Raw genomic sequence first — 62,621 nt, forward strand, 5'->3', positions numbered from 1 at the left:
GATTCACTTCATCTCACTGTGCCTCAGTTTCCATTTTCATTGACAAACATGACAGTGTTCAACTGACTCTAAAATTCTATGGTTTTTCCAAATTATATAATGACCTAAAAATGTCTGCTAAGAAGGTAGTTCTTTATACTCAAGATCCCTGCAAAGAACTTTCTTTATTGACTCTACTTAGTACATCATAAGAATAAACAATATGAAATATATAATATTAATAAATAATATATAAGCTGTAGTATTTAGAAATTTACACATGGTTTTAGAAAGCAAAGAGAGAAAAAATAATAATAAAAAACTAAAAAGAAAGTAAAGTTTCCTTGTCTATTGCTGACAACAAAAGTCAACAGGAAACACTTCAGTATAAAATCTCCCTAAAGCATGGAATGTCCCTGATTAACAACAAATGAGTTATCTTTCATTCTCATATTTTACTCCCAACACACCAGCTTCCAAATACATCTCTGGAAAAAATGAACTGAAGCAGGGGAGGAGAGCAAAGGAAAAATACTGTATCATAACTGGTTTCCTCCCTTCAAAATTCCAGAAGATGAGAAGGGGGGAAGGAAGTGGAAACCAGCCATAACCCAGCATGAAATTGTCTATTTACAGCTTAATACACTACATCTCCTACTTACAGCTTAATAATTATTGTGGTCTTTTAATTTTTCGCTCTTTTTAAAGTAATAAAAAATTTTTCTCTGCCTACTAGTAATTTCTTTATATTAAGAAAAGCTATTTGCACTTTTTTTGAGTGAATTCACACTAACTTAAATTGAGCATAATACTGGTTGAGGCATCAGTGAGAAAGACTACTATTTGTGGGGAGGAAGGGGATGGGACTCTCAAATAAAGAAAAGCAAAGGCACCTGGCTGGTTCAGTCCGTAGAGCACGCAACTCTTGATTTCCAGGTTTTGATTCAAGTACCACACTGCGGGTATAAAGTACTTTAAAAAAAGGTGGGGGGGGTGGGGACAACAAGCAAGATCTTTTACAAGATAATACATATAAAAACTTCAAGTTCAGAAATTGCTAATGAATTTTTTTTAAGATTTTATTTATTTATTTGATAGATAGGGATCACATGTAGGCACAGAGGCGGGCAGATAGAGAGAGAAGAAGAAGCAGGCTCCCACTGAGCAGAGAGCCCGATATGGGGTTCAATCCCAGGACCCTGGGATCATGACCTGAGCTGAAGGCAGAGCCTTCAACGCACTGAGCCACCCAGGAGGCCCTTGCTAATGAATTTTTAAATGTCATTCTACTTGCTAGGACAGACCAGAAAAGCCAAACTACCCCCTTTCTCAAGCAACTAAAGTTATTATGAATAACAAGTGTATGCAATTTTCAACTTCCAATTCAATATTATCATTGAAAAAAAAAATCAGAAACATAAATTCACCTATTAGGAGGTAATACGGTATTCTGATCACAACTATATAGGAGTGAAGGAATTCACTGAAATAACTTAATATAGGGGCGCCTGAATGGGTCAATGGGTTACAGCCTCTGCCTTCCACCCTGGTCATGGTCCTGGTGTCCTGGGATCAAGCCCCACATCGGGCTCTCTGCTCGGCCAGGAACCTGCTTCCTCCTCTCTCTCTCTGCCTGCCTCTCTGCCTACTTGTGATCTCTGTCTGTCAAAGAAATAAATAAAATCTTAAAAAAAAAAAAAAAAGAATTTAATATAAAAGAAGAACGTATATCATTTGAATAAAGAATCTACTAATTCTTGGAACACCAACAATCTATGTATTTATATATTATATGTAAATATATATACTCAACATCAAATAGTACAGTATGTTTTCAAGTGCCCACATGAATCAAAGTATAACACAAGCCCAAAAGACAATACGCTAGCACAAACAGAACAATAAAACACTTCACCTAAAAACAAGTAAGGAACACTTAAATATAACCAGTTACATTCACTAAACAATTTTGCCAGCCTAAACAAAGGGTACAGACACAAAACTGAATTAAGACTTACCCCCTGACTTCAAGGAATTCACCTGAGGGGCGAAGCCAAAAGCGTGTGCAAAATCAAAATCCTCTGAGATCACAGAGATCAACAAACTTGCAAACTTAGTGGCAACCAGAATTTGCCAAGTGAAAAAGTGGGAGGAAGGGTATTAACGGGCAAAGAGAATGGTGTATTTAAAGGAATGAATGTACAGAGCACAATTAGATAACCAGAAGTCCTGAGTGGCCAAGGCAAGGCGAATAAGAAGGAAGGATGAATGAGCATGAAATGGCAGTTATTACAACAGGAAAGGAAGCTTGTGGCTAGGTTACAGAGCGTTATATATACTACAACAAGGTGTGTAGTCTTTATCTAGGAGGACACAGAGAACACAGGACATAATAAACAATGTTTTTAGAAAGCTAACTGGTGGGGCGCCTGGGTGGCTCCATCGGTTAAGCGTCTGCCTTCAGCTCAGGTAATGATCTCAGGGTCCTGAGATTGAGACCATGTCAGACTCCCTGCTAAGCAGGTAGTCTGCTTATCCCTCTCCCTCTGCTACTTCCCCCTGCTCCTGCATGTGCACACTCTCTCAAATAAATAAAATCTTAAAAAAAGAAAATGAAAGGAAAGAAAGCTAACTGGTGACAATGTGGAAGACAGACTTTAAAAAAGAGATTGAGGGGTAGAAGATATGAGAACACTACTGCAATAGTTGGGATATTCTTGCAATAAGGCAAGTGAAATGTGATGGGATCAGCAATACTACAAACAAATAAATAACAGGAGCAGAACAACCTATATCAATTTAGCAGTGATCATGTGTCCCCATACCTGACCATAAGCTCTGGTACTAAGGTATAGGCATAGGCAGTAAGGGAAAAAAAGAAAAGAATGTAAACAATAAGTCTTTAGAAGATATAATCACAGGGTTTAATGACCACTGACCTTCCATACCCAGAGAAGCCTAACTTACTAATTTGGCCTTACAAAACTGCTTCCAAAAATTTATTACTTTCTTCATCTAGAGAGTGCTACTACAGTACAGTATTTCACTTAATAGATGTTTAAAACTTAATTTTTTTTTTTTAAGATTTTATTTATTTATCTGACAGGGGTCACAAGTAGGCAGAGAGGCAGGCAGACGTGGCGGGGGTGTGGGGAGAAGCAGGCTCCCCCCTGAGCAGAGAGCTAGATGTGGGGCTTGATCCCAGAACCCTGAGGTCATGACCTGAGCCAAAGGGAGAGGCTTAACCCACTGAGCCACCCAGGCGCCCCTAAAACTTATTTTTTTTTTAAGATTTTATTTTTATTTATTTAACAGAGATCACAAGCAGACAGAGAGGCAGGCAGAGAGAGAGAGAAGGGGAAGCACACTCCCTGCTGAGCAGAGACCCCAATGCGGGGCTCGATCTCGGGACCCTGGGATCATGACCAAAGCTGAAGGCAGAGGCTTAACCCACTGAGCCACCCAGGTGCCCCTAAAACTTAATTTTTAACCTTACAAAGAGCTTCAGGTATTTTGCACAAGAATTATTTAAGTCTAAAAATTCCCCTGTGGCCACATGAAAAAAAGGAAACTAATGCAGAATTAAAATAGAATACTTCCCAGTGAGAAAACAATGATCTTAGTATATTCAAGTTTGGATAAGCCTACATTTATATGCCCTAGTTAGAAACCCTGAACAGACAGGAGAAATAGTTATAAGTAGTACCTAAATTAAATATGGGGCAGGAAAAATGGAGCTCTTTAAACTAAAATGTTTGGGCTCCAAACAATTCAACTATCCAAACACAAAATTTTATTATAACAACACACAGATCATATTATTCATGAAGTCAACATGAGGTCATGCACCACAGGAGAAATAGGCAACAGATAAAGCTTATAGACCCAATGCCAATTTGATAAATGTGTTACTAAAGGGAAATAAGAATTGTAGCCACTCTGTTTCAACATGCAACTTATCTTCTATCCTTTATAAAAATATATTTGTTGAGCTGTCAATTTGTATTACAGGATTGTTAAAACAGTGGTGTTTCTTTCAGTAAAATGAGTCATGCTTCCCTCTATAAAGATACTGATTTTCACAATGCTGGCAAGATGGCTTATTTATTTAGAATTGTCTTAATTACGAATACAGGTAACTTTAATGACAAAATATGATAAACATATTTCCCACTAAATTTAATGTTCAAAGACAGAATTGTATTTGTCATGTTCTGACAAATAGTGTCAGCATACAATAGTCTGAGGTTGACAGGCTCACCCCCAGATATTAACTATTAACCAGAGGTGTCAGTTTAAAAATCTCTGTGAAATCATTAAGGTCAGTAAATGTTACAATTCAGTGGAAAGATTATTTAAATAAGAATTTTTACTTTAATAATTATAATTTAATAATTTTTAAGAGCCTTGTTTTTTCATGATAAAATGTGTAGATTATAGGTTCCACCACTAAAGGAAAAAAAAAAGTTTGTATTGCATTAGTTCCAGTTATAATTCCTAGCTGAGTCAAAGCTCTAACAGCATTAAAGCAGGAAATCCAAAAGGAAATTCCATCATCAGTTCCTGGGGCTTGGTAACTCAATGGTTCTTTGAAACAAAGATATAAAAGTTCTTATACTATTTATTATAACCTTACCTCATATCTTCAAGTAAATCACATTCTGCTTGATGTTTGGCTTGAAGTTTTGTCATCTGCTCAACTTGAGTGTTTTTCAGTTCTTGTGTAACTTTCACCTAAAATATACCATATATTATGAAGGCCTTAACTGCAATTTTAAAAACAAAGTCATTACTTAAGCAAAATACTTAATTGTTGTCAGAATATATACCTCTTGCTCATTTCTCCCCTACAGAATATATACCTCTTGCTCGTTTCTACCGTAAAGGCCATAAATCCATTACTAGTTACCTAATTTTGTTTCCTGAGGACACAATGAGAAATCTAGCCAAATATCCTGAAAGAGGGTAAATGAAAGTAAAAGAGTATAAAAATTACAGATTAAAGAAATGCAAAATAAACACCAGTCATTCCTTTTCATGCACAAGCTTAATACATATGTAGTAGTCTTCTTAGAGGTTTTTTTTTTTAATTTCTTCCAAAAAAGATTCAAAGATCTCAACCACCAGGAGAGGTGAGCTGAGTATAGATGGCAGACGTGAGTATAGGAATGTCTAATATATAATGGCCAAAATTTACACAATCATGAAATTATATGCATAAATTGACTACATAAATCATCCCATAATGGCTGCAAGAAAGCACAGTCTCAGGATGCCAGCTCGCTGACAGCGCATCAAATCACAATCTCTTTCTCACAAAGGAGAAAGCAAAAGTGACCTTCCAGCATATGCAGTGCTTTTAAGCCACCCCAGCAAGCCGGTCCCCGTGGCGGCTCCACTTCAAACAGAACAGCAAATGCAAGCTGTCCAGTGCCTCGCCAGCCAGGCCCGGACCCCAGGGTTCCAGGTTTCAGTGGGCCTGGAATCCCTGCCGCCGCCGCGGAGAGGGGCTAAGCGGGAGGGGTGGAGGTACATGTGTGAAAGAAAAAAGAGTCACTTAACTGGAGAAACACGGATTAAGAAAGAGAAAAAGAAGAAGCAGACGCGAGCGAGTTAGGCATTCAGCAAATGTTTGCCCACGAGGGGAGGACAGAACAGCATTCTCCACCCAATGCCCAGGGTAGACACTCAGTAACCATCTGCAGAATTAAAAAGACAAGGACACAGCCTCAGCCCTTGAGAACGCTGGGGAAGAGGGCAGCGAAACAGTTCTCGAAGGGCGCAGCGGGGGGAGCCGCTGACACGCCGAGAGCACCCGTCACTCCCACCCCAAGCCCAGATCGCGGTGCACACGCCACGCACCGCCCGGCTCTCGCTCTCCGGGGACAGCACCAGCCTCCTGGCCCCCTAGCTGGAGGGGCGGGGCAGGACTAGGGGTGTGCGGGGAAGGCTTAATTTCTTGTTTTCCCCTGGGGTGGGGGGCGGTGACTAGTCTAACTTCTTTTCGGCCGCCCCGTGGGAAAGGCAGGCCGAACCTTACCGCTAGGCTGGAAACAAATTCCCTGAAAATGATCAAATGGGCAAGGGTGGCGACAAGCAGCCGGAGGGCTCAAACCTGGCGCAGACTAAACAATCACACAAGCACAGGCTCAGAAGCTGCAGGGGCTCCCCGCCTCCCCTCGGTGCAGCCCCGAGAATGCACTTTGCAGCGAGCAGCACTGCCATGCGCGCGCACACATACAAATGCACACCCGAAACTCCTGTGAAATGTATGGGGGTCTCCCGTGCGATGGAAGGAACGAGCCCCGGCAGCCCCTTCGTCGGAAAGACACCTCATCCGCGTGGCCCCCGACTGAAGCCAGCGGCAACTCGGTGACAAGCCCGAGACGACGGCGGTCACGGCCCCTTGCGGAAAGGGGGAGGGGGCGCCCCAGCAGCGTCCCTTGTACACATCCCTCCCAAACCGCAAAAGCCCCCCAACTGCACCCTCACCTTCCTCGGCGGCGGCTGCATGATGCTTAAGGGACATCAATCCTCCCCCCGACGGCGGCGTCAGCTCGGACGAGGAGATGGGGGGCCGTGAGGAGGGGAGGCCCGGCAAGCGTGTGTATGTGTGTGTGCGTGTGCAAGGAGAGCCTGAGAACGAGGACTCGCCCGGCAGGGAGCAAGGCAAGGCCGGCAGGCGGCTGGAGGACTCAGGTCGGACCGCGAGTGTGAAGAGAAGGAGGAGGAGCGCCGGGAAGGCCTGGGGCTCCGGCGGCCCGGGGGGTGTGTGAGGGAAGGAGGCGGAGACCGCGAGGGGGCGGGGGCCCAGGAGCTGGGGCGCAGGGTCTCCGAGCTCGCCGAAAGGCTTTTGAGCAGCAGCGTTGTCCCGTTCCCCGCCCGCCCGCGCCGCAGCTCCTCGCAGACGCGGCCTCCCGCCCCCACTCAAGCAGCCCAGCCCTCGCTGGGCCCAACGCCCCCGCCCGGCCCGGGAAGGTGGAAGGCGGTGCCGCGCTCTCGGCTTCGGCTCCTCCACTCTGGCCGCGGGAATTTCCGGCCCCACCGTGTGGCGCAGCGCCCCGCTCCGGCAGCAGAGGGGACAACACAGTCCAAAGCGGGGTTCCAGGGGCTGGGCCACGCTGGAGGGAGGGAGCGTGGCCGCGGCGCGGGGCTTCGGATCTCGGCGTGGGGGAACTAACGGATCGATCGGCGAATAGGAGGGGTAGAAACGCTAGAGGAGCGCGAAAATCCCCCCGTTGTCTCCGAGAGTGGCACGTTCCAAACGCCTCCAGTCTTCCCTCCCCCACACCCAGAGCCAGACGGGGGCTTCACGCGCGCCTTCCCGCCAGGCGACCGGGCGCGCGCCTCCGATCGGGGCCGCGCACGTGGGCGGTAGAGGGCTCTGCGCCGACGCACGCGCACAAGCCGCCCCCGCCTCCTGCCGGCTTTTGGGCTGCAGTGCTTTTGTGTGTGTCTGTGTGTTGGGGTGAGGGGACGACATTCAGAGTGAAGTTTTTACTGTACGCGAAGGGTAGCATGCCTGTGACAGCAGGAGAGTTCCACTTCTTTCCGGTCTTCCAATACCTTCTCTGGCGAGCGAATGCGCTGGCCAGATAGCCAAGCGTGAGGGGGCGAGCATCGACAAGTTCTTCCTCAGCGGGCCACAGGTGCCCACTGCTGCGGTGCCGGGCAGGGGGAATATCTCGTGGCCTCGCAGAGAAGAAAACGGCTCTCTGCTACAGGGCATTCTCGTCAAAGAGCTCGGATTCTGTGCTGGAGGGGAACCGTGAGGTCCTTAAGATCAGAATCCCCAATTCACAGATGGAGAGGCTAGTGCCCATAGGAGATATTTTTCACACAGCAAGACTAGACTCTGCGTCACGAAGGGTTCTGTGGGTCATAAAACAAAACAAAACAAAACAAAAAACGTGCAGATGATAACCATGAAGAAAAGTAGAGGAGGCAGCAAGGGCAACAGAGGAAGCTCTTGTCTGGGAGTCAGGACTTCTGGGTGTCAGTCCACTCTGTGCCTCTGACTGAGATCTGCCTTCCTCTGTCACTGGGGCTGTTCATCCGGGCAGCCCCCTCCACCTACGTTCCCGCCCTGTTCAGACAGGGGTTTCAGCCTCCCTTGGGGGTCCTTAGAAAAACGAAAATACCTCTTCCAGAGCTACGTGGATGTGCGGAGGGTGAGCTAGATCGCCTCACGGTTTTATCAGAAGCTGGGGTCCCAGACAACTGTTCTCAGAAGCGTAGTCAGGCCAAAGAAGAAAGTCACTGAGGTCTGGAGAGATCCAAGTATACTGGCTGAGGCCACAAGTGGCCAGAAATTGGGAAGATGGGACTCGAATCCAGGTTGTTCACCTCAGATTACTTAGATTCTTGTACAGGAAGGTGATAGAATCAGAGTTATGCATGAGTCAGGTTGTAGGAACTAGGAGATCAGGCTTTTTTTTTTTTTTTTTTTTTTTTTTTTCTAGTTTCCTTCAGGCTATTCAAAAGTCAGCCCTTCACCAGAGCCCACAGTCACTATCAGGGAAGGCCTGGGGCAATGGAGCCAGGTGGGCAGAGGCATAGCTCCCTGACAGCTGTGGGACCCCAGACCTGAAGCCCAAGGTAGCCAGACTGGGCTCCAGTCTCACTTTCAGCACCAGTCCATGGTGAGGCCTTGAGCTGATCAGTTTGACGCTTCCAGTGTTTATTTTCTAACTTGTAAATTGGGGACATAATACCAGCCCTGCAGGCTTGTTGTATTAAATGGAATTTCTTCTAACACAAGGCCTGGTACATAGTCGGTGCTCAATGAATGTGTATAGATTCATCATTCATATAAAATTAAAAAAAAAAAAAAAAAAAAAAAGATTCATCATTCATTCAAAAAATATTTGCTAAGATCCTGCTTTGTGCCAAGCCTTGTGGCAGACACTGGGGATACAAAAGTTAGCAAGACAATCCGCCTCAGCCTTCAGCAAGGCTGAGTTCCAGACCAGCCATTCTGTGAGTGACACTGGGTTCGTCGGGGAGGGGTAACAGTGCTTGTCCAGATGCAGTGTTATGCCACAGAAGGTGCTCAACAAAGATTTGCTGGATCTTAGTCCTGGTGCAACTAGTCTGGCTCAGAGATTAGCTTCCCATCACTTCTCTTTTCCTAGAGGGGAGGATTAGGTATAAAATTGCTAGATGTGGGGAGATTTGGGATCCAGCCTCTCTATTGATAAGCTGGGACTTCTCTGGGTCTTAGTCCCCAACTATGGAATAAAGTAAGTGAATGAGCCTGGAACTTAGTAGGCTCTTCAATGATGAAGTACAACCCTGGGTCTCGATTTTGTGGGTTTAGGAGGGCATCTTCCACCTGATTTGCCCTTATTCTAAAAGCAGGAATGGCATAAACTTTATGGGATGACTTCCTTTGGGGATAGGATTAAAAAGCTAAGGGGCAACATAAAATGACCTGCTAACTGCTTTTTCAGAAATATGTTTGTTGGTTTGTTGTAAATGTGTTTAACATTGACTAAGTGCCTTTCCCAAACTCCAAACTTCCATATTACTTCTCTGAGCTAATCTTCACTATAATCCTGAGAAACCGTTATTTTATTCATTTTACATATGAGGAACTGGAGGCTCAGTGAAAGATAAGTAACTTGCCCTGAAGTGATGGATTTGGGACCAGAATCCAGTTCTCCTATTTGCCTCTTGCTCAAAGGAATTGAGAGAGTTCACCCAGAAAAAAAGCAGACTCAAGGGGTGCCTGGGTGGCTCAGTGGGTTAAACCTCTGCCTTCCGCTCAGGTCATGATCTCAGGGTCCTGGGATCGAGTCCCGAGTTGGGTTTTCTGCTCATCAGGGAGCCTGCTTCTCTCTCTCTCTCTCTCTCTCTCTCTCTGCCTGCTGCTCTGCCTACTTGTGATCTCTTTCTCTGTCAAATAAATAAATAAAATCTTTTTTAAAAGGTAGGAACACCTGGGTGGCTCAGTGGGTTAAAGCCTCTGCCTTCGGCTCAGGTCATGATCTCAGGATCCTGGGATCGAGCCCCGCATCAGGCTCTCTGCTCGGCGGTGAGCCTGCTTCCTCCTCTCTCCCTCTCTGCCTGCCTCTCTGCCTACTTGTGATCTCTGTCTGTCTGGCTCTGTCAAATAAATAAATAAAATCTTAAAAAAAAAAAAAAAAAGCAGACTCAGGAGGATACAATCCCTATATTCCAAACTCTATAGGAAGGGGGAAAGGGATTTCTATGATTTATGTAAGCCTGCCTTAAAACATACTCCTTTGAACCAGGCTGGGAACTTCCAGAGCCTTGCTCCTGTAGTGCAGATAAGCACTGTGTTACCAGACATAAAATCTCTTGAAATTCTTTGTGGTAATGCCCAGAGCTGTCCTTTGGCCACATAGCAGCATGCATTATGGCCCCAGAGACAGACTGGGGATAGGTCTCAGTTGCATCAAAGGAAGAAGGTTTTCCAGGCAGATCTGCCCCTAGAGGAGGTGAGCTCCCCGATCCCTGGGGCAGTGCAAGTAGCTGTTGGCTCCTTTCCACCAAGGAGGCCACAGATGCGATTCTTACCCCTGGAAGGAATATAACAGCTATCATTTATTTTGCCTCTTCTATGTGTCAGGTATTGAAGCAGGCATGTTATTTACATTATTTCTAAGCTTTACAACTTCGCATGATACATAACACCCCATTTCATGGATTTCACAGACTGAGGATCAGAAGCTAAATGACCAGCCCAAGGTCATACAGCTAGGACAGGAGAGCCAGGCCTGGCCCCTGGCCCCTGGTTCCTCCTGGTCTGAAGCTATGCTCTTTCCTCCAGGGTGCATTCTGCTATACAATCTTCCAGAAGGAAAGTGATTGTAAATTTAAGTGATTAAAAGCTGGCCTAGAACAGGCATATGAGTAGGCATTGGAAGATGAACTATTCCAGTATTCCACAGGGCTCCCAGGAGAAACTCTGGGGATTTGAAGTGTACAGCAGCCCTTGAGCATGACTAGAATGTGAACAGCATCCCACCACTGTTCAGAGTGGCCACCTGGAACAGACTGGCACTCCATCCAAGAGAAGGTGGCCACCATCCCATATGCCCATACTGTACCAGGTCGCCTCTCACCATCGCTGTTGCTAGGGTTCACAGCCCTCTCTAATCTCTAATTCCCTTTCCTGCTCTGTCATTATCCCCCACTCACATTGGCTCAGACTGCTCAGGAATACCTGTTAGCTCACCCAGAGGCTAGCTATTCCCTGTTGGAGCCCCAGTGAGACTACCAGGCTGTACTGCTGCCAATAATGCAGTCTGTGGACCTCACTCCCATTCACCTCCCTACTACCCTAGTCACCTTTCTCCCTGTACTTCCACTCACCACCCCCCTCCTCAGACACAGAATAGCTTTTGCTCCTTGGGGAGCTAATCTCCTCAACACAGTCCTCTAAGAAACCTGGTATGGGAGCAGCTCTCAAGACAGAGCATCACAGGGATGCCTGGGTGGCTCAGTTGGTTAAGCAGCTGCCTTTGGCTCAGGTCATGATCCCAGCGTCCTGGGATCGAGTCCCACATTGGGCTCCTTGCTCAGTGGGGAGCCTGCTTCTCCCTCTGACTCTGCCTTCCACTGTGTCTGCCTGTGCTCGCTCTCGCTCGCTCTCTCTCTGACAAATAAATAAAATCTAAAAAAAAAAAAAAAAAAAAAAAAAAAGACAGAGCATCACAGCCCACTCAAATGAAGCTTCAAGGTTAGTGACCAGCAGAAGAGCGCAGCAGCTCTCTCTAGAACACGAAGTGAGTTTGTGGCAGAACTAGACCTTGGATTCTATCAACAAGTCCCCCTTTCTGGGCTCAGTCGTGGGCAGGTTTCTGGGATAAGACCCAGGCCCTGCACTCCAGGAACTCCCAATCTCAACACATGGACTAAAGGTAGTAGCCGTGAGTCCCAAACATGCAGGGTCAGGAGAGTCATAGGGACCCAGATTCCACCAGGTGGTAGCAGGGGCGTAAGGCCAGAGGTAGGTTCCTAAGAGGCAGGCACTCGGACAGGGAATTATCTGGGCTGCTGGTGCCAGGGAGTGTTAGAGCTTGGGTGGGGGTGAGGGACAGCCAGTCCCAGGGCTATAGTAGGAGCTGACCGTCACATGGGTTTGATATCACGAAGGAGGAAACCAAGGTCTTTGCCAGGCACTTGCTGAATGTGACCTTTTTGGCACAGCTACGTAATCTATAAAGAACTGAGGAGCTACGTAAGCTAGTGACTGCCCATCCTGGGACAGACACATCAGGGAAGGTTGAATGACTGTCTATGTGGGACACCAACAAGGGCCTTCCCATTGCGAGCTGCATGGTGATCACAACTCTGGGAAACTTGGACTGATAGGTAAAATAGTCAGGTTTGGGAGGAGGAGGATTGACATCACAGGGACTTCGGGTCAGGTAAACCTGGGTTAGGTGTTTGGTTCCTCTTCCGCCTGGCTTTGGGTTCCTGACCAAGTTCTGAAATCTCTTTTCAGCTGAGTTCCCTTGTCCTTAAAAGGCAAATGATGACTTTTTGCAGGGTTGTGGTGGGAATTAAATGGGAATGTTTGGGTAAAATGCCTGCAACCGTGCTGGCCCACCAATGTGAGCTTCCTTTGTATATGCATGTGTTTTCCTTCAGTTTCCCTTCATTTTGTTTTCATTTTATTTGTAAATGTAAAAAACAAAACACAAAAAGAGGAATTCCCATGGGAGGGTGTTGAGCTCAACTCTAGTCCCAGTTTTACCCCTGACTCATTGCAAAGACCCGGGAAGTCCCAGACCTCCTTCCACCTTCGTTTCCTCATCTGGAACACAGGGACTTCCACCAGGGAGTTTCTTCAGGGCCCAACCTGAAGGCTTGAGATGCTACCCCTTTGAGAGTCCCTTCTGTGTTGAGGACCCCCCCAGGCTGAGCGTAGGAAAGGAGTGGAGATGGGGGTCAGGCAGTGACCAGGGGAAGGAGATGGGAGTTGTAGGGGAGGGACAGCAGCACGAGGAGGCAATAGCTCTTCAACCCCATTGCCCTGGCCAATGAAACGGGCAGGCCCCACTCAGCTTGGGAAGCCTGCCACCTATTTTCCCACAGCCTGCCCAGTTAATGCCAAAACAAAACACACTTGTGTGCTCCCTGCTGGAGGGCAGTGAGCCAAAATGAGTGTCCTGGAGGCCTGGCAGATGCCCTGGCATCCTGCCTCTCCTCCCTGGGCACCCACCCTTCCCCTGTCTGCAACATATCCACACACCCGTGGCCTGTGGCCTGTGGCCTGTGGCCTGTGGGAACTGAGCTCCGCCCTCAGCCAAAACTGGCCCAGGCTGCAGAGAGGAGCTTCCCCAGGACCTGTCCTCCCTCGTCTCATTTTCAGGGCTCCTAAGTGGACATGCCAACACCTAAACCTGCCTGTCTTTCCAGTCCAGCTTTGGCCCTGAGATGTGATCTAATTCTAACCATGCTGCTGTGGGCAGAGGACGTGGCATCAGAAGCTGGGAGCTGCTGTCAGTCGCTACGGGAGGGAATTCCCTGGCTCAGGAAAGCTCTTCCAGAGGAAGGGAGCAGGTGGTGCGTCTCCCCGAAGAGACAGACACCGCCAACGCTATAGGCAGTGCCAGTCCTGGGGTAAGAATCATCACATCCACCACCCCCGCCTTCTCTCTGATGCTTGTCTACACTGGGTACAGTAATAATAATAGCTTATACTTTATAATAGCTACTATGTATCAGCATTCACATAAATTATTTAACTCTCACAACAACTTTGAAGTAGGTACTATTATTAGCCCCATTTTACCCTAAGGTCATATAGCTAATAAGTGGCAACCTGAGATTTCTACCCAGTTAATCATGTCCATGGTCTCCGCTGTTAACTGCTATGCCAATCAGTCATCAGAAGGTGGTAGCCCTCCTAAAACCCAAGTCCAAACTCAGAATGGGGCAAAATGTTTGCGCTAGTATCCTACAATCCTAACATTTACCCAGACTCACCTGAAGCTGGGGAATCACCTAGGGCTGCTTGTTTAAAACACAGGGCCTCCTCTGAGGATTCAGTAGGTTTGACATGGGAAGAGAAGCAGTGCCTGACATGTGAAAATTGCCCCCCCAAAAGAGGGAGGTGTTATTAGATGAATGAATGCTCTGCCTTCTCTGAGTCTCCGTTCATCTTTAAAATGGGGTTTCAGTTCCCCACCCTGGCCCGTGTCTAAACGCTGCTGAGTGTTGAGCCTGTGTATCTGTACCAGCTTTGCTTGGGTCTGAGGAGTTGTTTACAAGCACACCCACTAGCTCCTAATAATAGCTGTAATAACAATAGCTAACATTTCTCACATGCTTATGAGGTACCAGGCACAGCTCTGATGGCTTTGACTGTATTAACCCATTGATTCTCACAATACCCCACTATCTTGACTTTAAGGATGGATAAACTGAGGCTCAGAGAGGATGAATAACTTGCCCATCATCACACAATTAGTAAGAAGCAGGTCTTGAACCCAGGTGTCCCTACTCCAGTGTCCAGAGGCTAACTATTCTATCATAGTTTCTGGACTCCCCCAGCCCGCACAGTAGAGCAAATAGTTACTGCACCTGTCATGTTCAGGAAGGGAGGAATGGAAAATTCAACTAACAGAGACAAGATTTAGAATCCCCTCACTATTGTTTGAGTCTGAATAAGAAATTCCAAAGCGTGGAATCAAGGTTTTATAGTCATTCCACATGGGTAAGGCTGGCTCTGTCTGAACCAGGGGACCCCAGGAGGCTGCTCTGGAAGTGGGCCTTGAGGCATGGGAGGTAGATATTCCCAGGAGAGCAAACATCACAGGCTGAATGGACTGAGCCATGCCTGGGGACAGTCTGAGTATCCCAAAAAATGAGCCTACAAAGGTGGACTGCAGTCTTTGGTGTCCTGCTTGGGTATTTGCTCTAAATTTTGAAAAGATGTCTTCCTTTATGATGTTTATCACGTTCTGTAATAGGCATGTGTATTGCTCATCTCATCTATCCTATCAATGCTTCTTCCATCCCCACAGATCTCTGGAGGAGATCTTCTTTGTCACTGAATCCCCAGCACCTAGGACAAGGCACACTGGATGGCTGGATTTGAAAGCCTGAAGTCCCAAAAGTTTACAGCCATGGAACATTAAGTGTGGGCAGCCAGGTCAGTAGAAGCCTCAGGACAGCCACCTAAGGAAGGGTGTGCCTGAGGACCACATGGGCCTGTCTTCTGTTCATATTCAGCCCTCTGACCTCACACACTGCACTGGGCCTGTGACCTTGCTGCTACTCCTCCCAGGTGGAGGTTTGTGAGTGTGTTGACCATGAACGACAGGATGGGCAGGTCTGAAAGACAAATAAGGGTCTTGGACTGGGTCACACTAACTCCATTGCCTTTCTTCCCTGCTTGTTGGGCACTCAGCTTGGGGGCATGGTTAAGAGCTCGGTCAAGTTTTAAGTCAGACTGACCCCTTTGAATCTTGGCTCTGCTACTTTCTAGCTATGTGGCCTTAACAGCACCATCTGGTGACTGCACACACCTCCCCAACATCATCTCACATAGGTCCTGTGGCCCTGGGCCCTGCTCTCAACCTCTTTGGGCCTCAGTCACTATGGAAGTTGGAATGGTTACCCTTGAGATCCCCATGGCTCTATCATTCTCCAGTTCTGTAAAAATCAAGACCAAATGGTGCTTTCTAAATGGTAACAAAATGAACGTAAAGGTGAAGCTTGCGGCAGCCAGAGAAACCTTCTCCAGCCCAACAATAATCGCAAAGAAATGACTGGATCAAGACCACAGTCATCATCCAGATATTGCATCTGGGCGACAATTTTTCAAGCATATCTAGAGATAGTTAATCTCTATTTTCACTAACCTCCCCTCACCCAGACCCTTGGCCCTACACTGTACCCTAGCAGGCTGGGAAGGTTGGGCCACATCACCAGGCCCTCTTGCCATCCGGCTTCCACTTGGGTTTGGACAATGAGAAGCAACAGGACACCTGAGGATGAGAGAAGAGGGAGATTGAGGGATTTCTCCCTCTGCTCCTGCCCTGCTTTGGTGCCTTCCCTACTCCCTCCTTGATCCCATTCCTGCCAGGCAGCCCTACTTCTCACTGGGCTCCAGTGACATGATTCCTGTCCCACTTTAAGTCCTGGTCCCTGGGTGGGTGCTCTGCCATCCTCCTGTTTGTTCCCTTCTCCTGCCCATGTTTCAGTATAGCCGATCCTTCAGTAACCTCCTCTTTGTTCCCTTCTCCTGCCCATGTCTCAGTATAGCCGATCCTTCAGTAAGTCTCTTCACTTGAAGCTGAGGGGTGAAATGCTTCCCTCAGGCCTGCTGATTAATATAAGGACCCTCCAGCTGAATCTGCCCATTTGGTTCAATTAGTTCAGCACATTTCCCAGAACAAAGAACAACCATCCTAGCCCATAAACAGCCCTCCCATGTACCTGCTCTAGGGAAGACAGAGCAACCTGGCTTCTTTGGGGGCCCCAGAGTCTGATTCTGACTTCCTGTCACTCCTAAAGAACACTTGTGGGCAGAGTCTGATGAGACAAAGGCACCTGCATCAAGGTAGCATTGACTGGCACGGAGAACCAAGATCACTGAATTAAACACGTCTCAAGACAGAGCATGGTTGCACCCCAGCTTCGGCAAGGTGGGTGTTGGGGCTGTGGGAAGCCAGGAACCTGCAGGCTTCCTAGAAGGCTGGGCAGGGCCTAGTCGGGAACTACAGGGTGCCAGAAAGGCAAGGAAAAGAGGGAGGAAAAGTTTAGCTAGGGAGGCAGTCGAACAAAGACTTGGCAGGAGGAAGTGGGCTTCCTGAGGGCAGGAGTGAGGGGCAGGGACTTGGTGGGGTACACAGTGGTCTGTGGCAGACTGTCCCTTGGCTTCCCTCAGAACATAGCCTCTCACCCTACCCTAGCCAGGATCAGGGCTCCTACTTTACCTCACAAGGAATCCCACCTTCCCCCAGGTTGGGCTGCCTGTCTGCCCAGCAGTTTCACTTCCCTTGTTAACGGCACCTGCCCAGACCACAGCCATAATAGAGCCCAGGTTTCAGTTCTCATTTCCTCCATACCTCTGCAGGCTCCTAAAAAGTTTCAATTTCTCAACAGGGGTTGGGCCTGACACTGACATAGTTACCGTCAGTGTTTTGTCATCGTCTCTCCCCCAACCCAGCTTCTCTGCCCTCCTAGCAACAAGAGCATGGCCTCTGATACGCTGTTTGACCGTGCACGCCTCTGCTCCAGACCCTTCTATAACTCCCCCTGTCCTACAAATTAAGCCCCATAATCTTAACATGACATTCCAGCCCCTCACCACAGGATTCCTGCCAGCCTACCTGACCTCCTTAACTTCACCATTTTAGACATGCTTTGTTCCCAACACAACATATATATACACATTTTTCCAGAACTCATCAAATTCTTTTAGCAACTTCATATTTCTGAATATGCTGTTCCCTCTGCTTTCAACCTTTCTGCCTTTTCTCTGCCTGATAAACTCAAATTTACTCTCCAAGCTGCTGCCACCCTCCCTAACCCTCCCCCAACCCCGCTCAAAAACTCTGCTTCCTCCTGCCATCAGATCAAAATTAATGCTCCTGTTCTGGACAGCCTTGTTCAGATCTTGATGACAACGTTAAGCTCCGACTGACTAGACTTCTATTTAGTCATGTTTTTTTCTGAACTCCCCTTCCTTTCAAGTCTGGCTCAGCTGGACTGCTTTTTTGCTATGGGACCTTGTGCAAGTCACTTAACCTTCTCTAGAGTTCTCCCAAGCCCCCAGGCTGGGTTAGGTGCTCTCTGTTGAGAGTTTTTCAGTATCCGTATGTATGTTGATAATCATGATTCTGTAACTATCCCCCACCAGACTGAGTCCCTTGCTGAAAAGGTAACAGGCCAGATTTCCTTCCAGCCAAATTGTCTCTTTATTCCTAATGCCCACCATCCCAGAAATACTTAGGGCACAGGCAAATTTAATCTCAAATCCATGTTTGCCACTAGGGAAACTGAACCCAAAGAGGCACAGAGATTTGCAAGGACGTGAACCAGCTTCAGGGCTTTTTCCTCTGCCCTCCCCCAAGTCCCTTGGCCAGCCTACTCTCCAGGGACCTCCCCTGGCCTGTGGCAAAACTCTGGACCAGAGAACGGGCTTGCAGGAGGCCTCACCTGTTGCTGTCCCATGGGCTTTCAAGGGAGAAGCTGCCAGATGCTCAGTTTTACTTCCCTCCTGGCTGCAGAGCATTGAGAGCAACTGTCAGACCTCAGACACTTCCGCTGTACCACAGCCAGGCTTCCTTTTCACCCCTTCTGTAGGCAGCAAGCACACCAAGGCCACTGCCTCCATGCCAATTCCTGGGGAGTTCTGTTTCTCCTTAGGGCACACAGACAGCTTTGTGGCGGACTTCCCCTAATGACAGTCTCTACCCTTGGGAGTTTGTGGCAGAAAAGCCTCATTCCCCCAAACTCCAAAAGACTGGAGCCAGGACCTTAATGAAACCTCCTATGACCTGCATAGTTAGGGAGCAAAAGGCCTCACATGAGGAAACTTCTGCAGAATCATAAACTCTCAGAACCCTTGATAGAAGCTGTTTGTTTATACAGATAGGGAGACTGAGGCCCCAAAAGGGATTTTCCCAGAGCAGAAAGCTAATGATCTAAATGCCAGGAGCATCTATTTGACCCTGAGCTAAATGATCCCCATCTGTGTTGCTCTTAAGTGCTTTGGCCGGTGTAACATTGCTTTGTTTTTCTCTCTCCCTTCTACTGGCCCTTCAGGTGCTTCTCTCCCAGTGCCTGCCTGTAATGGCAGCTTCTCACCCCTCAACAAGGCCGCCATTAATTAACCATTAAATTGCTTACAACAAGATCATCAAAGGCGTAACTCTAATGTGTAAAATATGAGTAGATGGGCTCAGACCAAGTGCCTGAGAAACATCTCTGGGAGACCCAGGGGTCTTTTATACTTAAAGTCTGGTTTCTGTGGCCTTTCCTCAACAGAGAGAGAAGCCCAGGGACAAAGACGGGGCTTGGGAATATATTTTCACTGCTCTTTATCAGTCCTTCTCCCTAGCTCACACTTAATCCCATGTGCTTGGAGGGTGCTTTCAGAAGGAGGACAATAGCTTGTCCCTCTGCTTCTCTCATTTTGGTAACTTATATCATCCCGAAGCCTAGGAGGGGCACAAACGATCAGGCAGTTCAACCTGAAGTCCAACTCAAAAATCATTTCTCCAGCTATTTTTCTTTCTCCATGATCTTTACTGGGCTCCAGGGTTTGCTATATAAGGATCCAACAGGGTCTCATCTTGAGGGAACTCACCACCGGAGGCTGGAGACAGACACGTAAAGAGTAGGTCATGTGCCCAGGAGAGACAGTGACCAAGTTTCTCCAGGAAGGAGAAGCTTTCCTAGGATCTTGAAGGATGAACTCACCAGAGAAGGAAGGGAAGGGCTCCAAGGAGCTCTCTCTGTTCCTACCACCAGAGCCTGCCACTGAGCAGACCCCTCCTAGATCAGACTCCCTGGTTTCTGCACAACCTTTTGCCTTTTCCCCTTATTTACTCACTTTGTTGCTGAACCAACTTATCCTGCACTTCATCTGTGAAGATGCTCTGCTGGGCCCTGGTACTCCTGTCCTCAAGGAGCCTCCAGCAGAGAGAGACAATGACCACACAGTGTAGACAGGTGGTGTTGGGGTGAGGACAGAACTGGAGAGCTAGCAAAGTCACCCGAGCTATTCTGGGAGGTCAGGGAAGACTTTCTGTGGAAAGAGATTTATGACCCGAAATCTGAGTTAGGGAATCTCCTTTGACCCTCCTGACCTTTCTCTAAGGTAGGTCTTATTTTCTCCAGTGTAAAAGGTGATAAAAACGAGGCCCTGAAAATGTCAATGTCTCACCCAAGACCACATGGTTAGTAGGTGGCAGGGGAGGGGGAGTTGTGGGGTATGTTCACCCCTGGACACCTGGCAGCAGAGTCAGAGGGTGGCTCTGCTGGAAAGGCTGGGCCTAGGAGAATAGGACTAGGGGAGGGACATTCAGAGACATGGAGGGAGGAGCAGAAGCTGAAAGCCCGGAGCTGGGTGGAAGAAGCAGGACATGCCATCTTCCCCACACACAGTGGAGCAGGGGAGAGGATAGGAATTCCCAACAGGCCATCAGGTCATGGCTTCAGAACAGCAGAACTGGCTCAGTCCTTGGACCTGATCTCATTTGGCCACCATGAAACTGAGGACCAACCAAGGCAATTGATGAGGACACACGGTATCACAGTGGCTGGCCCTGGAGAACCCCAACTCTGTCCCTCGGCCCAAGTCTCCATGCATGGCCCTGGCTGCATCATTAATCCAATCTACATCGATTTATGTATGCTCTGGATTAGACACTCTTATAGAGACCATAGAGATGACAGGCTCCTCCCCACCACTGCTGTCGGGGGCCTGCAGGAGTTTAACTGGAGTGGGGAAGTCAGCTGCGGTTTACAGACTGCAGGCAGCATATGAGAAGAGGGCTGACAGCAGGCATAAAGAGAGTGCTGGGGAGTGAGGTGGAGAGGACATTCGTGTCCTAGTGTCCCAGGAAAGTCCTTGGACCTCAGTTCTCCCGTCTGTTCCAAGAAGAGACTGCCGTCAACAGTGCCTGAGATCTCTCCATTCAGGCAGTCAGGCCTCTCCCGGTGCCTGCCTTGCAGGGGCTGGGAGGTAGACTGGGTGGTGGGAGCAGAGGAAGTGGCTTGAGCTGCTTGACCCATTACCAGCAGAGAAATCACAGACTCAGCTCTCAGACATCTGGGAGGTGTTGGGCAGCCAGAGTATTTTTAGAAGGCCAGAGGCAGACATGCCCGGAATCCTGGCCGTTGCTGAGCCAAAGAAGCTGGGAGGCCAGTAGAGGGTGAACCAAGAAAGGTGGCCTCTGTGCTGGTTCTTACTTCATCAAGGTCCACTGGCCTTCCTTGTCCCTGGAGGCCAGTGCTCAGGCCTACTGTTCAAGCTCTGGTGTCCCTGACTTGTCATTGATCACTGATCTACTTCCTGATGGGCAGTCAGGTGCAGGACAGTTACAGAGCCTCAGGGGAAGGATGTCTGTCTGTGTCATTAAGTCTACTTCAATTCCTTCAGCTAGTCCTTTGAGTGCTGTCTCTGGTCCAGGTGAGCTGCTGGGCCCAAAGCATATGGAAAGAAAACAAGCAACCTGGAAGCTCTGTGCCCAGATTCCTTGGCGGGGCGGGGGTGGGGGAGAACAGGGCGCAGATAGTAATAACAGCATGAGATCACTTTGGCAGAGGGGGACACATGGGCCTGGGGGAGCTTGGAGGAGGCCTGTGGGTCTCCCAGGGCTGCCATAGGGACCAGATGATTATCTATGGACAAAAATGTAACCTGCAAGCTAGGGGGCAAGCTCTGGGTTGTAACTAAAGGATGATTATCAGTCTTTTCTAGAGCCATACATTTCCTCTTGCATTATTTCTGGAAAATGATGTCTCAGAATTAGAGTAAGTAGTAGATGCTCTTTTCAGCTCTGGACCCATCAACTCCCAGAAAATCTGTCCTGTTTACAGGGGCAGCTCTAACAGATGGATGCTCCTGCCCCCTCTCCCCTATCCCATCCCCATCAGTCCCTCATGGCAAGTCCACTCCATTGTATTATAGATGAAGATCCAAGGCCCAGAAAGGGGCATGTCCAAATCAGGATCCCTCAGGAAGGCCTTAGGAAGGACTCTGACCTCTGTCTGGAACCTGCAGATTTCCACATGGTCAAAACCACGGGAAAGACACTCCCAAGCCCTGTCACAGGGCCAAGGGCCAAGGTGTGGGGTGACAGAGGACAAGAGTCCAGCCCCACAGTGTGCCCCGTCACAGTGTGCCCCTCCACGACTTAGACCTAGCCTGTTCCCACCCCCTCTGTAAGACCATCTGTCCTTCCAGCCCAGCAGTTCCTTAAACCAGGCTCCTCAGTTTCTTGAGGGTTTCCAGCCTTAGTCGCGAGTGGCTACAAATATTCCACCTAAACTTTTAAATGCAGTGCCCTCACTTTCATGATAATCTAAACAAATTAATATGGGAATATTCTAGCTTAGTGGCAATGCAGAGCATCTAATAAAAGAAGCAGCTGTAAGTGTCACGGCTGGTGTCTGGCTTTTCGCATTTAATTTCAGTGCAGTGTGTCAAGCTAACCTATCAAGTTGGAGACTCCCTACTCTACAAAAATGCTTTTTTTTTTTTTAAAGATTTTATTTATTTATCCACAAGAGACAGAGAGAGAGAGGGGGCAGAACTGGATCCCAGGACCCTGGGATCATGACCTGAGCCAAAGGCAGACACTTAACTCACTGAGAACACCCAGGCGCCCCTAAAGTACTTATTTCTTTCCTGCAAGATCCTGGACAGAGAAAGAACGCTCCCAGTTAGGGTCAGAAGTCCTGGGTTCTAATTTTGTCTCTTTATCCAGCTCACCAAACAGCCTTGGAAACTCCTTACCTGGGTCAAGGTGTGGGTCTAGGTTTCTTCACTTGTAAAATGGTTAATTGGGTTAGATGATCTATGTGACCTCATCTGGCTCTCCAGAGACAAGATTCCAAATTGTGATGAGCTGCCTTCTTATCTCCACCCGTCCCCCAGCCCGTACTCCCCACCCAACCACATACCATACCCTGCCCAGTGCAGCCCTGGGCTGCTAGGAAGAGACACAGGCCCAGAAGTGGAGCCTCCAGGAAGGCAGGTTATCAGGCAAAAATAAAGGATGCCACCCAAGGGGGTTTGGAGGTCATTAGGAAGAAGACTACCAGGCCAAAGAGAGCTCTGAAAACCAGTCATACTGTCAGCTAAGACACAACCTAAAAGCCTGGAGGCTCCTCCCAGAGTGGTGGGATCCACATCCTCAGCTCCTACAAGGTCATGGAGCATAGCCCTCACTAGGGTGGGGTTCTCCTTGAGGCTTCCCAACAGGCCATATTCCATCCTACCCCACCCATCCCTCCATTGAGGGACCTGAGCCACCCTCTGGTCTACCCACACCCCCTTAACTGGCTCACCCTGGGGCCTCAAGACACAGGGGCCCCCAGGCAATGCTGGACTTACTTTCTCTGACCGGACCACCTTTCTCTATCTCCTACCCCTTGGACCTGCCCAAGTCCCATAGATTGCCTAGATTTCAAATTAGGAGTCCGCTCTGTCAGGAAGCCCTCCCAGACCCTCACCCCAGGCAGGGTCAGGCTCTTCATTCCTCACCTCATGCTCTGTATTAACCTCTGTCCCTGTTGCTGATCCACTGTAAATATTTTCTGTCCATCTTTCCTTCCAGACTCTCTTCTTCCTGTACTAATTCAGACATCATGGAGATGACATTCTCTTATAGCTAAGAGCTTTTTCATTGAACAGAACTTTTTCGGAAATCAGCTCTAATACTGGGCTCTGCTCCGTGAAGAGCTGTGTTACAGGTTAACTCTGGCCCTCAGGCCTTTTTCATCAGATTAGTTCTGGTATAAACTTGCTGTTTGCCCCCCCCCCCCCAGGGCTGGGAGTGGGGATCTATTAAATCTCTCTGCCTTGCTGGGGAAAGGCCTGAAGCTCTGTCCCTTGGCAAGAAAATTTTAGGCCTCTTAGAACAGCTGAAGTAGGAGGATGTGAATGTAGGCTCCCTGACCTGGATCCCAGGTAGGCATGCCCTCTAAACCAGTGTTGACCAGAGACTTGGCAGGCTCTTGAAATTTGAGGACTAGGTAAATGAATCGGGCACCCTGCAGTCCTGAGCCATGGATTTATTTTGTCTTGTCACTGTTTACCTGAGGGGTGTCCTGGGGACACAAGCTAAAGAAGTGGGTGGAGCACTGTCAGATGGGAGGGTAGGGGAGGCCACGGGAGGAAATACAGGTAGGGAAATGCTTTGGGGTAGGTGGACCATCTCCACCAGACATGGGTGGGAGTGGCTGTCTCTTCACCTAGCCGTGGGACCATCCTAGCCTTCAGTAGCTTGATCCCCATCCAGGTCCGGCTGAAGAGGCTTTAGAGCCCAGAGGTCATAAGTCGTTATTTCCCAGAGTAATGGGAAGCACTTCCAATCCCAAGGTGGTCTGTTCTCAGCACCCCAGCCCAAGGGAAAGAGCACTGAGCAGTGATTCAGTAAAGTGTATGAATTTGGGCAGATCCTGCCTCCTCAGTGAGCTTCAGTTTTCACATCTATACAATAAAAAATGGACTCTGTAACCCCTAGAAGCCCTCCAGTTAAGATAGTATATAGGCAGGATGAAGCGGAAGGAATTGTCCCTTTGTGCAGGGTGCTAGCTTGGTGCTCCCACATGCCTCATCCCATCTCATCTCCTAGCCACAGAGTAAGGAAAGAGTAACTGCGCCCAAGTACAGCTAATGGAACCGAGGGCACAGGCTGCTCTGACTCCTTCCAAAAATCACACCTTTGGGCAAGGAGGACCTTTGAATTGAAGTGAGGCTACCAAATTTTTGCTCTAGGCAAAAAAGAGTAGCTTGGATATGGTTTGTTTTTGGTAAAATACAGAACAAAAATGTACCACTTTAACCATTGTCAGGTGTACAGTTTGGTGGCATTAAGTACATTCGTGATGTTGTACAACAATCAAAACTATGTATTTCCAGAAATTTTCCATTATCCCAAATGGAAACTCAGTACCCAACAAACTAACAATAACTCCCCATTCTCCCTCCCCTCCCAGTCCCTGGTACCTTGTTATTCTACTTTCTGTCTCCATGAATTTGCCTATTCTTGTACTTCATGTGAGTGGAATCATCCTATATTTGCCCCTTTTTATCTGGTTTATTTCACTTAGCATAATGTCATCAAGGTTCATCCATGTTGTAGCAAGTGTCAGAAGTTCATTCCTTTTTAAGGCTGAATAGTATTCCACTGTATGGCTAGATCACAATTTGTTTATCCATTCATCTGTCGATAGACACTTGAGTTGTTTCCATCTTTTGGCTTTTATGAATATTGCTTCTATGAACATGGGTGCACAAATATCTGTTTGAGGGGTGCCTGGGTAGCTGTTGGTTGAGTGTCCCTTCAGCTCAAATCATGATCCCAGGGTCCTGGAATTGAGTCCCATGTGGGACTCCCTGCTCAATGGGGAGCCTGCTTCTCCCTCTCTTCCCCTTTTGTGCTCTCTCTTGCTATCTCTGTCTCTCTCTCTCTCTCTCTCAAATAAATAAGTAAAATCTTAAAAAAAAAAAAAACAAGTAAGAGTCTCCGCTTTCAATACTTTTGGGTATGTACCTAGAAATTAAAATTGCTGGCCCTTATGATAATTCTATGTTTAACTCTTTGAGAAGAGTTAAAACCACCAAACTGTTTTTCACAGTGGCTGTACCACTCCTGCCAGCAATGCTTGAGGGCTCCAGCTCCTCCCGGGGAGGCAGGCTAGAGATACTTGTTATTTTCCTTTTTATTATTTTATTATTTTATAGAATAATAGCCCCCCTGATGAATCTGGTGGTATCTCACTATGGTTGGCCTGGATTTTTTTTTTTTTTTTAACAATTTTAACTTGTAGAGCCCTTTTGTCCAAGGAGAAGTTACCCAACACCACGTGAGGTCTGGTAGAGGAGCTGGCGGTAGTTAACTGGCAGCAAAAGGGGCTGGTGAGACCTGTGTGTGTGAAGGGTGCTCATGGGTGAGCATGAGTTTTTTCTTTTTTCTCAGTCCTTCCTTTCCTGCCCTGCCCCACCCAAAAGTCCTTAAGGTCTTTATGAGGAACCTGGGGGCACAGTAAAATGTCCCTGACTCATAGTTATTGAGGTCACTTCCCTCCTGGGGTGCTAACTGGAGAGGGCCAAGTGTAACAGGGGCAGGAAGTGTCTCCTTTTTTGTCCTTGGGCCAGGACTTTGCCAAGGAGCTGTTCTGGCCGTCACTTGAGGTGATCAGATGAGCCCCTGGCAGAACAAGACAGGACCCTGTGTGGTCTGACAAAGACTGCCTCTCCCAAGATCCAACGGGGACACAGAGCCCGGGGGGAAAGGAGCTTCCAGGGTACAGATGGAAGCAGGCCCAGCCTCTGCCCTTGAGAGGTTCAAAGTTGGCCAATTCTCTCCACAGATAAGCACCCCCAAGAAGCGTCATTGGTCAGTGAGAAAGAATGGTTGGGTCCCCAAGGGGAACTCCGTGGTGTGGGAAAGAAGTCTCGTACTGGTAACGAGACTCAACTTTGCTGGGGAAGACCTAGAAGCCCCTTTGAACTTTCCCCGTCCCCCCCCCCCCCCCCCCCCCCCCCGGGGAAAATTGCCTGAGCTCAGGAATGTGAATGAGAGCTGGGGCTTTGGAGCCCTGCGTTCATGGCTGCTTGGGCTGCGAGCATTGAGGTGGAGCAAGGCTGGTGCTTAGCAGGAACCTGGGTTGAACTGAGCTAGCGCGGAGGGTTTTGAGCAGTCCTATGAAGCAGGACCAAAGGCCTCCAGAGGGGCTGATCGCACTTCCTCTTGATAAGATCTTGAGAGAACTCAAGTAACTAATGGGGGAAAAAATGTGAGCATAATTTGTGCCCTAAGCTGGGGGAGTAACCAGACCAGTCACATGTAGTTCTCAAATTCTTGGCTTCACCAGCTCCCAAAAGTGGGGTCGGGTGAGGGGCACGAGAAAAGTATATTATCCCTTTATGAACTCAGCTCAAGACAACCCTGGGAAACAGGAGGGAAAGTCTCTGAGCCTCCTTCTGTACTTTGGTTCCCGGCAAGTCTTTCTCGGTTGCCCTCCAAGAGTTCCCTGGCTGTTCCCCATACTCATCCTTCCACCAGGTCCTCTGCCTAGGTCTGTATCCCAGCATAGTACTCAAGTGCTCAGATTAGTACCGTTCACACCCTCTATCAAAATGTACCCATCCTGTGTCCCAATCCCTCTGAATCTGACAGGGACACTGAACTCAGCTGACAGACAAAATCGACCTGAGAAGCTGATGGTGATAGCAATTGGTTAGTCCACCCCACAGAACTTCCTATACAGCCCTTTCCTGATTCCAGTCTCATTTTACACCAGGGATCATACTCCAAAACACAGCAATCTGAATAATGGATTGCTTCCAGGTGAGGGGCCAAACAGGCCAAGCCCCAGGTGTGACCTTCAGTTGCCCTTCTCTGGCCAACATGCTAAATTCATACCTCCCATGAGTCCTGAAGCAGGTTATGCCAGTCACCGTGGGCATGTGCCTGGCGATCAAATTTGCCTAAGATGAAATCCTGATTATGAAAAGGGCTCTTTGGCCTTCAATATTTTCCACCCTAAGCATACAAATGGAAACATTTCTTCTTGACTTCACTTAGAAGGAAAAGAAAGACAAGCAGGATAAAGTGCAAGATAAGAGAATAGAGTAGGAATCAAGGAACTGAATCCCACCAGCCATCAAACCTTCATTCAACCAGCCTGCTCAGCCACACTTTCTATTTGCTAATTCATTTCAACCAACAAATCTTCATTCAGCTAATCAAAGAATGAACAAGTCTTCACGCAAGCATATATCTTTTATTTATTGGAGTAGTCAATTTCATTCACTCATTCATTCATTCAATCATTCAATCACTTTCTTTAACAAATCAACCATCATCCAACCAAAAAAGTAGTAAGTAGTCATTCGGTCTTCATTTACTCAACTGTGTATTCCAAATATCAAAACTCAGGACTGAAAGAAACCTCAAAGTCCACCCAGTTCAGCCAATTCAATCTTGTAGGAATCCTTTCCATTGCAATCTTGCCAGGTACCCACCCAGGCTCTATTGAATACCTCTAGTAACAGAACGCTCACTATCTTCAAAGGCTGCCTGTCTCGAGCTCCCTTGTAATATTTATATCTGTTTCTGTGCTGCTTTTCAAGCCACCCAGAACAACTCAGCTCCTGTCACTGCTAGGACAGTGCATCAGCAGGTACAGATGAAGATTATGGCCTCTGGGTTCCCTCCTTCCCTCCTTCCCTCACCTGACCCTTGTGGGAACTGTTCCTTCTTTGTTACAGTCTGTCTCTCTCTTGGGGTCAGATGGGGCTCACTTAGTCCAGGGCTCTCTCCTGGTTTGAGGGCTGAAATTGGAGGTCACATTCCAGGTATGATGTGACAAGCTCTGAGGTAAGGGGACAATCACCTCCGGTTCTGAACAGACTAAGTCCCAGAGTCTTTCTTTCTTTCTTTCTTTTTTTTTTTTTTTTTTTTTGAGATTTTATTTATTTAATTGACAGAGAGAGAGACAGCGAGAGAGGGAACACAGCAGGGGGAGTGGGAGAGGGAGAAACAGGCCTCACGCAGAGCTGAGCTTGATCCCAGGACCCTGAGATCACAACACCCCACCCCCCAACCAAACATACAGATGCTTAAGGACTGAGACACTGAGGCATCACCCCCTCACCGCCCGCCGTAGTGTTTCTCATGCCTGCTATTTTGCTGAAAGGGTCTCACCTCACCACCTCCACTATAGCTGAGAACCCCAAATAGTGGCAACAGCGATTCTGTGGGCCAGCCAGTCCTCCTCTGACATCTGCAGAGAGAGCTAAACCATGGGAAGCAGGAGATGAGGCAGAAAGAAAGAAAGAAGGAGGTAGGTAGATTCTGAAGGACATAGGTAGATTTTTTTTTTTAAGATTTTATTTATTCATTTGACAGACAGAGATCACAAGTAGGCAGAGAGGCAGGCCGAGAGAAAGGAAGGAAAGCAGGCTCCCCGCTGAGCAGAGAGCCCTATACGAGGCTCGATCCCAGGACCCTGAGATTACGACCTGAGCTGAAGGCAAAGGCTTTAACCCACTGAGCCACCCAGGCACCCTGGTAGGTAGATTCTTGAGTCAGTACAGGTTGCAAGAAAGCAGAGACTGAAGGAAGGAAATATCCACCACACAAGTTAGTTTCTGGGAGCAAGCGGCAGAAACAAACTGACCAAATTCAGCAGAAAAATAATTTCTTACAAGGGACTGTGGGTAACTTGCAGAAGCTGGTTTCCAGCTATAGGGTGATTTAGTGGTGAGGTATATATTTGATTCTAAAGAATTACAGCATACGGCAGGAAAAGATGTATTTGTTTCAGAAAACTTAAAACTTGGGGTGCCTGCGTGGCTCAGAATATGCTTCCCTATTGGAAAGAGCTTACTTTCCCATACTTGGGGTGCCTGCGTGGCTCAGTGGGTTAAAGCCTCTGCCTTCGGCTCAGGTCATGATTCCAGGGTCCTGGGATCGAGCCCCACATTGAGCCCCACATCGCATTGTGCTCTCTGCTCAGCAGGAAACCTGCTTCCTCTTCTCTCTCTCCCTGCCTACTCTCTCTCTCTCTCTCTGTCAAATAAATAAAATCTTAAAAAAAAAAAAAAAAGAAAGGAAGAAAAAAGTTAAAACTTCCCTTCCTCTGAACCTTCCAAGAAGATACATCCAGGCAGCTGGAGGGTTCTTGGTTTGCTGAGAACACGTTCTTATTCGGAATGATGCTGTTTTTTCCTATACAAGATGACAGCCTCACACTGTGTGTAAGGAAGAGAAGCCCAAAGCTAACTGCGCCACAGAGAAGGAGAGGGGGGTAGGAGAGGTGGGTATAGAGGAGAACCTGGAGAAGAGAGAGGCCTGGGGTCACTTGAAGGGACCAAGAACTGCTGGGGACTATTTGAGCAAAACCCGACTCTGTCTCTAGATCAAAATCTTTACTACAATGTCCATTTCTCACTAAAGCCTGTGGTGAAGTTTGACTCTGGGGTAATTCAGTGCTGAGGCTTGCTCCTTGGGAAAGGGTGTGAGTGGAGGTCGTGGGCAATCACACCTGCACTGCATTTTGAGACCCTGCCCAGGGTTTTTGATGGTAAATTCAATTCTCAGCTGAATTTGGGTTTCAACTTTTACCCTAAATAAAGAGCCAGACATATTCCATTGTATCTAGAGTTAACAATACTGTATTATGCCCTTTAATTTTTGGAAGAAGTTAAAGCTCCAGTTAAATGTTCTTGCCTCTATAGAAAATAGAAAGCCAAACATGCCCCCCCCCATCACTGCCCAAGTGCCAGTGTAGGCTAATCCAGCCAAGGCAGAAATGGTCTTGGAATATTATCTCAACACCAGAGGGTATCTGTGGTTGTAAAGTCAGCATTCTGGCATGAGCAAGAATGGATTTTTCAAAAAGTATATTAATCAGGATCCTTTGTTTGTAAATCATGGAAATTCATCTCTAATGTGTTAAGCAAGTCAAACAAACAAAACCCAAAAAACATAAAAGGGAGGGTGGAATTATTGGCTCACTAGAATGTGAAATCCAAGAATAGGGCTGACTTCAGGAATAGCTAGATCTAGGCACAAAAGTCAAGTCATCAGAAATTTGTCTCCATCTCGCTACTTTGCCTTTCTCTGTGTTGGCTTCTTTCTCAGAATATGCTCCCCATCTAGTGGAAAGATGACCCCCAAAAGCTCCATCCTGACATCTTCAGCCCTATTGGAAAGAGCTTCTTTCCCATTCGTTCTGAGGAAATGACTCTCAAGGGAGACTGATTGGATTACTTCCCAGGCCCTGGAGTTGGGAGGGTAGGGTCAGCCACACAGGAACTCTTGGAGCTGAGAGTGCAGGCAGGAAAGTCTCCCAAAGGAAATGAAGGTGCTGATAGCAGAAATAGAAATGGCAAAACAGCCATCAGTGAAAAACTGAGATATACACCCTATGAAGTGAGCTCAGGAGACTGATGTTAGAAGCAAAAAACAAACAAAAAAAAAACAACAACACTAAACTTCCTTGTATGACCCCCAGCTGGAAATTGATGTTTAATCCAGCCATGAAGGACGCGTGATTTATTAGGAAACTTCAGTGTCTCCAGGAAGGGGCGAGGTGGACTGGGGCAGATACCCTTGGCTGATTCAGGCCCTCACTCCCTCCCCTTTTAGCCTTCGCTTCAGAGACAGGATTTCCTGGAGCTGGAGCTGCTGCTGTGGACCTGGCTCTCAGACAAGCAGAAACCTCTGGTCAAGGACACATGCTACCAGAAAGAGAGATGTTTGCAGACAGTGCCGCCCTGGGGACAAGAGAGGAGGATATTGGCTGTGGGCAGAGCTGCCCTCTGAAATGGTACAGGGTGGTGGTGGGGGACAGAGAGAGAAGTGGCAAAAATTAAGAGGCTTTAAGATCTGGCAGTAGAAATCAAATTCCAAGCCACAAATCAACGCCTCCATTTCTAGGCAGGAATGATCAATGCCACTTACTGGGATCTACAGTGAAAGGGGGAAGGTGCCAGGATTCATATAGTTTAGAGACAGCAAGAAAGAGACGGGTGCTCCCCATGTGTGTTAAGACTGATGAGACCCGTGTTATGAGCCATGGGACAAGAGGGGACAAGATGTGCTTGACAGGGGCACCGGGGTGGCTCAGTGGGTTAAAGCCTCTGCCTTCGGCTCTGGTCATGATCCCAAGGTCCTAGGATCGAGCCCCACATCGGGCTGTCTGCTCAGCAGGGAGCCTGCTTCCTTCTCTCTCTCACTGCCTGCCTCTCAGCCTACTTGTGATCTCTATCTGTCAAATAAATAAATAAAATCTTGAAAAAAAAAAAAAAAAAGATGTGCTTGACAGCAGCTCAGAGAATGTGGCCCTGCCAGGACAGCTGCAAGCTTTCCTTATAGGAAAAGTAGAATTCCCTGGATTTCCTAGGCAGAATAGCTTTTATTCTCTACCTCTCTCTACCTGCTCTCTGGCCGTGGAAGCTGACCTGTGTAGACTTAGTCAACAGGAGTCCTGTACTTCTGGCTTCAGGTTGGGTTTGGCCAGCAGAGAGTCCCAGCTGGAGACACAAAGTTGGAAGCAGAGGTCAAGGTATTTCTTCCCTTGGCTCCCTTCTTATGGCAGAGACTTGGGCTGGCTCTGCTCTCAACTAAAGGTCACTGCTCTTCTTAAGGAGGCCTACTCCATAGGACTCTCATTCTACCTTCTTGTCACTGCTCCCCTCCTCCCCTTGGTCATTCAGGCCTAGAGGGGATGACAGTTTTACATTCTTGCACTTGAGGCTCCCATGCACTTTGTAAATAGTCCCTATATAAAGAAAACCTCCTTCCATTTTCAGTCGAGTGGGCCATCTGTTTGTTGTCAGGACCTGAATGATACTGTCCCTGAAATTCTCCCTTTTAACAAAGCAGGAGGAGGAAGAGGGGGTCAGTGAAGGGACAGTCCTCAGAGAACAAGAAAGCAGCAGAGTTTTGGCCGAGGAGCCCCTGGGGAGGCAGAAAGGAGGTAGATACGCTCAGCCTCCTGCTTCTGAACGCAGGCAGAAGTCCTGGGCATCCCCCCCCTCTCCCCCCCCCCCCCCCCGCCGCCAGCTAGGGAGAGGGGGATGGGCAGTTGTTGGCACTGAACAGGTCCCTGTAGCCTCTGGTCACACTGAAAGGCAGACTAAGGAATTCCAAGGACTCCTACGAGTTTCAAACACTCGCCATGACCAAGAAGGCCAAGGTGCCTCCGAGGGAGCTCACTAAATGCATCGTTTTTCCCCTTTCCAAGAGATGAGGCACTGGGAGCTGGGGTAAGCAGGGGACTTCCTTGTGCTGTGGCTAGGCTAAAGGAGAGTTGAAGGGGTGGGCATGGGGCTTGTCTCTGAGGGCAGAGGAAGTGAGAGAGAGAGAGGATCCAGGCTGAAAATTCCACCAACTCTCCAGGCCCCTTTTGATGCTACTGCTTCCACATTTCAGCCAAGAGTGGCTCCAAATCTCCCTTGTTTCTCTTCCCCATCAAAGCTCAGTATGTGTGTGCAGGAGGCCTGGGGGAGGGAGAGAGGCTCCCTTGAAGAGACCGGGGGCGGGGGGGGGGGGGGGTTTCCGGCATGAGAGGAGAGGAACTTCTGCCCCTGGACGCTCACTGAGCTAGAACCCCACAGGCTCATCCTGGGACTACTGCTGGAATAAACTATGGTGAGAAAGCAGGGACAACCTGGGCCATGCTCCCCTGAGAGTGGGGGCCTTTGTGAACATAGACAGTGAACCAGAGTGTTCTGAAGATTGAAGGTTCATCAGAGGGCCTATGTGAGCAAGCTTGTCAGGTCCAGGATGTGGTGGGCCTGGGAGGAAAAAATAGGTCTACCCTGCCCAGTTCCTCATAGTCCCTGTGGCTCCATAAGACAGAGCACAAGAGTTAGAGGAGGGTCAGGAACCAGGGAGCTAGATAGCAGCCACTGGGCCAAGCAATGGGGCCCTGACTTGAAGGAGGAGCTAGGGACAGACAGTCAATAAAGAAGACAGGTCACCCTGATCAGCAGAACTCCTTGGCAATGAGGGGGCCATAGAGCTGAACAGCACTGAAGAAACTACGCATATCTCTTCTGGGGAGACCACTACATCATAGAAGCCACCAAGGGCAGAAATTCCCAGAATAAGCTCAGGAAACCCTTTTCACTGCGGGGCAAAGTTAGGGTGACAGGAGTCTCAAGAAGCTTCCTCCCCACCCTTAGGAGTGGTCCATCCCCTCACCAAACCTCCACAGTCACAATTCAGATCTGGGTGGGATAGGATAGATAGCAGATTAAAGTTTTATTTTTTTATTTTTAAAGATTTTATTTATTTATTTGACAGAGAGAAATCACAAGTAGATGGAGAGGCAGGCAGAGAGAGAGGGAAGCAGGCTCCCTGCTGAGCAGAGAGCCAGATGAGGGACTCTATCCCAGGACCCTGAGCTGAAGGCAGAGGCTTAAACCCACTGAGCTACCCAGGCGCCCAACAGATTAAAGTTTTAAATTGGGCTGGTCTGAGTTTTAATACCCAAATGAGACCAGAAAGTTGTAAAAATTCTACCTTTGTTATTAAAAAAAGAGTCATGGGAGTGACTAGGTTTGCTTCACATGTCTGTCCTAACAGATTAAAATTCCTCCATGACCGGTTGCCATCACAACATGGCCACTGGCCATTGCACCGACCTGAGCCAAAGAGATGGCCTGTGAACCGGAATGCCTGCAAAAGGCCTGAGATTCATCCCGACCAGGCCATCCTGGGTGACGAGGCCACTCCTGAACCAATCACTGTGGCCGAGAGACTGCGTTTGCTGATTATAGTCAAGCTTAGATCATCTTTGCACCCCGGGAGCTGGCTTCCCTGGAACCTCAGCGTTCCCCAAGAGGATGTGGGTGTTACAGGGAAGAGGGAAGGGAGGATGAATTTGGGGAAGTGTTGCATTACAGATTTTCCCCATTCACTCCTCCGAGAGCCTTGAGTTTCTGCCCTAGGAAGGGTGTGGAAATAAAACTTAAAATTCCAGGTGTTTTATAATTCCCAGAATAAGAGCCGGTGGCACGCTTGAAGACAATGCCAACAGGTACACGGGAGGGGCAGAGCAGAATTCAATACCCCTGCAGGAAGAAAAAGGGGGCGCGAGCAGGCATGCAGGGAGTCCAGGCACCTGCCTGCCCAGTGGACACCACGAGGGAGGGGGAACAGGACCCGGCTGTTGCAGGGAGAAAAGTCATGTCCGAGGGGGAATTTTCTGAAGTCAGACTGTGAAAGAGAAAGTGAAAGAAGCCACAAAAAGAGCCCCCTCCTTTATTGCCTGAAGGAAACCAGTTAAAAAGTCGATTTTCCTGTTATGGATCAGAGTGGGGAGACAAGATGACCAAATGCAATGTGGTACCCTGGATGGGATTCTGGAACAAAAGAGGACATTACTGGAAAAACTGGGAAAATCCAGTGAAAGTCTGCAGTGTAGTTAACAGTAACTACCAATGTCAGTTTCTGAGTTGGGGTAAAGGTACCATAGAAAGGTAAGATATGAACAAGGGGGAAGCGGGGGGAAGAGGGGGGAAATGGACCCCTCTGCACTATCTCTGTGCATTTTCTATAAATATAAAATGACTCCTGGGGCACCTGGGTGGCTCAGTCATTAAGTGTCTGCCTTTGGCTCAGATCATGATCTCAGGGTCCTGGGATCGAGCCTCACATTGGGCTCCCTGCTCAGCAGGAAAGTCTGCTTCTCCCTCTCCCACTCCCCTTGCTTGTAGTCCCTCTCTTGCTGTCCCTCTCTGTCAAATAAATAAATAAAATCTTCAAAAAATAAAAAAAGACTCCAAAATAAAATTTATTTTTATATAAAAATTATTTTTTAATAAAGTCAGTTTCTCATGCTATAGATTCACTTTTATTATGTGGTAAAAGCCCCACATTGGGGATTTTACATACAAATGAACACACGTCTGTCTTTAGGTCATCAAGGCATCCCCGGTACAGCTGTGGAAAGAGCCAAAGACCAGCCATACCCCTCTAAGATCCCGTGAACTGGCCTCATGTGGAGGAGGTGGAGCCCGTGAGGCACTCAGCACGGCCGAGCCCGTAACTAGTGCCCAGGGGAGGTAAGTAGTCTTAGCCCTTCCCATACCTGGATAAGTTGGAATGTGCCTGCCTTCTCCTCGTGACCTCCCACGGCCCCCGTCTTAGAGGTGGGGTGAGTTGTTCAGCCGCTTAATCGAGTCTTTCCATGGGGCTGAGAACCCCAGCCCTGAGTTCTTTGTATCTTTGGTCCGAGCAGGCTATACCTCACCTCCTGCCACGTGTCTGGACAGCCTGAGATGACTCTGTGCTGGACTCTGACCCGATTAATGTTATTGAATCCTTACATCGGTCTGGGAGGATAGGGATCACTGTCCCCATTTTACAGAGGGGGAAACTGAGGCTTGGAGAGGCTGCTGTCTGCTCTCAGAACAGACTCCTGAGACAGATAAGACAAACAGGGCCAATAACTCTGGGTAAGCAGAAAAAAAATGGGGGGGGGTGTTGCTGGAGAACTTGGAGAGGAAGCTCACTTTTGCTTCCCTTAGTCAGAGGACTTTCAAGCCAGGAAGGTTTTCAGGGAGAAGAGGATGAAGAGAGCATCCAAGAGGTAGAAACAGTGAGAGGCTGGGCACTGAGATGGGATCCTCTGAAGTCTAGCAGTTCTCAGGCAGTCTTTCTGCCTGGGCTAAAGCCCAGGATCCAAGCAGACAGTGGGTTGGGACCATAAGCAGAGGGATTGGTGGGACACCAATGTCCATTGGTGGGACATGTAAAAACATCCCTGTCTCTGGGCTGGATCCTGCCTGAGGCTAACATTCACATTCCCTCATCTGTAGCTAAGGACCTCTTTGTTTCTGTTGGAAGGAGATCTCTGCTAGGGCATTTATGGGTCACTGCTGGGAGGACCCAAAATAGGGCATAGATGGGAGAAACAATTTAGTATCTATTTTGTGCAAAGCCCTAAAATGGGGATCAAAGGGACTCAGTCGCCTTGTCCTAGGAACACTTTGAGGATCAAAGGGACTCAGTCGCCTTGTCCTAGGAACACTTGGGCTGGGGAGCATACTGACTGCCACAAACAGGTGATGAGCTAGTCCATGAGAAACAGGGCCCAGGACTGTGGGTGCTCAGAGAAAGCGCCCAGCTTCTGGGGGTGGAGGTTCTCCCTGGCCAGACTGGGCCAACCTGGTAGCTGGGTAACCAACAGAATCAGCAGTCCTAGTAGGAAGGAGAACCCCCCTCTGCCTCTCCAGGAGGAGAATCAGATCCAGGAAGAAGTGGGGCCCCTCCGGAGGCCCAGCAGGGTAAACCAGGCCTCCCCATGTGAACAATCACCTTCCCACAGCGGGGTGGGATCTGGGCATGGCCCCATGAACAGGGTCTGTTGAACAGGGGCTTGGCTTCCAGAAGGTGTGATGGCGTCTCACTGTTCTACATGACCTCTATAGCTCATACAGTAGGTGTGATGCTCTGAACTTACCATTTGCTAGCTGTCTGGCACCAGACCAACCCAGAGACCTATTCTCCCCTCTCCTACTAAGGTACATGGGGCCAGGACCTCTCTCAAGTGCTCTGGCCACTTCTCCGAGGGTGTGCACAGTGCTGAAGTCCCCTGGGCCTAGAACCCAACTCAAAACTTGCATTTTGCTGCAGAGCCTCTGAGAAAGGGTTGCATCTATGATGGTGAGAATACAGGCAGTGTGCTCTCACCATCACAGATGCAACCCCGATCCAACTCATAAGTGTTGTCCATTACTTGGGGATCTTTCTCCATGCCAACATTCTTTCTACTGTTGCTAGATGAGTAGGAAGGAGCCAAGACGATTCCCTCTTGGAGGAAACTCCATGATTTCAGGGAAAAAGAACCTAGAGAGACCGGAAGTGTATGGGACGCTGAGCACGAAAAAGGGAACAGCAGCAGGGGTCTCCTTTGCTCTTGGGGTCTTAGATGAGATGTGGAAAGAAAGATCATGAGGCTGGACATAGGTGGATCCTGCCACAAACAACATGGACCTGAGATGATTGCTATAGGTGGGGAGACAGAGGGGGCCCTCATGGACAGGGGGCCTGCATGGGCCTATCTCTGACTCTGTCAGGATCTCAGGATCACAGGATCCTGGATCATCAGAGACGAAGGAGCTACAGAGCCCCTTTCATCCGATCCATGACATTGAAGGGAAGACCAAAGTCCAGAGGGAAAGATGGCATGGCTTAGATCATCTAGTGTGTCAAAGTGAGGTCCAGCCTCAAACCAGGGTCCTGCCTCCCAGATCAGAGCATCTCCTTTCCCTGCTCAAGCAAGTCCAACCCAGCAGGCAATGTTCTCTCTGGGACTGGGGAAAGGGCCTCTGGGGAGACTGGTGTCTCCATCTTATTTCTCAGATAATGAAGTGTCAGAGATGGGCAGGGACTTGCCTGAGGTCAGGCAGCCAGAGAGCAGCAAAACCTGAGTCTCCTTAGACTCAGGTGTCCTGACCCCCAGCCCAAGGCTTCTCATTGCGCAGTGTCTCCCAAGGAGAGGAGAAAGGAGCTCACATTCACTGAACATGTGTTATGTATCAGGTCCCTCACACATATTCTTTCCAATCCCTGAAACCTGGGAGACAGATATTTGTCCATGTTTAACAAATCAGAGAGCAGGGGTTCAGAAAGGTGAAGCAACTTGCCCAAAGCCACACAGCTGGTGGTTGGCCCCACAGAACTGAAGCCTAAGTCTACTACTTCAAAGCCCGTGCTCTCATTCGTAATCAGGTTAAGTTGGGTTTGGGACTCAGGGCTGACAATGCAAGGAAGTGGTTGGGGAAGCCGGGGCAAACTCCAGGCACTGCCCAGGCTCCCAGGCTGCCGGGTTGTACCAGTGATAAAGATCAACAGAAATGACCTTGGGACAGCAGGATCTTGCCTCCCGCTGACAGGTTTTTTTTTTTTTTTAAGGGTGTATCGATCCACACCCTGCAACAAAACCACACAAAACAAACAGCTGATGGCATAGTTTCTGGTGTTACTAAGATACTCATTACCACGTGGCTTAGGGCCAGGACACCTCTGACTTCAGAAGCTTGGACTTCTAGAAGCTCTAACATGGAAGGGCCTCCCAAGCTGTCAATCTACCCCAAGTAGGGGTAGACTTCCCAACTAGGCCCATCCAACCCTGTTCCAACCTCACTGACTATCTCTAGAAGCTGCCCATTTTGCCTTTCTCACTCTGAGCTGAGACCTGCATTCTGGGACATCCCCATAGTCTCCTCTGGGGACCCAGAGTTAGCTGTTCTATGGCCCTGAGTGACCCTATTAAGCTAGGAGGACAGTGACTCCATATTCCCTGCTTTGGGTCTGAAACTACCTGGCCAGGGGCATCAGGGCTGAAGTCATTCCTGAGAAATGGGCACAAACCTAAAGAGAAGAGCTGATTATTTTCCTCCCACTTTTTAGGCTTTACACCTCTGCTGATACAGCCAGACATTAAACCCACCTTTGTGGTGATCATATCCCACTGTGTTCTTATCATCTCAGATCCCAAGCCTTTTAAAATTGGTCCAAGAATAGGATCTTGCATTTCCTTTCTAATCTCCATCTTGTAAATATTAGCAATTCATAGTGATATGGTGCTTTACAGTTTCCATAAAGTCCCCTTGGGGGCGTCATCCCCTTCCATGCTTCAGACAGTTAACTGGACCCCAGAAAGATGACTGATGTGAAGTGTCCCTTGGGGAGGCTGGTCCCAGCAGGAGTTCCAGCAACAGCTGCTGGGATGACTGTGAGCATTAAGTGGTCAGGATCCCGTGCTCTGAGGAGCCCAGAGCAGGGAAAACCATATGCAGCTGTAAGGATATCCAAAAAGGCTTTCTTGAGGGATGGCTCAGAGGCAGCCCAGAGCCTGGGGCAGGGCTCCAGGAACAAGTGTGATCGGAAGACTGCAGGATGAGGAGAGAATGAGGAGACCTCCTGGTTTGGGTGAAGTCCTTCCCAAGGCAGAGGATGGGCCAGATGTTCTGGAAAGTTCCCAGCCAGTGTTTAGGTTCCCTCAAATAAGTTATACCAATCTTCCTTCCTTCTCATTGGCTGAGGAGCAAACAAAAGCTCAGCCAGAACTAGAGCTAAGGTGTCCTAGATGGCTCCCTAGCCAGGGATCTTCATCAACCCTGAACCAGGCCGGCCCAACAGTCAGTCCGGCACTCCCTTAGTTGGCTTGAGGAGGAGAAAATTTTCCCCTGCCCTCTTGGGTGCCCGACTTGTTGGGAAGACAGGCTTTTGCATTTTGAGTGAGGTCATTTAGGCAAACGGGTTCCAGGAAGGCTGATGGTGGAAATTGGGCACGGGTGACAAGCCTGTAGACATCACTCTGGAGGTGGACCAACATCCCAACTCATGCTCCTGTTTCTGGGCCTAGGAGGGGTTGTTTGGGAGCTGGGTCTGACTGGATCAGAGAGGACCCACCCCAGTCCAGGGGCCAGGCCTATGGGTGGGTCCTAGCTAAACTTGCTCACAAGGGTCCATTGTGGTTGCATGGGCAGGCCCTGGGCTCCGCCAGCTCTTCTGGCTCTCAGAAAATGCTTCCCGTCTGGCAGCTCTTGGAGCGGTCTGTCCTTGGCCAAGGCACCAGCCCCACACCCGGCCTCTCTAACCCGGTGGGGATCCTGGACTCTTGCAGCTTCAGAGCTCTGGGGTCCAGCCCCCACTTCACAGCCAGAGTCCCTGAGGCTCAGGGTAGTGGGCACAGGTCAGAGCAGCACACGAGGACCAGAATCAGGATCAGAACCTAGCCCTCTGGGGTACCTGCCTGGCTCAGTTGGAAAAGCATGTAAATCTTGACCTCAGAGTCATGAGTTCAAGTTCTACATGGGGTGTAGAGATTACTTAAAAAAAAAAAAAAAAAGGAACCAGCACTCTGGCCATTTTTTCAGTTCTTGCTACCCACAAGATGCAGTAGCATTTGGACTCAGAGAAGGGAAGGGGCTGTCCCGTCATACAGCCAACTGTGGCAGAGTCTGGGTGAAATGACTGGTTCCTAGGTGGCTGCTGGGCCACCCAAGACCGCTGGGGAGATCTGGTACTTCTTGGTCTGCTGTGTGGCCTTGAGAGGTTGGCTGTTCCTCTGTGTCTGGAGGTTAGGGGGATTTCAACTGGCAATCTAGCCCTGACGTCCTGGGTTTTCAAATCAGGTATGGATGCACGGGGATGAGATGAGGAAAAGAAGCTCTGGAATTTGGGGGTTTGCTCTGGGGGGGACTGAGGGCCCCCAGCCCTTGCCTGGGCTAACAGCGCCACCTGGAGCCTAATCGGTCGGGGGCGTCCCACTGAGGCTGGCAGGCTGAGCCTTCCTTCAGTGAAGGCCCTCGGTGCCGCCCAGTGGTAGGTGCTGGGATAAAGAAGGGACTCGGGTCCCTGATGCAATGGCAATAGCCCAAGGTGACCGCTTGGCATGAAGTGACAGCAGACAGTCCAGGATGAGGAGGGTCTCTGAGCACCACAGGGCTGTGGAGGAGAGGAATTACCATCATGGCGATTCTCACTGACTATCCTCTGGGCCAGTCCTGGGCCAGACCCTGGGGACCCTCAAGAAGTTGACTGTGGTCTAATGGAGATGGAGGGAAGTAGAGGTGGGAGCCCAGGGCCAGACACATGGAGCTGGGTCTTGGAGAATAGTAGTAATTTACCTTCTGTACTGAGGGCATTGCAGGCTCAGGGAAGAGCCTAGGGCCAAGGCAAGGAGAGAGTTCATGTGTGTAAGCTTGAGGGCAACAGCTGAGAAGAGAGGAAGTGCCAGAATATGAGGTCAGAAAGGTCACAGCCCTGGGTACCTGTGGCCAACACAGCTTCCTCACAATTCCCCCCGCCCACCTCCTGCTTTGATCCCCAATGCTGGCGGGAATAGAGCCCCTGCCTCAGAGTCTAACCCCATCTCCTCTAAGTCAAACTACCCAGCTGAGATCCTGATTTCCGGCATTCCCGTCCTCCCCAAGCCAGGAGCTGGGTCAGACTGTCCATAGGCTGTCCACAGGCTGACACCATCCTGTGATCCCTCTGGCCTCCAGGGAACCCAGGCATAGCTCTTGGACCAAGGGAAGATTCTCCAAATAGTTACTGAACTCTGGTCTCAAGTTCAAGTTCCTCAACCTGGGCACAATAACAGTGCCTACCCCATGGAGATGTGGTGAGGATTAAAGGAGAAAATGTGCATAAAGCCACATTACTAACATGGGTTGATGCCGGCTAAGGAGGCTTCTTCCCACTTCCCCTCCCTCTGGGCACATCCCTTCCAGAAGGGAGAGCTCTGGGATCCAGATCATTCCCCCGACTCCCCGCCACCACTACCCTCCCCAAGGCCTCAGGTCTTCTACTTTCCTGAGTCCAGAGAGGCTCTACTGTGCACTGCACAGGGAGATTTGTTTATTGTGTTTTTCTACATTTTTTTTAAAGAAAATGTAGACTACAAAGGAAAAAAGAAATGTATAAACAAACATCCATATGCTCCTCTGGATTCAATAATTAATGATTTGCCTTATTCACCTTATCGCTTTCTCTCTTTTATAAAAAATATTTTATTTATTTATTTGACAGAGAGAGAGAGATCACAAGTAGGCAGAGAGGCAGGCAGAGAGTTGGGGGCGGGGAGCAGGCTCTCCGCTGAGCAGAGAGCCCGATATGGGGCTCAATCCCAAGACCCTGGGAGGAAGGCAGAGGCTTAACCCACTGAGCCACCCAGACGCCCCAGGATTTCTCTTTTTTAAAAAACCTGATCCGGGGCACCTGGGTGGCACAGTCAGTTAAGCATCCAGTTCTAGGTTTTTGTTCAGGCTGTGATCTCTGGGTCATGAGATGCAGCCCCAAGTCAGACTCCATGCTCAGTGGAGAGTCAGTTTGGGATTTTCTCTCTCTTTCTCCTGCTGCCCTTCCCCACCCTCTAAAATAAATAAATAAATCTTTAAAAAGTGATTTTTAAAAATCTGAACCATTTGGGGGCACCTGGCTGGCTAAGTTGGTCAAGCATATGACTCTTAATTCAGGATCATGAGTTTAAGCCCCCCATTGGGCCTGGAGCCTACTTTAAAAAAAAAAAAAAAATCTGAGTCATTTGAAAATAAGTTGCAGATACCGTAACACTAGATGACACTTAAGACCTGAGCACGCAGTTCCTAAGAACAGTGGCCTACATAATCATCCTCACAATTCTGAGAAAAGGATGAATCATTCCATACTGTCATCTAATGTCCAGCCCATATTCGTATTTCTCCCAATTTTCCCCAACTGTATTTTATACCTGCTTTTGGGGAGGAATGGGGAGAGATCCAGGATCTAATCAATGTTCACTCATTGTATTTGATTGTTGGTCTCTTCATTCTCTGGAAAATACTTCTTTTCTCCCCCAAATAGGAAAAGTTACAAAAGAAAATAATCTGTAATCTGAGCACCTTGAGCTACCCACTGTTGGCATTTGGGCATTTTTTTTTCCTTTCAATTAAATGATTCCTGGGGCACCTAGGTGGCTCAGTCAGTTAAGTGCCTCCCTTTGGCTCAGTCGTGAACCCAGAACCCTGGGATTAAACCTCACATTGGGCTCCCCGCTCGGTGGGGAGCCTGCTTCTCCCTCTCCCTCTGCCTGCCGCTCCCCCTGCTTATGCTCTCTCTTTCTGTCAAATGAACAAATAAAATCTTTAAAAAAATTTTTTAAAGATTCCTAATATATATGGCATTTTAAAAATGACATCTCCATTGAGATATAATTCATATATTATTTAATTCACTCATTTAGACTATACAATCCAATGGTTTTTAGAATTTTCACAGACATACACAACCCATCGCAATCCATTTTAGAATATTTCTATCACCTCAAAAGAAAAAAATCCTGCACCTTTTAGCTATCACCCTGTAGCCCTGAGCAACCACAAATCTACTTTCTATTTCTTTTTTAATTTTTTAAATTTATTTTTATTTTATTATTATTATTTTTAAAGATTTATTTATTTATTTATTTGCCAGAGAGAGAGAGCACAGGCCAGCAGAGTGGCAGCAGAAGCAGAGGGAGAAGCAGTCTCCCCACCAAGCAAGGAGCCTGATGTGGGACTTGATCCCAGGATGCTGGGATCATGACCTGAGCCAAAGGCAGCCGCTTAACCAACTGAGCCACCCAGGCCTCCCTACTTTCTATTTCTATAGATCTACCTATTATGAACATTTTATATAAATGGAATATAAGGGCACCTGGCTGGCTGAGTCAGAAAAGCATGAGACTCTTGATCTCATCGTCATGAGTTCGAGCCCCATGCTGGGTGTAGAGATTACTTATATAATTTTTTTTTTAAAGATTTTATTTATTTATTTATTTGATAGAGAGAAATCACAAGTAGATGGAGAGGCAGACAGAGAGAGAGAGGGGAAGCAGGCTCCCTGCTGAGCAGAGAGCCCAATGCAGGACTCGACCCCAGGACCCTGAGATCATGACCTGAGCAGCGGCTTAACCCACTGAGCCACCCAGGTGCCCCATATATAAATGTTTTTTAATCTTGAAAAAATGCAATTATGTAGTATGTGGTCTTTTGTGCCTTTTTCCATGTAGCATAATATTTTCAAGGTTCATCTGTGTTGTAGCATGTTTCAGTACTTCTTTCCTTTTTATGGCCAAAATGATGCTGCATTGTATGGGTCTACCACATTTTGTTTATCCATCCATTAGTTGATGGACATTTGGGTTGCTTCTATCTTTTAGATATTATGAATATGTTGCCATGAACATCTGTGTTCAAGTTTTTGCATGAATATACGTTTTAGTTTCTCCTGGTAGAAATCTAGGAGAGGAATTGCTAAATCACATGATAACTTTGTTTAACTGTGAGGAACTGCTAAGCTGTTTTGCAAAATAAGTGTAACATTTCACATTCCAACCAACAATCTGTTAGGATTCTGATTTCTTTTTTCTTTTTTTTTAAGATTCTATTTATTTATTTGACAGAGAAAGAGCAAGAGAGCACAAGCAGAGGGAGCGGCAGAGGGAGAAGCAGGCTCCCCACAGGGCAGAAAGCCTGATACAGGACTCAATCCCAGGACCCTGGGATCATGAGCTGTACTGAAGGCAGCCGCACAACCAACTGAGCCATGCCGGTGCCCCAGGATTCTGATTTCTATACATCCTCCCCATATCCTCCCCAATATATGTTAGTTTCTGACTTTTTTCCTTCCAAATTGGAATTTAAATTCTAGTTAGTTAATATGTAGGGTAATATTGGTTTCAGGAATAGAATTCATTGATTCATCACTTACAGACACCCAGTGCTCATCACGACCAGTGCCTTCCTTAATACCCATCACATATCTAGCCCATTCCCCATCTAGCCCATCCCCCACTCACTTCCCTCCATCAACTCTATTTGTGCTCTATTGTTAAGTCTCTTATGGGTTTTTCCCTCTCCCATCCTTTTTGTTGTTGTTGTTCCCCTTCCCATATATTCATATGTTTTATTTCTTAAATTCCACATATAAGTGAAATCACATGGTATTTGTATTTCTCTGACTGACTGACTTCACTTAGCATAATACACTCCAACTTCATCCATGTCACTACAAATAGTAAGATTTCATTCTTTTTGATGGCTGGGTAATATTCCATTATATATATATTCATGCTTACTGCATCTACTTTATCCATTCACAATGGACATCTGGGCTTTTTCCATAGTTTGGCTATTGTTGATAATGCTGCTATAAACATACCCCTTCAAATCTGTATTTTTGTATCCTTTGGATAAATACATAATAATTCAACTGCTGGATCCTAGGGCAGTTCTATTTTTAACTTTTTGAGGAGCCTCCATGCTTTTTTCCAGAGTGGCTGCACCAGTTTGCATTCCCACCAATGTAATGTAAGAGGGTTCCTCTTTCTCCACATCCTCGCCAACATCTGTTGTTTACTGTGTTGTTAATTTTCACCATCTGACATGTGTGAGGTAGTATCTCATCATAGTTTTGATTTCTATTTCCCTGATATCCAGTGAGGTCTAGCGTCTGTTAGCCATCTGGATGTCTGACTTTTTTATTATGACCATCCTTGTGGTTAAGACGTATCTCATTGTGGTTTTGATTTTCATCTCCTTCATGTTTAATGATATCAAGAATCTTTTTCTTGGGGGGACGCCTGGGTGGCTCAGTTGGTTGGACGACTGCCTTTGGCTCAGGTCATGAACCTGGAGTCCCGGGATCGAGTCCTGCATTGGGCTCCCAGCTCCATGGGGAGTCTGCTTCTCTCTCTGACCTTCTCCTCACTCATGCTCTCTCTCTCAAATAAATAAAATCTAAAAAAAAAAAAAAAAAAGAATCTTTTCTTGGGGGATGTCTGGGTGCCTTAGTAGGTTAAGCATCTGCCTTTGCCATCTCCCAGGGTCCTAAGATCAAGTCCCACATCAGGGCTCAGCGGAGTCTGCCTTTCCCTCTGCCTGCTGCTCCCCCTGCTTGTGCTCTCTCTCTCTCTCTTTGACGAATAAATAAAATCTTGGGGGGTAAAAAGAGAATCTTTTCTTGCATTTGTTGTTTATTTATCTATTCATTGATTTTTCCATCCTCTCTGGGGAAATGTTTAGTTAAATCCTTTGCCCATTTTTTAAAAATTTGGGTTACTTATTTGTTTTTTCAGGCAAGAAAACCTTTTATTTTAAACCACAGATAGTCATCAGATGGCCACAACTACCCATTTTATTAAAATCACAATTCAAATATGTACAATAGAAATACCACAGTATTCACGAGACTCAGTTTTTAGAGCAAGTGCATGGAATGTTGCATGAATTTTGCACATAGCTTCCAATATCAAATTGAGATTTATTTTACTTGAGGATGATAGAAATTTCCAAAAGGCATGATTATGAAAAGACAAAATGTCCATCCCTATATATCTTTGTAAGCCAACTAGTGGTATCCTTAAAATTAACATTTACAAAATCCTTAGTAAAACTAGTTTGTTTTTCTTTTTGACAGACAGAACACAAGTAGGCAGAGAGGTCGGCAGAGGGTGAGGGAGAAACAAGGCTCTCCGCTGAGCAGGAAACCCAATGTGGGGCTCGATCCCAGGACCCTGGGATCATGACCTGAGCCGAAGGCAGCTGCTTAACCGACTGAGACACCCAGGCATCCCATAAAACTAGTTTTTTTAAAGTGGGATATAATCCAACTTCCATGTTTCACAATTCATTCTACCTTGTGATCTACAGGTTGTTTTATGTGCACCTTCTGCTTTCGTTTCCCCATTTCCTCTGGAAATGGTGCAGGACCTTCCTTTCCAGCCTCACACCTTCCCTCTTTCCTTTAAGTACCTTTGTCAGTCTTCATTCCAGGTTCTTTGTGCGCAGATATTCTTCCTGGTTTAGGTTTAGGTTTTGGTGGAGTGGGTTTTGCAGACAACCTGGCAGACAGTCTGGTGGTCTCCTATTTCGTTGCTTTGGATCCATCCTCGCCCTCTGTATTCTCTGGAGGCTTTGATCAGGGCATGAAGCCTATGTTTGTTACAGCAGCAGCTGAACAGTAAAGCAATGGGCTTGATCAGCGGATACCGCTGCTCGCGCAAAGGGTATAGCAGAGCCTGGCTTCTCAGACCTGCACCTCCTGGGTTGTTCTGGGTTTGTTATCTTTTTTACCATTATTGAATTGTAATCTTTATATGTATACATACATATATTCTGGATCTAAGCCCTGATCTCATATATGATTTGCAACTATTTCCCCCTCGTTGTCTTTCCATGTTCTTGATGATATTCCTTGAAGCACTAATGTGTTTCATTTTGATGAAGTTCAATTTGTATATTCTTGTTGTTGTCAGTGTGCTTTTGGTGTCCTATCTAAGAATCTGTTGCCAGATCCAAGGTCCTAAGATTTATTCCTGTGTTTTCTTCTAAAGGTTTATGCTTTTAGCTCTGATGTTTCAGTGTTTAATCTATTTTGAATTAACTTTTGTTACATGGTATAAAGGAAGCATTCAGCTGCCCTCTTTTGTATATGTGCTGCCGAAGCGAGCACATCAGCTGCCCTCTTTTGGATGAGACAACAACTGTCCCAGCAGCACGGCGCTGAGAGGATGAGGAATGCTGGCCACCTTCCTGTCTCAGGAAGATAACAGAGCCTGCTGCAGGGAGCTGGAAGGGAAAGGAACCTGGTATTCTTAGTTTCAACAGCATATGACAGAGTTTGCATCAGGTTGAGGCGGTGGGGCAGGGAGAGAGTGAATCATGGCTCAAATGCTACAAAGTCACTGTTCTTACCAAAACTTAGTAGATTTTCCTGAATGAACATTCCTTCATTTGCTGTATGCTCCTAGGATGATTTCTACAGAATATATACATAACATTTCTAACAGTTATGGTTGTTCCACTGGGAAGAGGGTCTGTAGGGCTCCATGTACCACCATGCAGAAGTTGGCCACCAGCTCTTTACTTTTTATTGCCAAGTAGTATCCATTGTTTGTACGTGCCATACTTCATTTATCCATTTACCTGTTGATGAACATTGGGTTTTTTCTCATTTGAGATATTACAAATAAAGTTGCTGTGAATATTTGCATAAAAGTCTTAGTTTGGACATAGGCTTTCATTTCTCTTGAGTTAAGGCCTGGAAGTAGAATGGCTGGGTTATATGGTAGGTTTTCCCAAGTGGTTGTACCGTATTACCTTCCTGCCAACAGTGTCTCAGAGTTCTAGTTGCTCCATATCTTCATCAACACTCAGTATGATCACTGTAAAAAAATTTTAGCCATTCTAACAGATGTTAGTGGCATCTCATTGTAATGACTAATGATTGATGTGTTTGAGCAATCTTGGATCTGTGTTCATGAGATTGGTCTGTAGTTTTCTTTTCTTGTGATGTCTTTGTCTGGTTTTGGCATTAGGGTGATGTTAGCCTCCTAGAATGAGTTAGGAAGTATTCTCTCTGCTTCTATCCTCTGAAAGACATTGTAAAATATTGGTATAATTCTTTCCTTAAATGTTGGGTAGAATTCACCAGTGAACACATCTGGGCCTGGTGTTTTGTGTTTAGGAAGATTATTATCGATTCAATTTCTTGAATAGATATAATCTAATTCAAGTTGTCCATTTCTTCTTGTGTCTTTCTGCAGATGGTGTCTTTGAAGGAATTGGTCCATTTCATCTAGGTTATCCAATTTGTGGGCAGAGTTGTTCAAGATATTCCTTTAGTATTCTCTTGATGTCCTTAGAATCTATAGTGAATTCTTCCCTTTCATTTCTTTCTTTCTTTCTTTTTTTTTTTTTTTTTTAAGATTTTATTTATTTGGGGGAGCCTGGGTGGCTCAGTGGGTTAAAGCCTCTGCCTTCAGCTCAGGTCATGATCCCAGGGTGCTGGGATAGAGCTACGGGGCCGGGCTCTCTGCTCAGCAGGGAGCCTGCTTCCTCCTCTCCCTCTCTCTCTCTGCCTGCCTCTCTGCCTCTTTGTCTAAATCAAGGTCACAAAGATTTTGTTTCTCTGCTTGGTGCTCCTTCCAAGTTTTGGGTTGCCTTGTACGTATTATTTTATATTTTGCCCTTTTCCCCCAAAACCTTTCTTAAAAATTTCAAGTATATGGAAAAGTTAAAGGAGTAGGACCATGAATGCCCACATACTCTTTGCTGACAGTGCATCCATTGTTAATAATTTGCCACATTTGCTTTATTTCCTTCCAGAAACATTTGACAATAAGTTGCAGAATTTTGTAACACCAAAGTCTAAGCAAGTTGTCCTGGAAATGTGCTTTAAAAAGCAGCAACAGTAACATGTTTCACTGACTATAGTGACAAAGGTAGCACATACCCAGTGTGGAGGGCTGGGAAGAAATAGAGGAGTAAAAGAAGAAAACCGCCCTCTGGCTTTATTCCAATTCCAAGATCACAGGGGGCCACTTGCCTGAGAGGTCAGTGGTGAGGATGGACAGGGCTCAGGTGCAAATCCCTGATTCCCACTGTAGCACCCTCTTCCTGGGGCCACTACCTGCTGAAGAGCTCTCAGCTGGGAGGTCAGGATTTCCCAATGGGACCCTGAGCTGGCTCTGCCCTCTTTGGGCTTGTCTACGGTGCTTAGCCTCCCTCCCAGAAGGCTATTTGTGTCTTTACTAGGGTAACTCCTCTATTGTGAAAGTGCTGTGTGCCCCTCCCTCCAACACCCTACCCCAGACTGGCCTCAGGATCCCTGCTGCTTTTGCCTGGAACATTCCCCTCCCCCACTCCAACCATCACATCCTATTCTTAGAATCACCTTGTCTCTCCCTCTTTACTTGCAGCCAATCATTCATTCACCTGTTATGGGCCAGGCTTGTGCTGGAGGCTACTCCACACCCTTATCTCACTCCATGCTCACAATTACCCTTAAGGGAGGTTATCATGGCCATTTCAGACTAGGAAACTCACCCTTAGCACACTGGGCAAGGTCAGTCACCCCAAGTTAGGGCAAAGCCAAGCATGTGCAGGCCACTATCTCTGCCTGTCAAGACATCAGAGCCCTTGTCTGCAACCTCAGTGCCCTACGTGCAGAGAGGTCAGGTCTATGCTGACATATCTGAGATCTGTACCCTATCCCCCTGTGTCTGTGAATCTAAATCTGCTTCTTGCTTTAGAGTCCAGACAGCTTCAGGGTTGCCTCCTCCACGAAGCTCTCCCTGATTCTCACTGAGAATGATCTTCCTTTTTTGGACACTCTCACACTCTAGAATCAGTGGCCTGATTCTTCTGTCTCTCCCATCCCCACTCAGATCCTCCTTCCAACTGTACAAGAGCCTATACGCTGGGCATGTAATCAGCTTCATTCAATACATTTTAAATTTTATTTTAATTTGTTTGCATTATCTCTTTCTAATATTTATTGATTTTCTCTTTTTAAAAATTTATTTATTTATTTGTTTATTTGTTTATTTATTTATTTCAGAGAGAGAACATGAGCAGTGGGGAAAGAGAGAAGCAGGCTCCTCCTGAGCAGGGAACCTGATGTGGGGCTCAATCCCAGGGGCCTGGGATCATGACATGAGCCAAAAGCAGTCACTTTTTTTTTTTTTTTTTTTAAATTTTTTTTTTTTTTTTTTTTTTTTATTTGTCAGAGAGAGAGGGAGAGAGAGCGAGCACAGGCAGACAGAATGGCAGGCAGAGGCAGAGGAAGAAGCAGGCTCCCTGCCAAGCAAGGAGCCCGATGTGGGACTCGATCCCAGGACGCTGGGATCATGACCCGAGCCGAAGGCAGCTGCCTAACCAACTGAGCCACCCAGGTGTCCCCAAAAGCAGTCACTTAACCAACTGAGCCACCCAGGTGCCCCTTATTGATTTTCTTTTACCTTCTTGTATAATATTATATTTTCTCTTATTAATACATGTTCACGGGGTGCTTTCAGCTCAGGTCATGACCTCCGGGTCCTGGGATTGTCAGGATCAGGCTCCCTGCTCAGTAGGGAGTCTGTTTCTCTCCCTCTGTCCCCCACCACTCATATGTGTGCTCTCTCTCAAATAAATAAAAATCTTTTTAAAAATGCTCACATTATCAAAAATTTAAGAAAGAAGAAAATCATTCCAAATTTTCCATAGATTACCATATTAATATTTTCATAGATTATTTTTTGGTCTGATTTCTGTGGTTACATATATTTTAGGAGTTAAGACCACACTGTATAAACAGTTCCAAAGTCTGCTTTAAAAAAAAAAAACAAACAAACAAACAGGGACACCTGGGTGGCTCAGTGGTTTGAGCATGTCTTCGGCTCGCGTCATGATCTCAGGGTCTTGGGATCAAGCTCCACATTGGGCTTTCTGCTCAGTGGAAGCCTGCTTCCCCCTTTCTCTCCTCCTGCCTCTCTGCCTACTTCTGATTCTCTCTGTCAAATAAATAAATAAAGTCTTAAAAAAATCCTTTTAAGAATAAATAAATAAATAAATAGATAGATAGATAACAACAGCAGCAAAAACTGAGGGATGCATGGGTGGCTCAGTCATAGGTGGCTGCCTTTGGCTCAGGTCATGATCCCAGCCTTCTGGGATTGAGTCCCACATAGGGTTCCTTGCTCAGTGGGGAACCTGCTTCTTCCTCTGCCTGCTCTGCTTGTTGCTCCTCTCTCCCCCTGCCTGTGTTCCCTCTTTCGCTCTCTCTGTCAAATAAATTAAAACATTTAATTAAAAAATTGACATTAAACCAAGGACATTTTCCATGTCACTAAAAGTTACCTGGGTCATACCCATTAAGATGGTTAGAATATAAAAAAGATAATAAAAGAGGGAGCGAGGATGTGGAACAATTTGAGCCCTCATATGCTGCCAGTGGGAATACAAAATGGTGCAGTCCCTTTGGAAAAAGCTTGATGGTTCCTCAAATAGCTAAGCATTGAGTTAGCAGATGATCCAACAACTTCACTCATAGGTATATATTCAAGAGAAATGAAAACATGTATCTGTACAAAAATTGTACATGAGGGGCACCTGGGTGGAGCAGTCGATTAAGCATCTGACTCTTGGTTTTGGCTCCAGTCATGATCTCAGGATGGTGAGACTGAGCCCCGCATGGGGTACCACACTCAGGAATCTGCTTAAGACTTTTCTCCCTCGGCTATGCCACCAAATAAATAAATAAATATTTAGAAGCAAAAAATTGTACATGAATGTTAATGTCATTTTTCATAATAGCTGAAAAATGGAAACAACTCAAGTATCCCCCAACTAATGTGAGTAGATAAATACAATATGGTATATCCATACAATGGAATATTTTTTAGCCATAAAAAAGAATGGAGTGACGGGGCACCTAGCTGACTCAGTCGAAGGAGCTTGCAACTCTTGATCTCAGGGTCATGAGTTTGAGCCCCATGTTGGGTGGAGAGATTACTTAAATTAATAAAACTTAAAAAAAGTTTTAAAATGAATGAAATACTGATACATGCTAAAACATGGATAAATCTTGAAAACATTCTGTGATGTGAGAAAGTCAGACACAGAAGACCACATATTATATGATTCCATTTCCATTAAATGTCCAGGAAAGGCAAATTCATAGAAACAGAAAGTGTTACCTGTGGGCTGGTTTGGGGGAGGGGAGGTTTGGGAGCAAATGAGCAGTGACTGCTAATAGGTATGGGGATTTGTTATGGAGTAATGAAAATGTTCTGAAATTGATTGTGGTGACGGTTGCCAAACTTTGTGAATATACTAAAAATCATTGAACTGTACAGTTTAAGTGGGCACATTTTATGTTATGTGATCTATATCAATAAGTCTGTTATTTTTTATTTTATTTTTAAAATTTATTTTAAAATAATCTCTATACCCAGTGTGGGGCTCAAACTCATGACCCTGAGATCAACGGTTGCATGCTCTACCGACTGAGCCAGCCAGGCGCCCCTCAATAAATCTGTTATAATTAAAAACAAAAGAACTCCATGGCAGCATTTTTAATGTGTTTAGATGTTATTCCTTTGTACAGCTGCATCATAATTTATTTAGATTCCTATTGTTGGAACTTTATGTTTTCTATTAATTCCTTTGTTTCACAACATTTCAAACACAAAAATGAATTGAATAGTATAATGAACCCCTGTACCCATCACCCACTTCAACAATTGTCACACAAGTGCTGTTTTTACAGACATGGATTTATGAACATTCTTGTGCATAAATCTTTGTTCAGCGTCCACACTGTTTCCTTCCATTTATACTGAATTCAATTCGGTCCTCACCACTCCCTCACAATACCCTACCAGCATACCCATGGGATTTGACGAGTCAGACACCGCCCGACTCCGAGGGGCTCCCAGTCTGATAAAGGAGGCAGATACTTGATTGAAGTGACTGGTAGGGGCAGGGGCTGTGTTACTGGAGGGGGCTCTCAGCCTAATACCCAGGAGGAGCCCTTCCACACACCACGGTCCTTCCTACTAAGGGGCCAATTTCCCAAACCTCTGCAGGCCCTGTCTTTCTTCCCTTTTGCCACACAGGGGCGCCAGAGTCTTTCACAACCTCTGAAATCGTCCATCAGCATCGTGGGTGGGTGGCTCGGGTGAGTGAGCTCTGTGCGCCTTCTCCTGGTGACCCTGGCCTGGTGATGGCCATCTCTTGGTCTTAGGATTTTCACACAGGAAACAAAGGAGGTGAATTCAATGAGCCATCTGGACCCAGCTTTAGCCAACTCTCATAAGCAATGTGTCCTTGGGGTCCGTTCCCCAGCACCTGCTTCTGGGTGGTCCAGGGGGATCCTTGTGCGAGCCACTCCACTCTGGGTCCCAGGAGAGACTAATGCCTACCAGGGCAACTTCCCGCTTTTTAGAGGCCCACAGTAGGCCACAGATTTGCTGAGACACTCCAGGTCCTGAAGCAACATTAGGGCCGTGGGTGGTGGAAGGAAAAATGAGTCACCAGGGACTTCTAAAGTCCCTCTGGCCCAGCCCAGAGGATATGCGGGCCTCAGGGGGAGGGAATGGTCTGTGGAGGACCGTAATGTGCCTGGCATAGCTGAGGGCTGAGTCAAGGGACAAGGTGTTTGTTTTCCTAAGAGGGCTTCTCCAAAGTTGGAGTGTCTCCAGCCCTGTAGCCCCTCCTGCCTCAGGCAACAAAGGGGACCCTGGGCCAGGCTCTGAACTCTGACTGGATGTCTGGATCTCCCCGGGGAACTCTCCCAGCTGGGATCCCAACATACCCCTCCTGGCCTTGCCTCTCCTTGTCCTTGTCCTTCCCCCAGTGCCCCATCATAATCCAGTGAGTGGTGGCCAGAAGCCACTCCCCAAATGGCCAGGCATCCCAGTCACCAGGGGGAGGAAGGGCCCGCTCACGAGCACCCACTGTGTGTGTGAGCCTTTCCCTGTGCCTGTCACTTTGTATCTGTTATCACATTTCTTTCTCACAGCAGCAGCCTCATAAGACAACCATTCCACACTCACTTCACAGAGGAGGAAGTCAAAGTCAGCCCAGCAGCACGAGGCTCACTCAAGACCAGGCTGGTCTGACTCACGCCTGTGTCTCTTTCCTTCTCCCCACCTGCTTTCTGCACCCGCTCTGAACTGCTGTGCACAACACCTATCTCACCAACTGCTCCTTCACTCCCGCACACACCCCTGCCCAATCAGGGGCTCCCATGCTCCCTAAATCCCATACACCAAGTGGGGGTGGGGGTGCACTGATAGACCACGTGAGCCAGACTACTGAGATATTGGTAGGGATACCTGTGAAACAGAAGGCAGGGAGCCTGGCCTTGGGGTCTGGCTGCAAAGTAAAATTTCATGATCCAAGTGTGGTCTGCAGACCAAGCTGGGACCTTTCTCATAACCCACTTCAGAGTTTCTAAATCAGAATCTGCAATTTAACAAGATCCTTGGAATATCGGGGCAGAGAGGAGGGAAGTGAGCAATTATCCCTGAGCGAGAGGGGGCTGGCTTTGGGTCTGACCCTGGTGTCTCCAACCTTTGCCCCATCAGCAGGCTGAAACCTCCCTCCTCTCCTGTCTTTGGCAGTTGGTGCTACTGTGGGAGGTTATCCAACTCAGCCTCGGGAAGGTAGGTTGGATCCCTCCACCCTGTTTGAAAAGAGTATAAATAGCCAGGTCCGTCCCTGGTCCTTCCCAGGGCTCTGCCAGGCTGGGGGCTGGGAAGCGCATCAGGTCCCCAGCAACTGGCAGAGAATGGCTGCTCTTCAGTCCCTCTCCTGAAATGTGCCCACACTTGTTTATGACTCTCCCACCCAGCATCATGGTGGGGTCAAAGCCAAAACTCTGGCTGACCTCTCCCTCCTTGAGTAAGGTAAGGGCTAGGTCCCTTGGGGCTGTTGGAGCCTGGGGCCTGGGCCAGTGCCCCTCCCTATCCCTGCTGTGGCTAATTTTAGGGCTGTCTTGACAGCTGCCTCAGCTCAACCTGGGTCAGTTCTCTGCTCAGCATTAGGGTCATTTGGGGTCAGATGGGGAGTGGGCCAGGTCAGCCCCAGCTTTGACTACAACACATAAAATTAGACTCCTGACCCCTGGGCCACCATCCCCGTGGCCTGGAGAGCTCCCCTCAGTACTTACCAGCAGGGTGGGACAGGAGCTAGTCCTACTCTCAGTCTAACAACCCTTCCTAGGCAAACCAAGTCCTGAAGCCACAGAGATCAGAGAACTCAGGACTTGAAGACCCTCTAGCTCAGTACCTTGCCTGCAGAAGGGAAAGGGCAAGGGGCTAAGGCCTGGACCAGAGTCACACTGCAAGTGAGAGCAAAGCTTGGGGCTGAAGCCCCAAGGCCGGGTGTAGGTATAGATGGGTCCAGCATTTGAAGTAGCCCATGAAAGTCAATCCTGGGCCTTGGTACCTCCCTTCCTGGAAGATGAAGAGAGGGGACCCCTCTGATGCCAACCCAACACATACTTCTTAAGCCCCCTTGCCATGCCCAGCTCTCTAGGATTCAGGAATCAATGGCACCTGGAACAGTTAGTAGAGGAAGAATTTTAGCCCCTTCTCTCTCACCAACATTCTGGTCCTTTGTTTCCTCCCTGTTGACATGGTATATGTTTATACATATTCACAGACTGATTGGGACAGAGGGTGATGAATGGAGGATGGAAAGAGCACTGGGAACTCAGGAGGGTGAGGTGCCCACTGGGCTGCCAGCTAGCTGGGGACACAGGCTCCTTCCCATGGGGAACCAGAACCTGAGTAGCTCTCACAGTCTTCACCCCCATTGTCTCCATCCACATCATCTCTCACCCAGTGATGTTGCAAGAGGAAAGGGAAACAAGTCTTGAAGCTGACCTGGGCAGGAGGGAAAGGAAATGCAAGCCGGGGTCACAGAAGGAAGCTGTGGTTCTCTCTTCCTCTACCCGCAGCCTTGGATCCTTCTGTTCCCTCTGTTCCTGCTTCCTCTCATGCCCTTGTCCTGTCATTCATTCCAACCACCCTCCCACCTCCCTAACTCTCCTGTCTCTTCCTGAGATCTCTCACCCTGGAGCCCTCTGCCCCGACCCTCAGGGTTCCCTGGTTGGGAGTATGGATGATTGCGTGTTCGTATGGGACTCTGTTGCACAGGGCTGGCACTCAACAAATATTTAATGGCCCACCTCCAATCCTTTCTGAAACAAGGCTGTGTGCACATGAATAAATAGCTAAACGTTGACTGACTCTAAAAACACACACATGCACCCTGAGAAAAGCCTTGTTTATCCATCCTCCCTGGATAACAAGTTGATTCCCACCGTGGACTCTCCAGATGATTGAAGGTGGAGGATTCTCTGGGTTAGGAAGAAGGGAGCCCTTCCAGGTGGAAGGGATGTCTTGAGCCAAAGCTGGGAGCTCAATGCTCAGTAGTCTGCAGAAGAGCAGTGTGAGAGGAGCTGGTGAGACTGGCAAATCATGAACAGCCCAGAGTGCCAGGCCAAAGAGCAGACTTTCTCCTGAGGGCAGTGGGGAGTCATGGGAGGGTTTTGAGTGGGAGAATGACGAGGTTGGATTTGCTACCACTGGTATTTCCTCTCTGGCTCCTGCATGGAGTGTGGATTTTTTTTTTTTTTTTTTTTTTTTAATTTTATTTATTTTTAGGGACGCCTGGGTGGCTCAGTTGGTTTGGCAGCTGCCTTTTGCTCAGGTCATGATCCCAGAGTCCTGGGATCGAGTCCCATATCAGGCTCCTTGCTCAGCCAGGAACCCGTTTCTCTCTCTCCTTCTGCCTGCTGCTCCCCCTGCTTGTGCACTCTCTCTCTCTCTGTCAAATAATTTTTTTTAAAAAGATTTTATTTATTTACTTGATAGAGAGCGAGAGATCACATGTAGACAGAGAGGCAGGCGGCGGCGGGGGTGGCGGGGGGAAGCAGGCTCCCTGCTGAGCAGAGAGCCCCATGTGGGCATTGATTCCAGGACCCTGAGATCATGACCTGAGCCAAAGGCAATGCCCAACCAACTGAGCACCCAGGCACCCCTGGAGTGTGGATTGAAGGCAGAGGGAGGGGAGCTGAGAAACCCTTGGCTTTCTGAGACAAGTGAGAGAAGATGGAATAAGAACATAGGTGAGGCTGAAGAAGTTGAGAAGGGGACGATACCAGGGGATATCACAGAGGGATGGCCAAGACCAAGTGACGGATCAGATGAGGGCAAGGAGGGAGGGAGATCAGGCTCTGTGATTCCAGGCCTAGGTGATCAGCTGGCTAGAAGTGCCCTTGCTGTGGTTGAGAGCTGAACAAGTCTGGGGAAAGATGCAAAGATCGGCTTTGGACACACCAGAGAGATGGTCTGACTAGAAATGGGAATATCTAGACTGGTCAGAGAGCTTGGGCAAAGCAATCTGAGTAACAACCTCTGAATGACTTGGAAGTGTCCCACGTTGCCCCAGGGTAGTCCTAGGAACCCCAACCACCTACAGTGTCTATGACCCACAGGACTTGGACTTGGGCCACCGTGAAGGATGAGGACGGGATTGGCAAAAGTTCTGACAGAATGGAGGGGAGAGTGTGGGACACCCCTAGAGGGAGGGTAGGAGTGACTGATGCAGGGTCTGGGATGGAGAAGAAGTAGAAAGAGGCCAAAGGTGGGATGAGCTGGCGAGCCTTATAGACCAGCCAGCCTGAAACTATCCTTGTAGAGACAGGCAGAAAGAGGCCTGGTGAGGGCTGGGAATGGGCCAGGTAACACAGTGAGGCAGACGGGCTGGCTGGCAGCTCCTGGCCCCATCCTGTCCCCTGGGCCACCCTGTGTGGAAGCGGTCCTCTAGGTGGGACTCTGGGATTGAGCTTCCTGGCCATGTCCCGGTGTTGTAGGCTTGTCTGGTCTAGCAGGGTGTGTGGGGACAGACAGGTGATACCCCGAAACCTACTGTCAACATCTCAGCGCTGTGCTACTACTGTCTCATTCCCAGACTGAGGCTGGGCCGAGAGAGACGGGAGCTACATTCTGGGACCTGGAGACTCACAGCCCCACACAGAGCCGTGCTCCTGTCAGTACCTGTGTGTTGGGGGATGCGGCAACTACGCCATCATGGAGCATGTCCCACACAAGGCGAGAGGGGAGAGGGGCAACAAATGCTTATCTAGCCTCTACTTAGTGCCAGGCACTGTCCTAGGATCTTGAGACACTGAGCACAATTTATGTTTTAACTAGAGACTGACAAAAACCAAATGAATACATGATATAATGTCAAGAAGGACAAAGAGTTGAAGAAACACAGAACAGGGTTGGGGGGTGGGCAGTTTTAGCAGGGAGCATGGAGTACTCATTTGAGAGAAAAAAGCTGATTGTGGACCGGACTGGCTGGGTAACTTTGGTTAAGACCCTGCCCCCACACCCCACTGCACTGGGAATTGAGCTGAGTCATCTCCGAGGGCCCTTTTGGCTGGCTGTTAGAAGGGCCTGAGTTGGATGGCTAGACGTGAGCCTTCTGGTAGACCAGCCTCTCCCACAAAGTGGCCCCACCCACCCATTCCTGCACCGAATAAGACCCCTTCTCCGGGCCAACTTCACTCATCTGGGCAAGGAGCCCAGTAGGAGCTGAGGAGCCCAGGGGATTGGCATTGTTCCTGATCTGTTCTGACAGGTGGAGGTGACTCACCTGGGGGTGTCAGGATCTGGGAAACTGCCTGGGGGGTAGGCATGGGGGTGGGGGCAGAGCAGGAAATGAAGACTCCTGCCTTGCCTTACCTGGAAAGGGCCTGGCCTCTGGGGTCCTTCTGCTCTCCTGTAGGCCCAGGTTGCTGCCAAGGGGGTGTGAGGGGCCCAAGGGCTTACCAGGGCCTGTCCTCTCTGGGCCTCGGTCTCCTCGTCCACATATAGGGGAAGGATGGAGCGAAATAACCTTCCACGTTCCTTCTAGCTCCAAATTCCTGTTTTGTTGAGTGTGTTGCAAGAGGCCAAGAACCTCTCTGATGGTTTCCCGGAGCCTCCTTGTAGGGGTGAGTGGCAGATTCTGCACTTGATCTTAGCCAAAAGGCCGAGAAGCGATGAATGGCAGATTCTGAAATAGGGAGTGGGCAAAGGTTTGCCAGGTTTGGCAACTAAAAATTTGAATTTCAGAAAAGCAAGGAATACTTTTTTTTAGCATAAGCGTCATTCAAATATTATTTGTGCTGAAGAATTATTTGTTGTGTTTCTGATATGCAAATTTCAGGGGGTGTCTTGTATTTTATCTGGCAGTTCCAGGTAGAAAAGGTGGTTGGAGCCAGGACTTAACTGCAGGAGGGTCCTAGCCTCTCAGATGACCAGAGTTTTGGCCTCTTAACTAGTTGCTCCCTGAGTCCCTTATCCATGGACTTCCAGGATACTTTGCTGGACAGTAGTGGGTGAGGACGGGAGAACCAGTTGTTGGGGAAACTAAGAGCTGTGGAGAGAGGCTCAGGGCCCCAGGAGGCGGCACCTGAACTCCTCGTGCCCTGTGCACCAGCTCACCTCACTGCCCCACCCCCCAACAAGGCAGGCGGGTCTCTCCACGGGCTCCTGCACCTCCAGACTCCTGCCTTCCTCCACACCCTTGCTCTATGCCTGCCCCCCTTCAGGCCTATACACACTCTACCCACTGCAGGAACCCCCTCCTGTCGGTTTGTTCCTTAGTCTCAGGAATGACTCCTCAGAGTCCTGCGGGACAGACCCGGCCCCTGCCCCCGTGCGGCACACAGTCCAAGCGGGGAGACAGACACACCAGCCACCTCAGATGGGAGAGATAATTGCCCTTTCATGGGACCTGGTGAGGCTTTGTGCAGGTGGGGCCCACGTTCTGCTTCACGGAGGCCCTACCCCGGAGCAGGCTTCCATCAGTATTAGTGGAAGAAATACAAGTTCTGAGGGAGGAGAGAAAAGGGAGGGCCTCTGGGAACCTTCCCCGACACTGTTGGAAGAAGGGCTTCCGGGTGGAGGGAAGAGCACAGCGAGGGCCTGGTGTGAGCGGTGAAGGCCGTGAAGGCGCAGGCGCAGGTGCGGCTGGCGTGGAGGGAGGACGAGGAGGGCCAGCGGGGATGGGAGGTCCCCATGCCGGTAGGCGAGCCAGGAAAGTCCTGCTAGTGCACAAGACAAGTGACCTGGGGACGCCTGACACTCCGTGCCATTGATCAGACAGTGGCTCATCCTTCCACGTTCTGCATTTCCAAAGGGCAGGGACGGGGCCTTCCTCTTCTGTGTCCTCCAGGACTGGGCCCAGAAGCCAGCATGGGAGATAGGTTGCTAGAAAGCCGAGGACTGGCCTAGAGGACCAGTCACCCAGCCCCATTCTCTCCCCTTGGACACTGGATGGTGCTGGGACAATTTTAGTCAGTGATCACAGTTCTCTCCCCTTGGGCACTGGTTGGTGCTGGGAAGATTTTAGTCAGTGATCACAGTCACTCAACAGTATCAGGAAGGTGGCTGGCTTTCAGAACCTTACACGAAGGCCCCTATGGCTTTTAGTATCTGTTTGCTCCCCGGGACACTTCACCACCAGGGTCCAGGACAGCGACTGGTGAAGTCTTATTACTTGTCGCCAAGCCCACAACCGGATGAATGAGCCAGGCTCCCTACAGACACCATCTCCTGTACCCTGAGGCTCAGGGAGTTGAGGTGCCGGGAGTTTGGGAGTTTAGGATAAGCGGAGATTTCTTTTTTTTTTTTTTTTTAATTTTTTTTTTTTTAAGATTTTATTTATTTACTTGACAGAGAGAGAGAGAGAGAGATCACAAGCAGGCAGAGAGGCAGGCAGAGACAGAGAGAGGGGGAAGCAGGCTCCCTGCCGAGCAGAGAGCCCGATGCAGGGCTCAGTTCCGGGACCCTGGGATCATGACCTAAGCCGAAGGCAGAGTAAGCGGGGATTTTAACCTGGCTTGTCCAATACGGAAGCTCAGACTCCTGTGACACGAAGCTGCCCTTATTTTTAAAGTCCTTTCCGAGGTGGTACTTTATTTTGGTGGTTAATCCTTTTTTTTTTTTTTTAAGATTTTATTTATTTGACAGAGAGAGAGAAATCACAAGTAGGCAGAGAGGCAGGCAGAGAGAGAAAGAGGGGAGGAAGCAAGCTTTCTGCGGAGCAGAAAGCCCGATGCGGGGCTTGATCCCAGGACCCTGGGATCATGACCTGAACCGAAGGCAGAGACTTTAACCCACTGAGCCACCCAGGCACCCCGGTTTATCCCATTTTTTATCTTTGCTATTTCTGCCGCAGATGCGGACAATGCTGTTGCTTGTCTGTGGACTTCTGCAGTGTCTTTTGCCCAGAAGCAGTAAACTATGGGAGGGTAGAAGAAAGCAGGAAGGGATGAGCTCCTCCTGGGGTTTATTTGCCCTTTCCCCGGGGTACCGCACCCTTCCTCCAGCCTGCAGCCCTGCCCTCCCCTGAGTCATGCGGCTCCCTGGCACTCTTGGGACAGCTGGGTCCTGTGCACGCACACAGCACTCCTCCCTGGCCACATGGGCTCCCACGTCCTCCCACCCATTACCCGACAAGTGCTTCACACACACACCCCACACTGCCCTAAGTGTTCAGGGGCCTCCATCCAGGCTTACTGTTGGGCAAGATTCTTTGTGAGTTTGCTGTGTGCCAAGTCTCCCCTGCTAGACCATGGAGGCCTTGAGGACAGAGGCCTTTCATTCCCCCATCTGCGTGCTCAATAAGCAGCTACTATGTGCCAGGCACAGTGTTGGGCACCAGGGTAAAACGGGGGACTGATATGCCCTGAGACTCCATGGCTGCCCCTGGGTGTACAGCCTGGGCCTCCTTACAGTCCTTCCACTAAAGGGCCCGTGTTCGGCATACCAGGGTTCCTCCAGGGGCTCAGACCATACCAACCCACATCTTGGATCTCCTGGACTTCCCTTGCTTCTCCAGGTGTGTGACCGGCAGCACAAGTTCTCACTGGGGTGGAAAAGGGACAGTGTTCACAGTGATTCATCTGATGACGACCTGGAGAATATAGAGTACTATTGGATACAGGCATGCACAAAAACTTGAGAGCCATTCTGCAATGGTCTCCTCTCCACTTAACCTCCCCAGCGACCCACAGTCAAGTTTGTCTATGGGTTCATCCTTTAGTATTCCTTTGGTATTCCTTCCTTTGTACCCACTGGCTCCAGGATCCAGCCAGCCCTCTTTCTGTTCTGGCTTCTGTCTCATTAAGGGCCTTTGGCATTCGTGGCAGGTGTGAATTCCCTGGAAACTCTGGGCTACTCATCTGCTTTATCCAAGAACCTCGACAGGAGTCTGAGAACTTGTATACCAGGTGCTGTGTTAAGCCTATTATATGAATAATCTCATCTCATTCTCTAATAATTCTGTAGGACAGATATTATCATTATCCTCAGTTTACAGTTGTGCAAACTGGGATCATAGGGTTTAAGGAAATTAATAAGTGATGGAATCAGGATTTAAATCTAGGGCTATGTATTCCAAACCATTCCTCCTTTTTATTTTTTTTAAAAGATTTTATTTATTTATTTGACAGAGAGAGAGAGAGATCACAAGTAGGCAGAGAGGCAGGCGGGGTGCGGGGGGGGGGGGTTGTGGAGGGAAGCAGGCTCCCTGCTGAGCAGAGAGCCTGATGCGGGACTCAATCTCAGGGTCCTGGGATTGAGTCCCG

General features: G+C 48.1%; 1 protein-coding gene and 1 pseudogene across 2 annotated transcripts in view; both read right to left on the reverse strand.

Moving 5' to 3' along the window:
* Positions 1-6,585, reverse strand: part of FCHSD2 (FCH and double SH3 domains 2) — a 287,876-nt gene extending 281,291 nt beyond the window's left edge. For both annotated transcript variants that reach the window (XM_059410167.1, XM_059410160.1), the window contains exons 1-2: positions 6,472-6,585; positions 4,616-4,713 (exon numbers count right to left, since the gene is read on the reverse strand). In XM_059410167.1, coding sequence (XP_059266150.1) covers positions 4,616-4,713; positions 6,472-6,492 — 119 coding nt within the window. In that variant the 5' untranslated portion in view covers positions 6,493-6,585. The remainder of the gene's footprint in view (positions 1-4,615; positions 4,714-6,471) is intronic.
* Positions 6,586-40,473: 33,888 nt separating this feature from the next.
* LOC132017204 (high mobility group nucleosome-binding domain-containing protein 3-like) lies at positions 40,474-46,628 on the reverse strand (annotated as a pseudogene).
* Between the last annotated feature and the right edge of the window lie 15,993 nt (positions 46,629-62,621).

The sequence above is a fragment of the Mustela nigripes genome, chromosome 1, assembly GCF_022355385.1.
Source record: "Mustela nigripes isolate SB6536 chromosome 1, MUSNIG.SB6536, whole genome shotgun sequence".
NCBI classification, from domain to species: Eukaryota; Metazoa; Chordata; class Mammalia; order Carnivora; family Mustelidae; genus Mustela; species Mustela nigripes.